This window comes from Peromyscus californicus, unplaced genomic scaffold (genome assembly GCF_007827085.1).
Source record: "Peromyscus californicus insignis strain IS unplaced genomic scaffold, ASM782708v3 Scaffold_1__1_contigs__length_55948999, whole genome shotgun sequence".
Classification (NCBI taxonomy): Eukaryota; Metazoa; Chordata; class Mammalia; order Rodentia; family Cricetidae; genus Peromyscus; species Peromyscus californicus.
The window spans coordinates 6,913,851-6,985,038 of record NW_026294492.1 but is presented as its reverse complement, the minus strand read 5'-3'; the positions used below and the strand labels follow the sequence as shown (position 1 = coordinate 6,985,038).

General features: G+C 49.4%; 1 protein-coding gene and 1 non-coding gene across 2 annotated transcripts; both read left to right on the top strand.

Moving 5' to 3' along the window:
* The first annotated feature begins 61,548 nt into the window (after positions 1–61,548).
* Odc1 (ornithine decarboxylase 1) lies at positions 61,549–68,661 on the top strand. Its single transcript, XM_052745836.1, is given in 15 exon segments — positions 61,549–61,664; positions 63,978–64,076; positions 64,169–64,285; positions 64,538–64,684; positions 64,686–64,712; positions 64,863–64,994; positions 64,996–65,036; positions 65,221–65,355; positions 65,473–65,554; positions 65,729–65,812; positions 66,466–66,628; positions 66,711–66,823; positions 66,907–67,121; positions 67,791–67,863; positions 67,865–68,661. Coding segments are annotated over 13 exon segments (1,389 nt in total). The 5' UTR covers positions 61,549–61,664; positions 63,978–64,076; positions 64,169–64,183; the 3' UTR covers positions 67,940–68,661.
* On the top strand, positions 62,876–63,009 carry LOC128116140 (small nucleolar RNA SNORA42/SNORA80 family). Its single transcript, XR_008220396.1, has one exon. It is a non-coding gene; the product is annotated as a small nucleolar RNA SNORA42/SNORA80 family (small nucleolar RNA).
* Positions 68,662–71,188: the final 2,527 nt, after the last annotated feature.

Sequence of the window (71,188 nt, the reverse complement as noted above, 5' to 3'; positions counted from 1 at the left end):
GAAAGAGTTTAGAGGCAGAGACAACAAACTGAGCCCGATATATTTCACATAATAGAATCTGAAATAACAAAATTTAAAACTGTTATGTAAAAAGACAGGACACAAACTCTAAAGTGTATTCAGGTAACAGAAAATTATGAAAAGCTGATTAAAAAAAACAATAAAATATAGCTGTTTTTGTTTTGTTTGGACATGATCTCCCTGTGAGTCCAGGTTACCCTCAAACTCAAGACCTTCCTCAGCCTCCTGAGTTCTGGGATCACAGATGTGTACCATCACACCCAGCTGAGCTTAGCACCTGCACATTATTTGGTGGTGGTACACACCTTTAATCCCAGCACTCAGGAGACAGAAACAGGTGGGTCTCCATGAGTTCAAAGCTAGACTGATCTACAGAGCAAGTTCCAGGACAACCAGAGCTACACAGAGAAACCCTGTCTCAAAAAAAACAAATAAATAAATAAAATAATAACTGAGCATTGAGTCTAATACATGGGTTTAACAACTGATTAGATACAAACAAAGAGAGAATCAGTGAACTGGAAGACAGGCCAGAAGAAATTATTCAAACAACAGAGTAGGGAGTCCAAAAGATGACACTCATAAGAAAGTAGTAGATCAGAGAGAAGAAGAGAGGATGAAAAGTCTAAGCACACCTAACTGACACTCTGGAAAAAGAAGCAAGAGGAAAGAGAGCAGCTGTGCTGTGGAAAAGATAATGTGTGTGTGAGAGTTTTTCAGAATAGATGGAAGACGCTGCTGTCAATTTAAGAAACCTAGTAAATGCCACAGACTAGAAATAAAATAAAATAATAATGAAAGTCTTGCTGAGTCTTCATCACAAACAGGAACGTCCAATGGTGTGTCCAGGCAACTGATATAACTTGACCAGCCTCGGGATGTGTGCTGCTGTTGAGGAAGAGCCAAGCAAGCAAGAGTGTGTACAACAGGCAGCTCTGGTCTGGCCAAGTCACTGAATGAAGAAGGTCAGAATGACGTGGGAGGCACCCCCTGCACTTTGAACCTTCACTTTGTTATTTATAGCACTGAAGGAACGGAGGAAATGATGGCCACTCCATTCCCACCCCTGGATGGTTTTATTTCTAATAACTGCAGCAGAAATCCATTGTTTCCCCCCCACCCACTACATTATCCTAGTCCATCTGGAAACATGGTCTCCATGACCACCTTTGAATTTGATGGGAAAACATCAATTTCCCATCTTTGGAACTCTTGAGAAATTTTCACAGCGTTGTAAATTGTTGACATGTCAAAGCTTATGTTTGGTATAGTCCCACATTTCACTGAAGATGGAAGAACCAAGGCCAGAGAAGATGGGGCACGCAAATGGTGTCTGCAGACAGTCCAGGCCTAATGAGGGGGTCTCCTGGCTCTAAGTGGGGTCTCCGCCCAACACCCAGCTGCTCACTTGCTGGAGATGGAGGGAGCAGCTTCTTTCGCTCTCAAGGGGAAGACATCCCAACAACTGTTGTTACCATGGACCAAGTTATGTAAAACACAAAGAGTTCCTGGAGCGTCCCAAAGGTGACATAGAAATAGAGATAGAGACACCCCAACAGATCAAAACAGCCCCAGTTACATAACCGCGACATCACGCGGTGAATCATCGCGGTGTGATGGGGAAATCAGATTGGTCACTAGGAAAAGTAAAAGGCTCGCTCTGGTGAGTCACGGGGCCCACCCTCCGGTGGAGCCTCGCAAGGGCAGACACCTGCCGGTTGATTCAGAGTCTGCCCTTTGTCTTCCTGTCTTCCACATCGATGTTTCGATGTTTCACAATTGGAGCTTCACAAGGGATGTAAATTTCCAAAGAGGGCTGGGCCCAATCGAAGCCCCACACTCGGTCTCTGGGTTTTTCTGGAAGGTGGGCTCTTTCTTCGTCGGCTCCTAGGAATTACCAGGGCTACAGCAGCCACTGCGAACAGGGCCTCCTGCCTTTCCGAAGACACCTGGGCTCTACAGGATTGTTATCCTGACGGGTCTTTATGACAACTCCATGCAATAAGGGTCATTCCCTTGATGGAGAATGGAAGCCGCACAGGTTCCGCTGTTGAGCAGAGTCTCACAGTCAGGAGGGGAATGATGGCGGCAGGATCCCCCAGACAAAGCCCCTTGAGGACTCACTCTCTCCCTAGCTGGCTAGAGGCCTCCTTTCAAACTTCTAGCTGCCTTTGTGCATAGCTGTGGTTGTCCCAGAGAAGACCAAGGCCATGGAGAAGGGTGTGCTGGAGGCCACCCTCATGGCTTAGATGCCATCGAAGTGGTGGTGTCCTATCACAGTGGGTCTGGAAGATGAGACAGGACCGACAAGCATTGTTTTGGGGGGAGAGCCTGGCCCCTTTAAAGGTTTAGTAGCGAGCAAAGCCTGAATCTACCTGCTACTCTTCTTTGGAATAACTTTCTGAGACCCTATGGACGGTTCTGGAAGTGCAGTTTTGTGCTCAATGCCATTGTAGAAGCACTTCGGGGAGATCTCCCACAATCCTCTTCTCCAGCCTGTGGTGTATGGTGGAAACTCGCCTGATGTTTTTGAGATGCTTGTTCGCCTGGTGGCCTAGAGGGTGGCTTTGTTCACAGAGATGTATTCCTGCTGCGACTCACTACCCCAACCACAGCTCTTTTTAGGATTCAAATATTCAGGTTTGTCCGCCGAACATGCTTATGTCCAATTGCCCGTGAGCCTTGGAGACTCGGGTCCTTTGTGCCCAATTGTGGGCTCTACCGATATCTCCTTCCTTCCTAGCTTCACAGTGACTTTGAAGACTGTTGCCCAGTGTGGACCGGACAAGGCTGTTGCTGGCAGCTCAGGCCATCACCTTCAGGCCTCACCTTGGCTCTTCAGGGTACAGGAAAGAGTAGGGGCCTCTGTTGCTACATGACTGAACATGCGCTGTTCAATAGCCAAGCAAGGGGCCTTACACCCTACATAATCCGTGCACTGCTGTGTGGTCACGTAATTTGTGCTCATTGTGCTCACGCAATCTATGCGCATGCGTGGCATAGCTATGTAAGTTCATATGCGCATGTGCGGGGGAATCCATAAAAAGCGCGTCAGACTCCTCCCCCCTTCTTCTATCCCCTTCTCCTTCTTCCTCTCTCTCCACACATGTTTCTCAAACAGGCCTGATCACATCCTTTCCTGTCCCTCTCTTCTCCTAATAAACTCTCAAAGTGGGTTTTGTTATACCTCGTGGCTCTTCTCTCATGGTAAACAGCGCCACTTAATGAGTGACATTGCTGGGCTGGAGAGATGGCTCAGAGGTTAAGAACACCGACTGCTCTTCCAGAGGTCCTGAGTTCAACTTCCAGCGACCACGTGGTGGCTCATGACCATCTGTAATGAGATCTGGCACCCTCTTCTGTGTACATAATAAAATCTAAAAAAAAAAAAAAGAGTGACATTGCACTGCGTCATAAAACTGACAGCCTCTACCTGCATTCACTCAGCACCTTTACGCTGTCCCTCATCCTTCCGCTGTGCGGGAGACCAAGGACACCTGCTACAAGTCACTGGACCCTTCCGGGTCTCAGACGCTCACATCCCCGGCAGGTGCCAGGTCGGCAGGGGATCTAGACTGAGCCCCGAGGAGAGGGAGTTCAACGGCAGCCACTTCAGGCCAAGTCCCCTGGAACGAGGGTTGCAGGTGGTTGTGAGTCACCGCGTGGGTGCTGGGAACCGAACCCTCTGCAAGAGCAGTCAGGGTTCTTAACAGCTGAGCCATCTCTCCGATCCCCACCGCACACTTCCAGATGGTCAAGTTCAGATATGTGCCGGAAGGAGCTGGAGGGGAGGTTAGGTTAACCTGGGAGAGGCTCATGACTTAGGCTGGAGAACCAAGGAGGCATCTGGAATGTTCTGTGTCTCATCCGTGAGCGCGTTTTTATGAACACTCACTGAGCTATCCGTTTCTGGCATGTGCTCCTCGATGGCCTGATGACAAAGATTCTTCACTGGGCCAAACCTTAGCCAAAGTCTGAGCTTTCTGCTAGGCCCACCTACATGCTTCCTCATTCAATCCAATATTAGTAAAGAGCTCTGATTAGTTGCTGGGACAACGCTCCCTATCCTTGACCTCCGAGCACACTTGATGGGACCTTGATGGGGTGCTCATTCTTCACCTACATCCCCAGGGCATGTCTGGTCACCTGTGATGAGAATCTGGTTACTTGGTTTAATCAGGATCTCTCTCTGGCTGACTCACATCCAGGTCTGTGGCTGTATATTCCCAAGTGCCTCAGCCCCAGCGGACCCTCTGCGGTGACTCCTGTGCCCACAGAACAGAACAGTGTTTTAACAAGTATCACTGAACAGCCTACTGATTCCTTTAATGCCTATCATCAATATACTGTTAGGGCAGAGTCTGGCTGTGTAGCCCAGACTGCCTTTGAACTTGAAATCCTCCTGCCTCAGGGTCCCTGATGCTGAAGTTAGAGGCATGCACCATCACACCAGGTCTACGACATTTGTTTTAAAAATGTTTTTCTAAAGAGTCAAGGCCTCTCTCTTCTGAGGTCCCGCCCACTATGAATTTACCAGCTGTCCCCATCGCTACCGGTGACGCAGTAATTTTGCAGTGCAGGAGATATTTTTGGGGACAGCCTTGGTCAAAGACATGGATGTCTGGTCTGTTACTCTTCCGCCACCAAGGCTAAGGAGGCCAGCGGAGGGGCTGCTACCAGGAATACAGGGGATGATGGCTTCACTTTTCCTGTTGGAGATGCATCCTGTTGGAAACTTGGCTGTTACAGCCCCTCAACCAAAGCAAACAAACAAATAAGTCTTACCCCACCTGCATCCTGTGCCACACACACACACACACACACACACACACACACACACACACACGCACACACGCACACACGCACACACATGCATACACACATACACACACCATGCATACACACACACACACACAACTGTTTTTCTAATTAACTGTACTACAGTTTTTTCATTGCTGTGATAGAATACCTGAGATAATTAATTTATAAAAAAGAAAAAGGTTTTTGTGGCCTTCAATCATTAGGCCCCACTGCTAGTATTCTGACCCGCCCCTTGGGGACTCACCCAGCGTCCTGATGTCATCTTTCATAAAGTCCCCTAAGAAAAATTTCCTCCCCCTTCGCTCTCTCTCCCACCTCTGCCAGAGGTAGTGGGCATCTCTCTCTCTCTCTCTCTCTCTCTCTCTCTCTCTCTCTCTCTTAAAGGGAACATAGGATGGCATCAGGAGGCTGGGTGGATCCCCAAGGGGCGGATCAAAATATTCACACCCCCTCTTAAAGTTTTCATTGTCTCCTAATCGCATGGAACTGAGGACTAAGTCTGTATGTGACCTGCAGGCCACTAGGGACACTTCAGACCCAAACTGTGTCCATAGTCAGGAATGACAGGTCAGGTCAGGCCAGGTGGTGGTGGTGCACGCCTTTAATTGCAGCGCTTGGGAGGCAGAGACAGGCGGATCTCTTGAATTTGAGGCCAGCCTGGTCTATAGAGTGAGTTCCAGGACAGCGAGGGCTACACAGAGAAACCCTGTCTCAAAAAAATTAAAAATAAAATAAAATAAAAAAGAATGACAGGTCTACTCCTTAATATGCAGAAAGTATAGAAGAGAAAGAGAGAAAGGATATCATTTTTGACTCCATTACCCAAATAAAACAGAGGTTTTCATGTTGACATATTTTCTTTTTTTTTTTTTTTTTTTCGAGACAGGGTTTCTCTGTGTAGCTTTGCGCCTTTCCTGGGACTCACTTGGTAGTCCAGGCTGGCCTCGAACTCACAGAGATCCGCCTGGCTCTGCCTCCCGAGTGCTGGGATTAAAGGCGTGCGCCACCACCGCCCGGCGACATATTTTCTTTTTAAAAATAATACATATATTTAGCCAGGTTGTGGCACACACCTTTAATTCCAGCACGTAGGAGGCAGAGGCAGATGGCGATCGAGGCCAGCCTGGTCTACAAAGACAGTTCCAGGATAGCCAGGACTATTACACAGAGAAGCCCTGTCTCAAAAAACCAATACGTGCTCTTAACCCAGCCCCTTCTCTCCTCTTTCTTTTAAAAAAAAAAAGGATTATATTAAATTTATTTATTGTCTCTATGTGTGCACACACGCATGCCACACACACTTGCCACGGTGGATCAGTGGAGGTCAGAGGACAACTTACAGGAGTCAGTTCTCTCCCTCCACCACGTGGGTCCCGTGGATCAAACTCATGTCGTCAGGCTTGGTGGCCGATGCCTTTCCCTGGGGCTGAGCCACCTCTAGCCCAACTTTTTCTCCTTCTAAGTTGATTATCTCAGATATTTGTTATAGTGCTAAGCAGCTGACTAACACACAGCACGCTTTAGTAGCTTGCTCTCTGTCATCGTGGAAGACCACCCCAGGGCTGGTTCAAACGTTTCTGTTTATCCATTTGTCGCCTGACAACCATTTGAATTTTGCTCTGTTCTGGAGCTGTTACAAACCATTGGAAAATTTGTGTACAGGCTGGGCAGTGGTACACAACTTGAATCCCAGCACTTAGGGGAGGCAGAGGCAGGCAGATCTCTCAGTTCGAGGCCAGCCTGGTCTACAGAGCGAGTTCCAGGACAGCCAGGGCTATACAGAGAAACCCTGTCTCGAAAAAAAAAAAAAAAAAAGGAAAAGACGTGTCTACAACTTTTTCTGTGGCTGTTGCTTTTTCATTTCTTATGAATTGGTTCCCAGGGGAAGTTTCTAGATGATATAAAACTATGTTTAACTTTTTTTGGCTTTTTGTTTGTTTGTTTTGAAGCAGGGTCTCATGGAGCCTAGGCTGGCTCTTGTATAATATTAGAGGGACCAGCCTTAATATTATACATCCCAGGGGCTCAGGAGAGAGAACTACTAACAGCGAGGACTTTTTTCAGGAAATAGAATCTCAGCACACCGAGCTCTGCAGTCCACTTGCTTTAATTTCTCTGGGATAACATCCCATTTACACAGCTTCAGTTCTGTTCTCGTGCCTAGCTCCTTTCTTGCCTAATTTCTCTCTCTGTTTATCTACTGCTCCCTCTAAGTTCTATCTCAATTCTCTTGTATTAATTCTGCCTCATCTAGGTCCTTTTCATCTCATTCTTACCCAGCTAGGACTTCCCCGTCTGACTCTTCCTCATCTTCCATCTCGTCCACACGTACTCTCTGGTCAAAATCCTCCTTATCCCTCTCCGATCTCCGTCTCTCGTTCTCCACATTCCTCCTAAGTCTCCCAGGAATCCAGTTATAAACCCAAGCAATAGCAAGCCCCTGGTCCAGCAAGGTCACCAGGCTTGAATTCTACAGGGTCATAAAGGCAGGTAAGAATTTTCCTCAGGCAGTGACCACCAGGCTTTCTTTTACAATCCAAAATGGGAGTGGTAAAAGAGGAGGTCAACTGAGTGCTAATGACTGCTTAGTATATCAAAAAAGGGGATCTAGCCAAGTGGTGGTGGCGCAAGCCTTTAATCCCAGCACTTGGGAGACAGAGCTAGGTGGATCTTTGTGAGTTCAAGGCCAGCCTGGTCTACAGAGAGAGATCCAGGGAAGGTACAAAGCTACACAGAGAAACCCTGTCTCGAAAAAAACCAAAAAAAGAAAAAAGAAAAAAAAGTGGGGGGGGGGATCTATGTGCTCAGTCTACATTCCTAGAAGTGGTTAGGTAAGAAGTTAGGGGTCTATTAGTAAGATTGTTTAAGAAAGGAGGGTCTTACCCTAAATTGTACAAGAAATAAAGCTATCCTCCTGACCTAGGAGACAGGTGTTTTTTCGTATGGCCTTGGATGCTTGATAGGCATTTTAGATAAATACACTGTTAGGAGTTCTTGGAAGCACACAAGAAAATCATTTTAGGAACCAGATAATATAAATACAAAAGCTAAAATATCACCAAGACTCCTTAAGCCATGGCTTGACCTTTGGAGAAGTCCTCAATTTTTCCAAGTAATAGCTTTTGTGATAGTAGCTGAATTCCATTATGTTTTCCTGTAGCTTGCGGCATCTGGCCTCAAATGCACTATGGAGCTGAGCATGACCTGGAACTCTTGGCCCTCCTGCTGAGATTTTGTGTGTGTGTGTGTGTGTGTGTGTGTGTGTGTGTGTGTGTGTGTGTGTGTGTGTCTTAACTGCGCTGCGTATTTTTATTTTTATTTTATGTGCATTGGTGTTTTGCCTGCATGTATGTCTGGGTGAGGGTGTCAGATCTTGGAGTTACAAAAAGTGAGCTGCCATGTAGGTACTGGGAATTGAATCCAGATTCTCTGGAAGAGCAGTCAGTGCTCCTAACCACTGAGCCATCTTTCCAGCCCCCTGTGCTGCTTAGTTTTAACTGCTTGACACAGCCTAGGAAGAGACCCTTGAGGAGGATTTCAAGATAGCCTGTGGGCATGCATGTGTGTGTGGGAGGGGGTGTCTTGATTGTTAATTGATGTAGGGAAATCCAGCCAGTTGTGAACATCTCTACTCTCTGGATAACAGGGTCCTGAACTGTATAAAAAGAGAAGGCTAGAACTCGAGGATCTGTGTCAGTTCTCGCTCGACTCACTGAGGATCTCATTCTTTGAGTTCCTGCCTTGATTTCCCTGCAATAACATGCCCTAGCCCAGACTTCCTCCCTGTCTTCTTCCCTGTCAGGGTATCTTTCACAGTGACAAGAACATCAGGGCACACCACCACCACATTTAGCTTTTAAATAAGCTGACAAGCTATTTGTTGCAAGGTGGCCCCTCCATTTTACCTCTCTGTACCAACATGGGTACAGAGGCATGGGAAGATGGGACACTTTGAATGTCCATCCTAAAGACGGTGACCTTATACCCTGTCATAAAGGCAGGTTAAGGAGTTAAATGCATGATGAATTTACCTCATCAAAGTTTTACATCGCGTAGCAGGCTTCGGAACAACAGCCCAAAGATCTCAAGAAAACTGTCCGTCTTCACTCTTGGACTGATGAGGAGTGGGGAGCTCGACAGAGATAGGACCTAAGGTTACAAGGGAATCCTTCAATGCTGGTGATTAGCTTGGCTTCTTCTGGGCTGCTCTCTTGCTTGTCCTGTTCCTGCCTCCTGGATTTTAGGGCGGGTCCCCTTGCAGAGTTGAAGATCTTAACACCTACCATGGACAGTGTAGGTAGGAGAATGTCTCCAGAAAGAGATACAGAAAGGCAGGGGAAGGTAAGGGCCACGTTTCTGGGTTTATGGCCGGTTTATGTGGAGAATGGCTTTTATGACTCTTCTTTGGAGAAAAGGATTCTAGTTTCTTTTGTTGTTGTACTTTTGTTTGTTTTTTGAGACAGAGCTTCTCTGTGTAGCCTTGGCTGTCTTGAATCTCTCTCTGTAGACCAGGCTGGCCTCAAACTCACAGAGATCTGCCTGCTTCTGCCTCCCGAGTGCTGGGATAAAAGGCGAGCACCACCACACCCAACAAGACCTTGACTCTTGAGCCAGGATCTCATACAAATCAGACTGCCCTCAGACTCTCTCTAGAGCAGAAGATGACATTGAACTTCCCATCCTCCAGTGCCCATCTCCTGAGTGCTGGGTGTGTAGCCATGTGCCACCGTACCTGGTGCGGTTCTTGGGCTCGAACCCAGGGCTTTGAACATGATAATGCAAGTACTCTACCAACTAAGCCACGGTTCAGTGACTGCTTCTGAAGCCTTCTGCTGTCCTTTAATGGAAAGGACTCTGCATACCAAAGCACCACACTTAAGGGTTAAGTTTTCCGAGCTCCAGCAGACATTTTAGATTTGCAGATCTTGGAAATCACTGTCATCTTTGCCAGTGTGGAGTGTCACCTCAGCGTGGGTTTCATTTGCATTTCTCCCGTGACTGATGGTGTTGAACATCTATTATGCATGTGAAGGCACTTGTCTGTGAATTTATGTTCAAATATTTTGCCTACTTTAAGAGTCTCACTGACTCTTCTACTGACTGAGCTAGCAGGGTTAGTCTGTGTCTTTTGCTTGTCTGCCCTACGCTGTTGAATTGTAAAGTTCTTAATCTATTTCGAGTGGATTTGTTGATATTTTCCACTAATCTGTGTTTTGTCTAGTCTCCTTTCTGATTGTGTCTCGAAGCACAAAAGGGTTTTATTATGATGAAGTTGAATTTCCCTGGCTTTTGTTTGTCTGTTTTGTATCTAAAGATGTTGTTGCTGCTTGTTTTGTTTGGTGTTGTGTTCTTTTGAGACAGGATCTTACTAGGTAACCCTGCCTGGCCTGGAACCTCTGTGTAGGCCAGGCTAGCCTTGACCTCCTAAATTCAATCCGCAGGAGAGAAGTGACTCTGGGGAATTGTCCTCTGCCCTCCACATGGGTGCTTTAGTGTGTATGTGCACACACACGCTAATAAAATAATAATAAATAAAAGGGGAAAGATGAAACCAGAAAGCATGAGTGGACCCTGAATTTTTTTCTTCTTTTCTAAAAACTGGTTTAGTTGTAGAAATTTTGCATTTCCACATACACTTGTAAATTAGCTTGCCAATTTCTACAAAAGAAAGGAAGGAAGGGAAGGAGGGAGGGAGGGAGGAAGGAAGGAAGGAAGGAAGGAAGGAAGGAAGGAAGGAAGGAAGGAAGCCTACAAGGACACTGGTAAGGACTGAGTCCACTGTGAGGTCCACTCTACGGGGAACTGTTCATAACAGTACTGACTGTCACTCCATGAGCTCTGAATGTCCCCAATTTGTTTCATCCCTAGCTTCTCTCAAGAATGGTTTGTAGTTCTAAGTGTGTGTGTTTGTACCTCTTCGGTTAAATTGATTCCTGACTACACTAACTGTTGGCGTAAGTAAAATTGTCTTCTTTTTTCATAGTTATCTTACTTAGTGATTAAAATATATATATATATATATATATATATATATATATATATATATATATATATATATATATACTGACTTAATACCCTGTGACCCTGCTAAGCTTGTTTATTACTTTCAGTAGTTCAAACACTCTGTGTGTGTGTGTGTGTGTGTGTGTGTGTGTGTGTGTGTTCCTTAGGTCTTTTTACATATGAGATCATATTGTCTCTAATAAAGGCATTTTGCTTCTGTCTTACAGTCTGGGCCTTGCATTTCTTTTTCTGGTCTGATTGCGTGGGCAAAACCCTCCATGACGATGCTGTGTGGAGGTCTGGGGCCATGTCACCCTGAACGAGCGTAAACTGGCGTGATCTGGAGAGCTAAGCAGAGCCAGGCCCAGTTAACACTCAGAAGGGAGACGCTGAATGAAAAGGCTGGATGGATTTTCCTTGTGAAAAAACTACAGTAACTGTAGGTGTTCAGTAAACACGTTTAGGTTAAAGGGGTTTCTTTCTATTACTAATCTTTGGAGAATTTTACCAAGAATGTCTATTAGACTCTATCAAATGTATTTTATGTATTTTTGTTTCTACTGAGATGACTGTGTGGTGGGTTTTGTCCCTTTTTCCTATTGACATGTATTAATTAACTGATTTCCTTGCATTCCTAGGATAAATCTGAGTCATTCATAGTCTATAACTTTCTCATGGTGTTGCGTTCAGTTGGGTGCCTTTTTTTTTTTTTTTTTTTTTTTTTTTGAGACAAGGTTTCTCTGTGGAGCCCTGGCTGTCCTGGAACTTGCTCTGTAGACCAGGCTGTCCTCAAACTCAGAGAGATCTGTCTGCCTCTGCCTTCTAAGTACCCGGATTAAAGGTATGAGCCACCACTGCCTGGCTTTTTTTAATTTTTTTTTAAATAGAGTCTTATTCCCCCTGGCTTGCTCAGCCTGCTTTCTTATAGAACCCAGGACCACCAGCCCCGGGATGGCACCACCCATCATAGGCTGGGCCCTCCCCTGTCAATCACTCATTAAGTAAATGCTTTACAACCAGATCTTCTGGAGGCCTTTTCTCCAAAAGTTTCCCTCTTTCAGATGGCTTTTGTGTCAAGTTAACATAAAACTACTTGGCACAGAGGCCATCCTGGGCTATATGATGCCCTGTACAAACAAACACGCAAACAAAAATATATAGGCCCAGGCTGCTGTGTGAGCTGAGCCATGGGTTATAGGACAAGTTAGAAGTCATGTTCTTCCCTGATAGCCCCAACCAATGGGACAGGGGCTCCCAGCTCCCAGGACAGCTGAAGGCACAGGGCTTCCAGAGAAGCACTCCCTAAGAGCAATATCCTCCCCCTTCCACATCAATGTGGACCCAACACAGAACCCCCATAAGCTAGAAAGGAAGCTGGATGGCCAGGCAAGGCTCTGACCATCTCTGTCTACATTCAAGATTTACGCTGACCATGTGTGAAGTCGCGAGACTATAAGAACCATAACAGCCTAAGGCCCAAAATGTCCATTCTGCAGAGACATAAACTGAGGCACAGAGTCCTAAGCAGATCAGGTGAGTGGCTCTGGGACTCAACTCCCAGGCCAGGGAATGGTGTCTCTCTGGCACTGCCACGTGAGGACAGGGAATCATGACTTCACGCTGGTTCTCAGTCTCCTCTGTTTTTTCTTAGACTTCTTAGAGAATGTCCCATGTCCTTGGTGAAGCCCTGGGTAAGAAGCTGTGAAAGGACCTTTGACAGCCTCTCAGACCCTCAGCTCAGTCAAGACCGTCTATATAGGGACTACATATTCTCACCCCCAGCACCTGCCAGAGGATTCACAGCAGAGCTCAGGTGGGGTTTCCATCTCCTTTCTGCAAACAGAGCTGAGGCTGCAATCTCCCCCAGAGACCTGTCTGTGTGTGACGGTCCACACTTTTCCCCATGCTTCTCAGTCTCCTTTGCATTTCTGAGCCGTGGTAATTCTGTGAGGGGGACATTGGGCCCCCCTATGGGAGCATTTGGGCTCACCTCACTGTAAAGATGAGGCAGAATTGAAGCCTAGCTCCTTCCACAGGACCTCCTCCTCTACTTTGCAGGGCACCTGTCCCAACCCTTGGGGCAGGGAGGGGAAGGGCAGCGTGTAAAAAGAGGGTCAGAGTGATGTAGAACCCAGAGCATCAAGAGTCTTCCATTTCGCCGGGCGGTGGTAGCACACGCCTTTATTATTATTTTTTTATTAATTTATTTAACTTTATTTAATGTGCATTGGTGTGAAGATGTCAGATTCCAGGGAACTGGAGTTACAGATAGTTATGAGCTGCCATGTGGGTGCTGGGAATTGAACCTGGGTCCTCTGGAAGAGCAGCCAGTGCTGTTAACCGCTGAGCCATCTCTCCAGCCCCAATGCACGCTTTTAATCCCAGCACTTGGGAGGCAGAGGCAGGCGGATCTCTGTGAGTTCGAGGCCAGCCTGGTCTACAGAGCGAGTTCCAGGACAGGCACCAAAACTACACAGAGAAACCCTGTCTTGAAAAACAAAACAAAACAGAAAAAAGTCTTCCATTTCACATGCAGAGAAACCCGAGCCCAGAGCACAGCCACACATGGACACTCAAGCAGCCTGCCAGCCTCAGAGTTTCGTCTAAAGAGTGGCTGCTCCCCACAGCACCACCATGGTCTGCCTGCTGTCTGGCTGTCCACTTATCCATCTGTCCATCCGTGACTCGGAGCCAGGCCTCTGACTGAAGTAGCTGAGGAGAAAGGAGACAGAGGCCCCTACCCAGTCCCCGCACAAAATACTGTCACTTGGGGTTCTCAGCCTTTTCAAATCCCAAAATATCGCCTTATAATTGCTTCATTTTCTGCCTTCGTTCATTTTATTCAGACCAGCCTGGGGCTCTGCAGCCTGGCATATTAGGGAACTGCTTACTTTTTAATAATAATACTTAATGTTTATATAGCGCGTTTCATGTTCAAAGTACTTTGACAGTGTTCGCTAATTAATTGGAATGCTGACTGCTGCCCTGGGCAGGTTTGACCACGTTCTCAGGCTCCTCATTGTAAGAGGTGGAACTCTTCCTGCTGTCTGCCCCCTCACTCCCTCTCTGGACCCTCATTTTCATCCATAGCCTAGACTCTGGGCCCTCAGACTCTCAGCTCATCCCTGGGTGATGGATGCATGGCCAGAACTAGGGGCACTGGAAGCTAGGGAAGACCTACTGCCACCCTGGGAGCCCTTGGAGCAGGGTGCTTCTGATGTCTGGGTATAGAGGAGCAGGGGCCGATGGGAGTACAGAGAGGTTCGTGCTCACTGACCTTGTGGAGCAGGGCTGTGGAGAACAGGGCCTCTGAGGGATGAGGAGGACCCGTGGGGACAAGAAGGACATCCTAAGAAGGAGGCCAGTTGAGCACAGTGGAGGTTCAAGGATAGGAAGTCAGTGTGGGGGTGTCCAGGGTCCAGAGTAGGGCAGTGGGCTCTTGGAGCACCCTGCGTGGCTGAGATCATTCCACAGGGAGCATGGGTTTGAATCTAGGACAACATGAAGTAGAGAGGCCTGAACGAGGGTAGAGGAAAAACAAGCCAAATCCAAGGCAGATGGGCAAGGTGATAAGATAGGCAACCAGTCTAGTAGGAAGCATGGGGGTGGCCATGGAGCAGCCTGGGTGTCCCAGCATGGTAGTGAATGAAGGTCCTTTAGGTTACCTGGAAGGGTGGCCCTGGAAGACTCCTTCCTGGTTAGAGACAAGTGAGATGAGAGGTGACCTGAATTATGATACAAGGACCTTTAGGCTTAGAGATCAGGTGAGGTTTGGAGAGAAGATCTGGAAAGAGCCGGACTTGGGGTCACCGGAATTCAACGATGCCTGAGGTCTAGGAGTATCTTCTCTCTCTCTCTCTCTCTCTCTCTCTCTCTCTCTCTCTCTCTCTCTCTCTCTCTCTCTCTCTCCTTCCCCCTATCAATTTTTTAAAAAGATTTACTTTATTTTTATTCACATATAATCTCTGTGCTCTGCGTCTATGCACACATGTGCGTAGGTACCCAGGGAGACCAGAAGAGGGCATCAGATCCCCTGGAACTGCAGTTTCAGGTGACTGTGAGCTCCCATGTGGGTGCTAGGAACCCAACTCAGCTCCTCTGCAAGAGCAGCCATCTCTCCAGGCCTCTCCATCAACTTTCAAGAGGGTAAGTTTGGGTCAGGGATTGGCACAAGCAGCTGAGTGAGATGAGTGTAAGATTGAGGCAAGGTGGCTGGGCAATGGTGGCACCTGCCTTTAATTCCAGCACTTGGGAGGCAGAGGCAGGTGGATCTGTTCAAGGCCAGCCTGGTCTACAGAGCAGACAGCCAGGACTACACTGTGTACATAAAATTAAGGCAAGGTCACCACAAAGTCATCTGGTCAGAGCAGAGCTTCTGAAGCAGGAGGGAATTCCACAAAAGAATTGAATGAAAAAGTTGGGCAATGAAGCTTGTCCAGAGGTCAATGGCTCTGAAGAGCCAGGACAGGAACAAGGCTGTCTGAGGTTGTTGGCGGCGGGGGTGGGGGTGAGGTAGGGGGTGGGGGGGTGTTGGATGGCTTTAATGAGGATCCACTGGCATAAACGATACAGATGTGCAAGGACTGATGCGGGGCAACATCTGGGAAGAAAAGAAGCTGCCTGCTGATGTCCATGGCACAGGAAAAGCCCTTTGTGTGACAGCAGGACCCAGCATCCAGCAGAGGAGACTCTGCCCTGGCCTAGGACACTGCATAGTTGGGAGCAGCAAGGCTTATCAAAGTTCAGAGGCAGGTTTGGGGTCTTAGAGGCCAGCTGTGCTGGTGGAAGGCCCCAAGGTTTGTCCCAAAGATCCCAGGAGGGTCCTGGTGGTCCAGCTGTGGCTACCCATCCTCTAGGCACCCATCCTCTGGTAACTTCCTGCCAGGCCAGGGCTCAGCTGCTCGGCTGAGGAAGTGGCTTCCGGGGGGGGGCCTTCCACCCCAGCCATCCTTCGAATGGGGCAGAGAGCAGAGCCGCTGCCTGCCTGGTTCCTCACCCCCAGTTCATCCCCTGGCTTATTTTCATGCAGTGAGAGCCAGAAGAACCCACAGGCCTGAAGGGATCCGTGGGATGCAGAGCCCTACTTCTCTACCTGCTGCACAGACCCAGCCTGGAGCCTCTTGTCCCAGAAGGACAGAAGGATGGTGGAGATGTGTGCAGGAGGTGAGAGGACCCAACTCCACACTGCCCTGAGCACCTTCTGCATGAGGGAGTGGGTGAGGTGGGGTCTCCTCTGCCGTGGGTCCATCAGCAACAGAGTGGAACAGGCATGGGATGTGACAAGAGCAGGATCCCAGGAAGGGATGAAGGCAGGGCAGGTGCCACGCCCATCTGCGATTGTCACAGACACAACAACAATACAGCCAGGCAAGAAGGAGGTGGATCGGCAAGGCAGGGCTGAGCTGGGGCCATGCCAGGTATGTGGGGACTCTGGACGTTGCTGCCCTGAAGGGAGGGAAGAGACGTTCGGGTCTGGAGTCTCCACTCAGGCCTCTGACTAATGGAGTGCTCACCATCCAGGCCTAGCAGCCTCCCAGCTGGTGAGTCCCCAGGGCTGGGAAGGAGAGGAAAGTTAATTGAACATCTAATCGGGAACAGGCCCTGAGCCAGATAGTAATAATTAATTTTTATTGAGCACTGTGCTCGGCCCTCCCCTAAACTGTTCACAGAAATTATCTTGTTTAAGGTTTATCACAGCCCTGGGAGAGCCGTGCCGTGAGCGTTGTCTCCACGTCGCAACAGGGGAAACTGAGGCAGGGCGCAGTTAAATGATGAAGGAGAGGCCTCGGTGTCAGGATTTGCACTTGACAGCCGGCACCCTCTTGCTAGCCCTGAGCTCAGGAGGCTATTGTCCACGTGTGCAGAATGGACACCCAGGAGACGTCTCCAGGGTCCTGCAGTTAGGGAACCGGGGTGCAATGCACCATGCCGATCTGCTCCTTCCCGAACTCCACCTGCGCCGTACACATCAGCCTGGCCAGGAGGAGATCGGGTGGGCAGAAAGCAACTTCTGGCCTCACCTCATACACCTGCCCCCATCAGATGTCATGAGGGTTTCCACACAGGAAACAGGTGACTCTCACAGTGTGAACATCAGAAAGAGATCGCGCCAGCCCCATCTGATGTCAGTCAGTCAGTCGTCAGTCAGTCAGTCTGTCTGTCTGACTGACTGAAGAATCATGAGGCTCAGGTGCTATCACCTCTGCCCGCACGCAGGTGATTCTTTATTTCACCGTTTATCTGTTTGTGCGAGCGTGTGTGCGAGCTTGCATGCTTGAGCGAGTGAGCATGCGTGTGCGTGACTGCCAGTCACCACGCATGGGTGGAGGTCAGAGGTCAGTTTGCAGGACTTCCACCACTCAGGTCCCAGGGATCTAACTCGGGTGGTAGCGCTTAGCAGCAAGCCCCTTTGCCCGCCAAACTCTCTCTCTCCGGCCCAGAAGTGATTCTTACTGTATGGCTGGGGGCCGAAATTGAACATGTATGTAATGGGGATCAGGCCCTGTGCCAAACAATAATTAACTTTCCTTCAGCACTCCCCAGGCTGTTCGCAGGAATTATCCCACTTAAGGTTTACCACAGCCCTGGGAGAGCGGTACCGTGAGTGTTGTCTCCCCAACGCAACTGCTGCTGCGTCCCCCGTTTCTGTCCTTCGGCCCCTGCATGGGTGTCCGACTGCCTGAAGCAACCATGTGGCCAGACTTACTTCTAGCCGGGCCAGGGCCTGCACGTCCCAGAGCTGCATGTAAGTGAACTGGGGGTGACAAGGTGACAAGCTGGGACTGTGAGAATACAAGCTTCCTCAAGCAATCCCCCATCCTCCACTTCCTCCTCCTTGGAAGAGGCAACCCACAGTCTGACCTGAACAGGTAACCAGAGGGGCCTCAACTCCCCCACCCCCAGCCCCACCCCTGACAGGTTGTTTTTTTTTTTTTTCCTGTGTTGCCCTGGCTGTCCTGGAACTCGCCCTGTAGACCAGGCTGGCCTCAGACTTAGAGATCCGCCTGCCTCTGTCTCCCAAGTGGGACTATGTCTCACCTGCTCATCCTTGAAACTCTTAAACCAACCTCCAGCGAGACACACCCCAGCTGCCTCAGGACCCTCGGAGAGACCACCAGCCTTCCTTCAGAGTCCATCGGGGCCTCGGGCAGGACTTCTGTAGGTCAGTCAAAGCAGCGGCCTCCACAGGTCAAGCTGCTTGCCCTTCTCTCCCTTGGCTGTACAGGCTCCGTGTCCGTCCCTGTCCTGTCTATCATGATGGATCAGGTCCTGGGCCCTGTCCACATTTCTCCTGGGCTCTTGGTGTGGCTGCTGCTCCACAGAGTGTCCTTTAGGGGGCGTTAGAGAGACGGCTTAGTAGTTAAGAGAACCCAGAACCCAAGTTGAGTCCCCAACACCTACATAGGGCAGCTCACAACGGCCTTTGACTACAGTTCCAGGGGATCTGATGCTCCCTTCCAGCCTCCTGCCACCTCGTCACCTGATTCACGAGTCAGGCCTGGACACTACTCCCTGGGGAGGGAGAGCCGTTTTATTTGGTGGTGTAACCACTGATGAGTTGCTCAGTGAATAAGCACCGCCATGTTCGTGCAAACAGCCCCTGATTAAACTCAGTGGGTCACACGCATTAAAAACACATGAAGGGAGAAGGGAGGGAGACCTGTTGGGAAGAAGGGTTCAGGAGAAGTGGGAGGGGGGGACAGAGAAGGTGACAGGGGTGAACATGATAAAATACGTTATGACCGTGTACGAAATTGTCAGAGAGTGAATTTTAAAATCCTGACAATTTCGTTTCTACTTGCACGCCGTATACAAGCACATGATTTGTGGCTCTGTTTAAAAATCCAGAATCCACACATGAGAGGAAGAGATGAAGTATTCGTCTCTCAGAGGCTGACTCGATTAGCTTCCTGTGACAATCTCCAGTTCTAGGAAGGGAGGGAGGAAGAGAGAGGAAAGAAGGGAGGGAGGGAGGAGGGGAGGGAGGGAGGGAGGGAGGGAGGGAGGAGGGGAGGGAGGGAGGGAGGGAGGAGGGGAGGGAGGGAGGGAGGGAGGAAGGAAAAAAGGAAGGGAAGGAGGAGGGAGGGAGGAAGGGTGGGAGGAAGGGAGGAAGGATGGGAGGAAGGGAGGAAGGGAGGGAGGGAAGGAGGGAGAGAGGGAGGGAAGGTAAGAGTGAGCTTCATTTCCTTCCCTTTTCTTGGTCACACAGGACCAGCCTTGTTTGGTTTGCATCTCTTTCGCTTTCTACACAGAGCTCTGTCCTGTCCTGTCTGTCCACCTGATTCACAGTCAAGGCAAGACTGTGCTGCACTTGGTGGTGGACAGGAGGAGGGCCAGGCTGCCCCGCTGCCTCCTCCCGCAGAAAGCTGTGGGCAGGAGGAGTGACTCTGCCACCCGCCTGCCCAACGCTGGGCAGCCCTGTTACATCACAGCCCACACACCCTCTGCCTGTCACCGCCCAAACAACGCCCCTGGCCCCAGTCAGTGCCGCTGTGATGCACGGTGAGGGTGTGACTCTAACTCCATGTGGCTGCTTCCAAACAGCTGGCGGGCCCTGTCTTGCCTTCGTACCTCTGGCTCCTGTTCCTTCCAATGTCATCACCAGACTGGCGCAGGCAGCCGCACTGGCTCCGAAGAACAGCAGCTCCTAGCGCTTGGCCCACAGCTCCGGGGCCCCATGCTTCCCTCACAGTTCAGCTCGGCTGGCCAGCTGCCAGGGGACTTGAGGATCTGCTTCAGATTATCATGCTGAAATGATGCCCAGGGTCTGTGCAGGGGTGGGTGCTAATCTGAGAATCAGATGGCTTTGCCACTGAGTCCCGGAGACTTGGGGCACGTTCCCTAGGGTCTTTAGCATCCGTGAAACCAGGATAATAAGTGCATGTAGCCGGGCGGTGGTGGCGCACGCCTTTAATCCCAGCACTCGGGAGGTAGAGCCAGGCGGATCTCTGTGAGTTCGAGGCCAGCCTGGACTACCAAGTGAGTTCCAGGAAAGGCGCAAAGCTACACAGAGAAACCCTGTCTCGAAAAACCAAAAAAAAAAAAAAAAAAAAAAAAAAAATAAGGGCATGTAAAATGAGGTCATGTGTGTGAGGTTCTCAGCACCATGTGCTTGGTGGAAAATGACTTTATAAGAATGACTGCTCTTTACTAGTGGTCGCAAAGCCGAGTGCGGGTGTCCTGTGCAGATGTTCTGTTGTTTGGTTGGTTGGTTTTTTTTTTTTTAATGGGCTCAGCATGTAGCCCAGGCTATCCTTGGCTTGAGTTCTTCCTATCTCAACCTCCTGAGTACTAGGACTACAAACGTGAACCATCACACCTGGCTGCAAATGTTTCACTCAATGGGACACATAGCAAGGAGGAGACAACATCATCTCACATCATCTTGGTTCTGTAAGAAGCATGAAGTTGGGTACAATAAAGGCTGGCTACTCCTGGTTCAGAAAGCCTGTCTTTTAGCTGGAGAGGAGAATGGAGAGGCGGAAGGTAGGCAGACGCTGCACCGTGGGCTGGAGTCGGGGCATGGTGATGAGGAGAGAGGCTGTACAGACCGGACCGTATTAGGACCGCAATGGGGAGGTGGCCCTAGACCTTCCCTTGCCTCCTGGCTTCCTGAATGGTTTGCAGGAACTGAAGGGAGAAGAAAGACGCTCCGCACCTGGGTGTGTGCCCAAGATGAAGAACAGCATTGTCCATGCGAAGACTTACACGCTGGATGTTCCGCACAGCTTCATCTGTAATAGGTCCCCACTAGAAATAACCCAGGTGTCCATCAGCAGATGAATGAATGAATACATTGTAGCAAAGCTCTCTAAAAGGATGGTATTTAGTAAGTAAAGATGGAAGGAAGAAATAGGAGTTGGGAAGACAGGAAGAAAGAGAAGGTGGCGGAAAAAACGGAAAGAAAATGAGCCGCGAGTCTACCCCACAGCACGGAGGAGTCTCAGAACCATCTCTCGGAGGGCAGGAAGCCTTGTTGTAGAATAAGCTGTTGCAAGATTGCACTTCTACAAAGTTCTTAAAACACAAAGCTAACCTGAGGCAAGGGAAAGCAGGCAGTGGTTATCTGGGGCCCAGGACGGCTGGAGGCGGGGTAAGACAAAAGAAAAATTAAAGAGGCTGCTAAGAAGTGGGACTTATCAGTGTCTTCCGTAGGTGGTGGCTTCAGGGCACGCAGATCTGGGAAGCACAGGTGTGCAGGTGTGAGGAACGCGCAGGGTGCTGCCTGCACTGTGAGCCCCAGACTCCTCTGCTCCGTTCACTGAGGTGGGACCGTTCTCCCTGCCTCTACAGGAGGGTCTGCACCTACTGGGCTGCCTGGGACATCTCAGAAAGCAGTCTTCCCAATTCCTTTCTCTGCAGATTCAGCTCTGTGTTCCAAAGTCCGGGATCACTCAGATTCTTCATTATTTATCACTGACTGAGAGTGTGAGGTCCATGTCTCCAGATCTTAGCATGCCAGCCAGCAGTGAAAGTTCTTATCAGTCATGACAAGACCAATGCCCATACTGTTCCCCCCACCCCAGGGCCCCCAGATCCTAACGGGATGACACAATTGTGTTTCATTTTCAGTGGCTTTCAAGTGTCATCTGAGGGAAAGTCTGAATCCCCTCTGCTCCCTACAGCCACATCCAAGTCAGGTCACCAAGGCTCTGACATGTAGCCAGAGATGAGAGGAAGAAGGGAGTGGGCAGGGAGACTATCCTACACACCACACACATACACACACACACACACACACACACACACACACGCACGCATGCACGCACGCACACACACACACACACACACACACACACATACACACACACACACACACACACACACGGTAAGACTGACCCTAGGGCATACCTGGGTGCAAGGGGGTGGGGCTACACCTTGCTCTGTGCTTAGAAGGAAATGGGAGTAGGGGGCCTGCAAGAAGCCAAGGCTATGTGTCTTTTTTACTGTCCAGCATGCAGTGGGCACTGGGGACTCTTGCTAAATAGTGGTGGCTGGCGAGACGCATATGGGATCAAAGTGGGTACCAGTGTCACTGATCCTGGGTGCGGTCCCTTTTTGCCCCTCCCCCACCCTTCCCCCCACTCACTGCCTATCCTCCAGCCTATCTGAAATCTCCATGACCCTGTTGTGTCCCCAGCTACCACGTACAACCCTGGTGGGTGTGACCCCAAGCTGACTGGTCCTTGTCCAGGACCTCTTCCCCTTGGAACTGCTGTTCCATTTAGGGGCTAAGTTGGACCCATCTGGACCTAGCCCTGACCCACCCACCCCACAAAGAGGCTTCAGAGTTCATTTTTGTGACCTGACATTTGGGGGCAGAGTTTACTCAGTGGGTTTCTATCCAGCGGCTGGACTACAGCAGGTCCTGACCATCTGCCACCAGCCCATCCTTCTCAGAGGTACCGACCAGTATGTCCTGTCCAGAGACGAGCCACCCGGGTTCTGATGTCAGCCAGACCATCCCTAAGTTGGTGTATTTGAACAAGACATCTAACCTTCGAAAGCCTCAGCTTCCCCCTCAGTGAAATGGTCACAGCACATTAGGCTCCTGCTGAGTTTGGACTCCGTTCTTGGGAGCGATTGCACATCATCTGTAGAGAAACCAGGGCTTTAGTACACAGTCCATGAAGTTGTCTGAGATCCACCTCCTCCCTGCAGGGAAATCGTGTGTGCCAAAGGTCAACCTCCATGACTCCGACGATGATAACAGCCCCGGAATTTGTGAACCTTGGAATGATCTTTGTTGGGTCACAGCTTGCTTCCACCTCCACGGCCTCACCTTGTACGGGCTGAGTGCCAGCGACTGCCAGGGCTCACACTCCGCAAAAGTAAACATGGCTCAGCCCGCCTGGCTCCCGGGACAGTTTCTGGTGAATCAATGGGACAGTTTATAAATCCTCTTAAGTAATCAGCGACTGCCTTGGGGTTTTCCCCTCTTTCCAGGATGTGACATGAAAGCCTGCTGCTTCCGATGAGACCGGTCCCAGCGTCACCCCTCGGTTGCGTCAATCACCAGCCAGTGGAGAGTGAAGGGCTAAAGCTGCTGAGGTAGGTGCTTGGGGAGGTGACGCAGGCAGATTAGATGCTCCCGAAAGTGTGGCTGGGGATTTCCACCCAGGGCCAATTCTTGTTCTTCTGTTGTTACTTGAGTATGGCATTGTCATCGAGGACAGATGTTCCATGACCCACAGTCATTTCCTGGGATGAGAATGCCTGCTTCCTGTGGCTAAAGGACTCACTCAGCACACAGAAGACAACCCAAGCCTCAGGGCCCGGGGGGTAATGTTTCATCTCCCAGATCAGTGAGCACTTGACCGAGCCCCTGCCTGCTTACTGTGCACCCGGAGAGGGTCTCTGTTCTAGTCCCAGGATGGTAGCTCAGGTCAGGGATGGGAACCGGCATCTGAGGCAGCTCTGCCCTGTCTCAGGGCTCCTGGGTAGAGGCTCAGCCCTGCTTTATGATGCAGTTCAGTGACCTGGAATCCATCCTGTGAAGTAAACAGCAAAGTTTGGGAAGAAGCTCACTTCAGGACAGTTCTAAGGGAGATCCGCCAGATGGTCATGGCGCACCCCTTTAATCCCAGCACTCGGGAAGCAGAGGCAGGTGGATCTCTGTGAGTTCGAGGCCAGCCTGGGCTACAGAGTGAGTTCCAGGACAGGCTCCAAAGCTACACAGAGAAACCCTGTCTCAAAAAAAATAATTTGGGTTCATGTACTATGTGACCTTCTGTGTCTAGCCTTGGCCGCTGTCATATTTGCAAGGCACATCCATGTTGTAGCAAGTATCAGTACTCTATTCCTTTGTACTGACAGACAGGAGTCTGCTGTCAGGATATCCACAATGTTTGAACTCACTCATCAGGTGACGGACACTGGATGGCTTCCACCTTTTGTGTGTTAGGAATCATGCTGCTGTGGATGTTTGTGGAGGTTTTTGTGTATGCAAAAACACAGGCTGTCCATTCATTCGGTAATACCTAAGAATGGAATTGCTTGGGTCAGACAATGAGTATTTTTCAAGCTTTCTAATTTTTCGGTTTTTTGTTTATTTTTAAAATTATTTTTGAAATTTTTATTTGTTTATTTTTATGTTATGGGTATTTTGCCTGCATGTATGTCTGTCTGTGCACCACAGGCATACCTGGTGCCCATGGAGGCCAGAAGTGAGTGCCACATCCTCTGGAAATGGAGTCAGAGACTATTGTGTGCTCCCTTGTAGGAATTGAACCCAGGTCCTCTGGAAGAGCAGTAGGTGTTCTTAACCACTGAACCATCTCTCCAACCCCACCTTCCTGTCTTAAATTGCTTCTGTTGGTTTTTTTTTTTTTTTTTTTTTGTCACAGTGAAGAGAAAAGTAATAGTGACTTGAGTCTAGAACCAAACATTAAACTTCTTTATTTTGATTATTTCTTTAATTTTATTTATGGTTGTTTTTTTGTTTTGTTTTGTTTTTTGTTTTTTTTTGGTGCTGGCCACTGAGATAAGAACGCTTCACAGTATGAGCCTAACCCAGCAGGCTTCTAATTCTGAAGGTGCTATAGGAGGAGGTGGCTTCCCAGGTAGCAGAGATGAAACCACTCAGAGAGCCCTGTGGTAAGAAAGACCCTGAGCCCAAATGAATGCGGACCTATCTGGAGTGTCAGCTACGGGTCCTCTAGTTCTGCAGCCCTTCACACTGGGGTGTCTTGTTGAGGCATTGAGAAAAATTGCTGGTGGTGTACACCTTTAATCCAGTGCTTGGGAGACAGAGGCAGGCAGATCTCTGAGTTCAAGGCTGGCCTGATCTACAGAGCAAGTAACAGGACAGCCAAGGCTACACAGAGAAACCCTGTCTCACAAAGAAAGAAAAGGAAGGAAGGAAGGAAGGAAGGAAGGAAGGAAGGAAGGAAGGAAGGAAGGAAGGAAGGAAGGGAAAGAAAGAAGGAAGGGAAAGAAAGAAAGAAAGAAAAGGAAGAAAGAAAGAAAAGAAAGAAAGGGGTTGGGGATTTAGCTCAGAGGTAGAGCGCTTGCCTAGCAAGCGCAAGGCCCTGGGTTCGGTCCTCAGCTCCAGAAAGAAAGAAAAGAGAAAAGAAAAGAGAAGAAAAAAGAAGAGAAAAGAAAGGAAGCAAGGAAGGAGAAGAAAATGCTAGGCTCCTGAGCTGAACCCTACGGACAGCCAGAGGACAGCCAGATGAACAGACTCTGGACTTGTTGCTGAGATAGCAGCTTCATTGCATTCTCTGGAAAGTGGGGGAGAAGTCCCTGAGATGTTCTGTGTTCCATGCCAAGGCTGCAGATGTAGCTAAGGGGGGGGGGGACGGACACAATGGGACGACACGACACACACTCCCGGAGGGACCTGCGCCCTGCATGCTCCTTGCCTGATGGCCAACCAGACTCCCTGAGGAGCAAGGGTCCCTGAAGTGAGGCCAAACCCGGATGCCAGGGGGTGGGGCAGGGTTGGCAACTGAAGTAAGGCTCCCTGAGGAGCAGAGGGGTGATGACATTGGCTCTCTGAACAGGGGTTAAAGGGAGTCAGAGACTGAGGGACCACGGAACAGAGGGACCTTCTGGGGCAGGTCTAGGTTTTGTGGGAGTGTCTCCATTGCATCATCATCCCCACCCCAACCCCAGCCCCCACTCCCCACCCCCCAGCCCCCACTCTCCACCCCCCACCCCGTGACCTTGCAAAGTCCCCGCCTCTTGGTGCCCCCTGTGGAGTAGAGCTCTAGGCTGAGTGGCACACTGCTTCAACTCTGCACCGGATATGACAAGCCTGAGTTCAGGGACTGCCCGAGGCTCCTCTTTGCCTCCTGAGAGAAGGAGCCTGGGCCTTTCTCCAAGCTCGGGACTCATTTAGCTCTCTTGAGTCATGAGCCTACCAGTGAGTGAGGGAGCGAGCGAGCAGGAGAGGCTTCAGAGCCGGGTATGGGGCGAAGAGGAGTGATGTAACAGCCCCTGAGTTGGCCTTGAAAGTGAGTTGCAACTAACTCGGTAATTGCTCCTTGACCTGCTCAAGCGGATAACAATTGTTCTGCACTCGGGTCGCTCCGGGGACTGCCAAGGCTCCGAGAGGTAGAAATCCCTCCGGTGGGCTGCATGGAGTGGTTCCTCCTGTAGCCTTATGTTCGCGGACGTCCAGCTACAGAGCCAGGCGTGTGAAGAGACCCGGTGGGACTCTCTCCGTTTAGAGAGGGGAGCTTAAGGACTGGGGAAGCCCAGCCTTGGCCAAGGCCAGACATCAGGAAAGGAATAAAGGGGTTGAGGGATTTGGCTCAGTGGTAGAGCGCTTGCCTAGCAAGCGCAAGGCCCTGGGTTCGGTCCTCAGCTCTGGAAAAAAAAAAAAAAAAAAAAAAAAAAAAAGAATAAAGACAGCCGCCACTTCATAGACTTTACCTCCAATGGCTAAGATACCAAGACCCTCTGGTTGGGGGGCACTGCCTTGATTTGGAGGAGCAGCCATAATTCCCCGTGCACACTGGAATGGTAGTGAGGCCTGGTCCCTGTGTGTGCAAGGTCTTTGAGACAAGCCTTGCTGAGCTTCCGCAGGCCAGGAAGTGAAACCCCAAGTGCTGTCTACTTCCAGAAAGAGACATAAGACTGTTAGCTTTTAATATATATTTGAAAATATATACACATATACATACACACACACACACACACACACATATATATATAAATTTTTTAATTGGGGTTGTCTTACTATGTAGCCTAAGCTGTCCTATAACTCAGGGTGTGTATATGTATATACACATACACATGCGCACACACACACACACACACACACACACACACACATACTGGTTATTTTAACTGAGGTCATCTTACTGTGTAGCCCAAGCTGTCCTGGAACTCAGGATGTAGCCCAGGCTGGCCTCAAACTCACAGAGATCCACCTACCTCTGCCTCCTAAGTGAAGGGATTAAAGTCAGGCGCCATCACGCCCAGTCACCTTTGGCATTTTAAAGTGTAAATGTGGCTTTCTTCCTGATGGTAGTAACACAAGTTTGTTGCAGAAATTCTAAAAAACAACAAAGCACAGAAATGCTGAGAAATAATTTTTAAAAATAAACACCTATTATGATGGTTACTATCGACTGTCCACTTAACAGAATCTAGAATGACCTAGTTAATAAAGGTCTGGGCATGTCTGTAAAGGAGTGCCTAGATTAAGTCCATAGAGTTGGGAAGACCCCACTCTGAACATGGGCCATACCATGCCGTGGCTCGGGTCTCTCTCTGTTTCCTGACTGAGACTGCAATGTGACCAGCCCCCTCAGGCTCCATCACTTCCTCGACATGATGGACCGTATTCCCTGGAACTGTGAACCAACACAGACAGGTCCTTTGTCCCTTCGGGCACTTCTTGACAGGTGTCCCTCACAGCAGCAAGAAGTAACTAACATACACATGTCTTGGTTACCTCTGTGAGTCTCCTTTTTAAAATTGTATGGGTGTATATTCTTTATTTGTTTATTTTTGTTTTTTTTTTTTTTGAGACAGGGTTTCTCTGTGTAGTTTTGGTGACTATCCTGGAACTCACTCTGTAGACCAAACTCAGAGATCCACCTGCCTCTGCCTCCTGAGTGCTGGAATTAAAGGTGTGTGCTACCACTGCCTGGCTAAAAAAAAATTTTTAGCTAAAATATTATTTTATGCTAGAGGAATGACTCCAGAGTTAAGATCAGTTGGTGCTTGCTGCTCTTCCAGAGGACCACAATTCCATTCCCAGCACCCAAGTCAGTTGGCTCGAAATCACCTGTAATTCTGGGTCCAGGGAATCTGATGCCTTCTTCTGGCCTCTTGTGAGTACCTGCACAGACATAAATACACATAAATACAACAAAATAAATCTTGAAGAAAAATGAACTGTTTTGTGTGTGTGTGTGTGTGTGTGTGTGTGTGTGTGTGTGTGTGTGTGTCTTTAAGAGCTCTTAGCCACTGAGCCATTCTCAAGCCTCATCTACTTTTTAAAAAGATTTATTTTATCTGAAGCTTTTAAAATTGGTAAACATCATGGCTTGTCCCTTTGGAAAAAAACTACTAACCCCAAAATTCGTTACTAGCAAATTTTGTTAGTAAAAATATTACTGTAAACAAAATTAATAAAGCAAAAGAAGAGTGGGTCTGGCATGTGCCTGGCCCAGAGTCAGGAGAGCCAGGTGGGAGGATTGGCCACCTTGGTCATCATGACGCAGCAGGCAGCCTTTTCCGGTAATGGCTAGCAAGCGGGGACCAGGAGATGTGCGCATACCAGCTTACCCTTAATGAGAAGCTGTGCCACGTGCAGAATTACCCTATTTCCACCTCATCACTGATAAGGTGCTAATAAAATCTCTCCACGTCCTCTATGAAAATTCTCCAAAGCATGTATGTAGAACTGTATTTAGATGAAGATCTATGCCTCTGCCCATGCCCTAGGCCTTGGCACAGCACTCCCCAAACTTTGACCATAGACTGAGTGATAGGGGCACTGAGAGAATCTTTTTGTTCGGATGTGTCGTCTTTGGCCCCAGTTCCTGACTCAGAATTCCTGAGACATTTGTAATTTCCTGGAAGACAGGGTTGTCTGACACAGAGGTCTCCATTCCCTGGGACTCTCTGGATGGCAGGAGCATCTTCCAATTCTGCTCATGTGACTTGTGGTGGAGTGGGGCTGCTCAAGCAAAACCGTGCCATGATTAAAAGGTTAGCCTTTCAGCCCCATCCTCCGTTCCTTGGTGGGGAGGGGCTGGAGATGGAGGTGAAATCTATCATGATGTCTAGGATCGACATACATATCTACACCACGAAGCCAGGGTAAGAACGTCTGCTTCTGAGATCTGGAATCTGAACTCACAGGGATGGCTAGCTGCAGGGCAGAGCTCCCAGAGAGTGCATGGAAACCCCACACCTTCCTAAGAGCCTCGCCCTCAGCATCCTTCCCACTGGCCGTGTGCCCCTATCCTCTGCAATGTCTTAAGTCAGCCATTATCTTTCCCTGAGCTCTGTGAGCTGTCCTCTCGGGTCAGTCCAACTTGAGGGGGGCTCAGGACCTCCTGTACAGAGCTGTTCAGTCCTAAGCACCAGACATAGCCCAGGTTTGGCTGCTGGTGTATGGTGTGGTAAGAGGGACTGAGCCCCTCTCTGTTCCTGGGAAGAGTGTGTCAGACACCAGCTGTGGCATCAGGGGCAGGGGCAGCCGCACCAGGAGGTGTCCGAATCCCACATGGAGTGTGAGAAGAGGGAGGACATTTGGGGTTCTCTTGTCTTCACAGTTTTTCTTATATGAGTTGATCTCATTTATGGCCTGTTTCAACACAAGCACCTGCTTGGAGACAGTCCTGCCCCCATCCCCTCGCCTCTACCCCCACCCTCACCCCCCACGTCCACGCTCCCCCACAGAACCCACAGGATTGCGTCTTTGACAGCTAAGAGTCAGGGGAGTGAGGGGCTTGTCTTCACTTATTGGGTTGGGAAAGAGCCCACACACACACCCCTCCCACCCTACCTTTCCCACCACACACACACACACACACACACACACACACACACACACACACACCACACACACACACACCACACACACACACACACACACACACACACACACACACACACACACACACACACTCCCTGCCTCATGGAAGGAGCGCACACCTGTAGTAGTTAAGTAACTCCCTCTGTTGTTTTGGTGAATAGATTTCAGGCTCTTCAGGCCTGAGTGGTTTGACTAAAGTGTATTAAGAACACTCGATGGGCAGCAAGTCCTTCCCCTTTCTCCGTGCAGTTGGCACTAAACCATACAGTGCTGGTCTCTGTCCTCGGCTGCATCGAGTAGCCGAAGGAAATCAGAAGCTCCCGGGTCCTGGCTCTCAGCTGGGATCTGGAGACAAAGCTGAAGCCCCTGAGAAAGAACAGATGAAGTCCTTGTTCCCTCAAACTACCAGGCTAGCAGGGGAGGTAGAGGCCACACAGTCAGCTGGGGGGTGGGAGGGAGCAGGCATTTGGAGCAACTGTGCACAGGAGCACCGCAATGCCTGGGCAGAATCCGGGAGAAAGGCAGAATGGCACTTACCATCCCCAGTGAGGACCCAGAGCCAGTGTGCGAGAAGAGAATGATATGTGAGGGACCAGCCAGGGGGCCAGTGAAGGGGGTGGCACCTCCCTCGCTGTGACTGAGGAAAACTGAGTGAGAGGCTGTGTGTCCTAGAACCCCTGGCCTGTACCTGTCAGAGCTGATGATTGACAACTTGACTCAAGAGCTTGAGGTGGATGGAGGAAGTTAAGACGCCATCTTGGAAGACAAGAATACACACTGGGGTCAGGTCCTTCCTCAACTTAAAGACTATCCCATACAGGGACCGATTTCTTTCTGTGCCCTAAAATAGCAATACTAAAATAAACGCCTCTCCAGAGGCTGCTGTGTGCGGGCCAGGGCCCGTGTTAGTCAGCTCTCTGTCACTATAATGAAACACCGGAGGTAATCACCTTATAAAGAAAAAAGGTGCATTTTGACTCATAGTTTGGCAAGTTTCACTTTGTAATTGGCATAGATGAGCCTGTGCCAAGGAAGCCCATCATGGAGGGAGTGCATGGTTCATCTCACTTCAAGACCAGGAAACAAAAGGAAGGGAAGGGGAGCCCGGGATCCCACAATACCTTTCAACGGTGTTCTGTGTGGTCTCGAGAATGATAGCTGTACTTTTGGTTTCAAATGAGCGAATCTAGAAACCAGCAAAAGTAAGAAAAGAGATAGCAAGTAGCAGACAGAGTGGGGACAGCGGATAGACGGCACGACATCGTCAGCCAGCCAGATATCCCTGGAGTGGCCTTTTAGAGAGGGCACGTGGGGACAACATTATCAAATGCATTGGGGGCTTGTGGACATCTAGCAGAAACCACTGGGCAGCAGCACTCACGATGGGGTGTCACATGAAGAGTCTCCCCACCAGCGTGCTTCTGGTTTTTTGTTCCCACCACAGTACTTTATACCACGGGATAAACACTGGTAACCCCTGTTGGGAATGCTTTGCCTTCTAGCTGTCCTCAGGGGCACTGTGTTTTCACTCAGGGAGGACACTTGACACGTGAGTGAGTGAAGGCCAGGGTGTGTCTTGCTCTTAGTCTGTTTTCAACAAGAAGCTTGAACAGTGTGTGGCAATTTACCAGAACAACATACGGGACAAAGAACATACCCCAGGGACCTAAAGTGCCCACCTCTCAGGAATTTCACACACACACACCCATAGCACCACCATATGGCCTGGATTTGAACACTTTGACCTTTAGGGGACATTTAAGACACAGAGTACAGCAGCAAGATAAGGACGTAGGCTGCTGGGTCCTGTCCCGGACTGGCAACTTACAAGCTCTGTCAGGACAGCTGGTGGTGATGAACACGTACCCTGTTCTGCACTCAGTGAAGTGTCCCCAGAGTCCAATGGCACTGTGTCCAGTCAATTCCAGCACGGCTGTCCCGAGTTTATGTTCGTCTCGTTCTCTCTGTTCCCCAGTCACCTGCACAGATGTCGGCGAGACCTTACGTCACTTTATATCACTAAACGGAATGGTGGAGATGTGTGTCACTTAGCAAACTTAGAAAGAGATGATCGGTGTTTTCAGATGGGATTATTTCTCGAGGCTAGACCAAGTGGGCCCAAACTACTAGATGGTGTATTTTGTTTTCTCGAGACAGTTTCCCTGCGTAGCCCTGGAACTCGCTCTGTGCTCTGTAGACCAGGCTGGCCTTGAACTCACAGAGATCTGCCTGCCTCTGCCTCCTGGGCTCTGGGATTAAAGGCGTGTGCCACCAACGCCTGTCGAATTTTTTTAATCTGTTGTGGGGTGTGTTTGCATATGTATTTGTGTGTGCACATGCCTATACGCACATGTGTGCTTCTGCATGTAGAGTTCAGAGGCCAATGTCATGGGTCTTCCTCAATTACTCTCCACCTTATATTTTGAGACAGGTTCTCCTGCCGGAGCTCACCAGTTTGGCTGGACTGGCTGGCCGTGAGCTCTAGAGATCTGCCTGTCTGGGGTAGCAGGTTCACACTGCCATGCTCACCTTTACCTGGGTACAGGGACGTGAAATGAAATCCTGAGCCCTTACCGTAAGCACCATGCAGACCTGTGCCATCCCATCAGCCCCTAGATCATAACCATTCTTATTCCAAAATTCGAATATCGACTTCAACCAAGAGGAGGCTGAAATTTGCAGAAAGAGGTAATCCCAGCACTCGGGAGGGAGAGCCAGGCAGATCTCTGTGAGTTCAAGGACAGCCTGGGTCTACAGAGCAAGATCCAGGACAGGCACCAAAAAACTACACAGAGAAACTGTCTCAAAAAAATAAAAAAATAATAAAAATAAAAATTAATATTAAAAAAATTTTACAAAATAAAACACAACAACAAAGAAGTAATAGATATAGTTGTTCACAGGAGAGATGAGGGAGATGGATTTAGAGACCCTCCAGCAAGGGATAGACGAGGCACACAGGATTTGGCCCATTACCCACCACTGGCCAAGCTATACGAAGACTGATTGATGAGCTGTACACCCTCTCACTTTGGCCAAAGTGGTTTCTCCTTTAATCCACTCAGAGAATGGTGAAGACGGAAGCCATGGCCACCACACAGCTGAGCTCACTACGGCCATCACTTTGTCTTGAATGCAAAGGACCTCGACGTTCTTTCTTCTTCTGTGGAGCCTGGGATTTGGAACTCAGTCTTGAAGTGTCTTCAAGGTTCCAGGTGTGATGCTCTCTGGAATTCCTGGTCCCCCTTCTTAAATATTTTATTTATATGTGTGCATGCGTGTGTGTGTGTGTGTGTGTGTGTGTGTGTGTGTGTGTGTGTGTGTGTATGGTGAGTCTATGCAGAGGTGCCCGCAGCGACCCATGGGTGTGTCAAAGTACCCTGGAGCTAGAGTTACAGGTGATTGTAAACTGCCCAGCGTGGGTACTGGGAACCAAGCTTAGGTGCTCTTGAAGGACAGCAAGTGCTCCTAACTGCCACACCTCATCTCCGTTCCTCTCAGGCCCTTCTTATGTCTCTACCAAGTCATGGAAACTGTGGCCGAGGGCAACCATTCTGACAATATTGGGAATGCAGTCACTAAAGTCAATGCCAAGGCCATCTCCCAAACAGGATGTGTGGCCTCTTCCTGGTCCGTAAATGAATGTCAAAGCTAGACACACACTAGAACATCACACCCTTTGAAAAAAAAAAAAATTCTTTGATCAAAGAAGAATGTTTGGTAAACTTGCCCAGAGTTAAACTAATTGGTTTGGGAGCAGATACAATCTCCCCAAGGTGTTCTGCTACTAAATTAGCACTGGTCAAGGTGTTTGAAGTTCAGAGGAGAGCGGATTCTCAGAGAAGCCCATTTGAATAATTGGCATCTCGTGCTGTTCCCAGCACTGGCTCCCGACATCCAACCCGCCTGAGGAGATGAAAGAAGTCCTTTGACTGGTCTGGCTGCACGGTCGATGGAGGACTTCTGGAAATCTTCAGGTGACTATGGCCCTCTCTCTCAGAGAGGAGGCATGCTGGGGAAACTATTCCGGGTAGCACCCAGGCAAAGGAGAAGCAGGTTTGGGGAGAGCAGCTTCCTGTGGGGCCCAGGTAGCAGGCAGCAGATTTCTCAGCCCCAGCACTGTGTAGATGTTGGGCCTCGTCATTCTTTGTGGTAGCGCTGTCCTGTCATTGACTCGTGTGACACTGGCCTTTAGTGTGATCCTTGGCCTCCACTCGCTGATGTCTGGGCCACCTGGCCAACGTGTTGACAGCCGAAAATATCTGCAAATGTTGCTCACTATCCCCTGGGAACTTAAAAATCCCTGATGAGGAACCACTGGACTCTGCAGCATCTCTTTGGCTCTGAGCACATTTTGTTATCTATAACTTCCATTTAGTGGTGGCCTTTGTCAAAGAAAGAGCTCTTCTAGCTACTTACTCCCCCTCCCCCCCGAGACAGGGTTTCTCTGTGTAGCTCTGGCTGTCCTAGAACACACTTTGTAGACCAGGCTGGCCTTGAACTCACAGAGATCGGCCTGCTTCCTGAGTGCTGGGATTGCTACTTATCTTTTTATTGGAGATTTAACTTGCAGTCCTTAGGGACTGACCTGCAGTGTTAAGCTGGGTTGCCTGGACTTTGAATCTGTTATGTCACTCTTGAGACCCCAATGGAGGCTTGCCGTGACTTGGAGCCTCAAGGTCGCCACCAGGCAATGTGAATAACACCTATTCTAGTCTTAATGTGCAGTGGCACTGAGCCCCACATGGTGGCTACTGGTGTGTCTGCACCTCTCTCTTTAGTGTGTGCCCCTGAGCCATCCCCAGGGCCCAGGCACCCACCTGCTACGACATCTTTTTGCTATCATGGAACTCATCTAAGCCTTAGAAGGAGCTAGAAGGATGTTCCCTCTGTGATATGTGGCAGGGTTCGGGGGATGCTGTGGTTCTTGGAGGCAGTCAGGCCGGAACTGTCCTTAGCTCCACCGTTGTCCAGGACCAGAACCATCAATCGGTGTCCTTCTCCCCCAAGTCTTTACCTCTCAAGGAAGGTTCACAATGTGGTCAAATCCCAGAAGGTGGGTGGGGTCAGCAAAGACAATGTCCCTCCCACAGAGCAGCCTGTGGTCAGCACCAGAACACTCTTCTGCCCTCCCTGGGGTTCTCACCAGGTGTGACAGCAGACAAAACTGGGGGAGCTGGGCTCACAGAGCACCCGTCTGTGTGTGCTCCCACACACCCATTCCAGAATGGTGATACGCACACTGCAGGGATAGATACCAACCCCTGTCGTTGGAAGTTTTCCTGTGTCCCGCCCAGTCCTGCAGCCACTCAGACCCAAGTAAACACACAGAGGCTTATATCAATTACAAATTGCATGGCCATGGCCTCTGGCTCAATTTTCTTTCTAGCTAGCTCTTATAACCAAACTCAGCCCATTTCTATTAATCTATATGTTGCCACATGTTCCATGGCTTTACCTATGTGCCATTACATGCTGCCGCCTGGGTGGTGGGATGGCATCTCCCCACCACCACCACCACCTCTGCCTTTCTTCTTCCTGTCCCTCTCCTGGATTTTCCACCTGCCTCTAAGCTGCCTTGCCATAGGCCAAACAGCTTTATTTATTAACCAATCAGAGCAACACATATTCACAGCATATAGAAAGACATCCCACAGCAGAGCCCCTGTAGTGTGCTCTGCACAATAATCCGTTTCACGGAAGGTTGTGTTCTTCCAAGCCAGATTACAAATAGCCCCGAGACTATGAACTGGAACCTCTGGAGGAGGTTGGAGGTTTTTCAGCTTGGGGTCTCTCCTTAAGGATCCTGAACGACTCAGTGGTTCCAGGGGACCCTGATACCATTGCACAGGTCCTCTGGAACTGGAGTTGTATATGGTTGTCAGCTGCCATGTGGGTGCTGGGAATTGAACCCAGATCCTCTGAAGAGTAGCCAGTGCTCTTCACCAGCTGAGATGTCTCTCCAGACTTTTTATTCTTTTCTTAAAAGTATGTAAAAAGACACATGAATGGTTTCAAAAATCACCACAGTAAAGGTAAGCATGTTCAGAGAGGTCTGCAACCCTCCTCCCCCCACCCTGCTTGTGTGCCCTTCCCGCCTACTGTCAACAGCCCAACTAACACTGATGTTTGCTTTTCCCTCCCACAGTTTCCTCGTGAAAGATGGGGGAATATATCTGGGGTTGGTTTTTTATATATATTTATTGTGTGCATGCCATGGTATTCATGCAGGGGTCAGAGGACAGCTTTTGGGAATCACTTCTCTCCCTCCACCATGCAGCTCTCAAGGATCAAACTCAGGCCATCAGGCTTGGCGCAGCAAGGGCCTTTACTCACGGAGCCATCTTATCATCCCCCACGTTTGTATTCTTAATGTGTATGTGTGCGAATGTACATATTACATGCGTATCTTAAAAATAGACAACTTTAGGGCTGGAGAGATGGCTTAGAGGTTAAGAGCACTGACTGCTCTTCCAGAGGTCCTGAGTTCAATTCCCAGCACCCACATGGTGGCTCACAACCATCTGTAATGAGATCTGGCACCCCATTCTGAATGCACAATAAATAAATAAATCTTTTAAAATAGACAACTTTAGCCAGGCGGTGGTGGCGCACACCTTTAATCCCAACACTCGAGAGGCAGAGGCAGGTGGATCTCTGTGAGTTCGAGGCCAGCCTGGGCTGCAGAGTGAGTTCCAGGAAAGGCGCAAAGCTACACAGAGAAACCCTGTCTCGAAAAAACCAAAAAAAAAAAAATTAGACAACTTTGGGGCTGGGGATTTAGCTCAGTGGTAGAATGCTTGCTCAGCAAGCACAAGGCCCTGGGTTCGAGCCTCAGCTCCAAAAAAAACCAAAAATAGAAAACTTTATTCCTTACTTTCCCTGTTGCGTTGACCAAGTACCTGAGAAGTAGCAACTGAAGTGGGGGAGGGTTTCTTCTGGCTTGTGGGTCAGTGGGGTACAGTCCATTGTGCAGGGAAAGCGTAGCAAGCCCGGGTGCGAGCCCCCTGGTGTCTTACTCGGAGCAGAGAGCGAGCAGGGGCGGGGCCGGACTATAAACGCTCAGGGCCCACTCCTAGTGACCCACTTCCTTCAGGGAGACTCCACCTCCACAAGGTTCTAGAACCTTCCAAAACAGCTCAAACAGTCTTGAGACCACGTATTCAGATAGACAACCCTGCCAGGGACTTTACACATTCAAGCCGCCACCGTGTTCATAGGCAACTTTGGTTTCTTTCTCTTCCTGCAGGGAGCTAGCTCTCCTCCAGAGCAGAATCTAGAACTTTCCTTGATTCCGACATCAGGGGCTGCATTCCCCTTTTACTGTGAGAAGTGAAAAAAAAAAAAAAAAAAGCCTTGAGACTCAGATAGTCAAGTGGGGTTAAACCGTCCCTCCAGGTCACCTGCCACTACATACTGAGAAACTTGTGCCTGCGGGCTCTCTGAGGCAGTGACATTTCCATGGCTGCCCTGGAGGGATGTTTCTGCAACCTTCTCCCTTATCCAGACTCCAAGGGTCCTGAAAAAGAGACTAGAAATGATGGTTCTATTCCCAAGTCCAACAGCGTCCGCCTCAGACAAGCAGCTTGAGGGAAACAAAACAACATGATTGGCCCTTTCTCAGCCCCAAGACATTGAGCCGCCACGCCTCGGAGCGCCGTCCTTTGGGATGTAGAAGCAGGACTCTTCCCAGAGGGTCTGGGGAGGCTAGGGTAGAGATCAGGAAGAGGAGAGAGAAGGAACCGATACCAGGTAGCCTTAGGCTGGCCATCTGGTCACCCTGAACCTCTGGGTCTTTCCCTAAGAATCAGAGAACTTGTTCTGCAGAACTCTTTTTTGTTTGGTTTGGTTTTTCAAGACAGGGTTTCTCTGTATAGCTTTATGCCTGTCCTGGAACTCACTCTGTAGCCCAGGCGGGCCTCGAACTCACAGAGATTCATCTGCCTTTACCTCCCGAGTGCTGGGATTAAAGGTGTGCGCCACCACCGCCCGGCAGAACTCTTACACAGAGATCCTTTGCGACCTGAACAGGAGTATTTCCTGGCATACAGTGGTGCTCTATAAATGCCAACCTTTATCCCCTAACGGGACACATTTAGAGCATACCAGCATAAGACTGAACCCCCAAGCTGGGCAGTGGTGGCGCACGCCTTTAATCCCAACACTAGGAGGCAGAGCCAGGCGGATCTCTGTGAGTTCGAGGCCAGCCTGGGCTACAGAGTGAGTTCCAGGAAAGACACCAAAACTACACAGAGAAACCCTGTCTCGAAAAACCAAAAACAACCAAACCAAAAAAAGACTGAACCCCAATCAAAGGCTAGGGTGATACCCACCATGCCCACCAGAGGTAAGGCTGCCATCCCAACAGGTCCCCTCTCTGCTCAGGTGGACCGGAGTCTGTCCAAGGAAGGTGCTGAGCTCCTGCAGCACAGGAGATGAGAGATGACCCAGCAGCTGTTGAAACAGTTATTCTTGAAGAGTAACTAAGCTCACGCCTCTCAATAGTAGACTGGCATTTGATAGAGGGATGTGGAGAAGAATGGGATGCTGAGATGAAGCCATATATACACAGCCAAGAAGAATGGACAGCTGAATTATAAAACCATCATGTGATATTTTATTTGTATTAAAATGTTATTTGTATGTTAATAAATAAAGTTCCCTGGGGGTCAGAGCTATTAGCAAGCCATAGGAAAGCAGGGCAGTGGTGGCGTACGCTTGTCATTCCAGCACTTGGTAGGCAGAGCTGGGTAAGTCTCTGTGTGTTCAGGGATACAGCCATTATTGGATACACATGCCTTTAATCTTAATACCAATCATGGAAAACCTGGAGGCCTATACAGACAGGCCGTGAGGAGGCGGTCATGTGGTTGGGTTTACAACCAATGAGAAGGCAGGACAGGAACTCTATATAAAGACTTTAACACAGGGGTAGCTCTGGTTCGGAGAGGTAGGACCACCACCGCAGGAGGAAGGGTAAGGTTTTAGCTCTTAGCTCTGACCTCTTGGCTTTCTTCTTTGCATTGGTTCTGTGTTTCTTATTTAATAAGAAGGTTGGTTACATCTACAAGCTGTTCCCGCCACTTCTTCCCTACAGGGGCCCAGAAGTGCGGAGCCTGAGGCCCTGCCCTGCCCTCTGGGGTCCCTTCAGTCTCTTTCTGCTGAGTGGTCACTTCCTGCGTGGTCACATTTCCCAAAGGGCTGCCCAGCCAGAATTCCTTTACCCATGATCCTCCATTCCTCTCCTCAGTCCTAGTTCTATAGATGAGAATTCCAGGCTCAAAATCCAAGTGGAAGAGGCAGGTGAAGGGGAGGTGGAGGCATAGGGAGGTGGTGGGGTGGGGTGGGGGGGAGCACACAGGAAGGAGCCTCATCCTTCTATCCCCAGGAGCCAGTGCATTTCTTCCTTTGTATCATTGTGGTAAAGCTTGTTCTCAGATCTTTCTCTTCCATATAGTCTAGCCATCTCAGGAGCTCCTAATGATACTAAGATTTGGCCACCTTGGAAACCCTTGCCTCCCAAGAAAAGAGCAGCCTGGATTTCTTTCTTCTTGTGCATTGTGTTGACTCCTGTGCCCATGTTGGATGCCCACGTTGGGAGGGGGGGGTGGGGAGTGGGAGGTGGGTATCCTTGCCCCGTAGTCTGTTCCACAGGCAGCTTGTCTCGCAGCTCTCTGTCACCAGCCCAGGAACTCCAGCATCCATGGACGATCACAGAGTAAAAGATTAGACTCATCTTTCTGCCGCAGTCCGGAGCAGAGCACTGCTGGGTAGACCATGAGTACCCCGAGGGCAACCCTGAGAAGGCCTTTTTTCCCTGCGATAGGTTCTCTCTTCCTCCCTTCCCATGAAAGGAGCGATGGGAAGGCACTTTCCGAAAAAGCCAGACACTTCCTGGGGACCGAGGAAATAAATGGAAAAGCCAAGGCTCGGTGCTAGCCAGGGCTGGGAAATGAAAGTCCTCCAAGGGAGGCCTCCACACCCCGGAGCTGGTGATGTCCTGACTCATGGAGTCCTCACGACCCCCAGAGAAGGAAATTCCCAAAGTAATTAGAATCCTGCCCAAATCACAGTGAGCAAGTGACCAAGCGGGGCGCCAGGTGGGATAAAGGCCCCGGGGATGCTAGTAGGCTGTGACTCCATTGTCTGCTTCAGGAGCCGTATGTCTGAGGACCCTACTTTCAGATTTGTGTCTGTGCTCTTAGACCCTCCTATTAGACACACACAGACATAAGTCACACGCATAGGTAGATCATACATATACACAGACACAGAAATATACAGACACACATGCATACACATGGGTATTACACACAGAGATACATAGATCATAGAGCCACAGATCATGCACATACACATACACAGATTATACATATACACAGACACAAAGATACACACACACACACACACACACACACACACACACAGGGGTGGTGGGGCTGGCTCTCTCCTCAGACACAAGGGTCCTGGAGGGAGCAGGACAAACTTATCCTTGTCATTATTGCTGGCCATTCATTTCAGACCATCATTTCCAAGTCTCCGTGTATTTTCCCATTTGTCAGTTACATTGGAAGACTGTATGGCTATTCTGCTCACCCACACTCTCCCATTTCTTTTCATAAAAATGGTCACTGTAAATCACACAGACGCCATCACCAGGATCAGGGTTTTTACATGCACTGATCTAAGACCTTGGAGTCTTTACCCCAAATCCCACAGCCAGAGCCAGGCCTTCCCAGTGGCAAGGCCATGGTCATCTCCCTTGGCATCTCAGTCCTCCATTAGAGAACTATCTTAATGACATGGGTGTGTCCTGCCTGGCACCCCCAAGCCTCCCCAAGCCTGGGACTTAATTAAACCTGCATGTAAGCTTTTAGGCAAGATGAAAGAGACCGGTTACCTCAAACTTTCTATATATAGGCTTCTCATCTCTAAACTTCTATCTATTTATTGTCTATTAATTGCCTTGGAAAGAAGGTAATTTGCTCGACAGGCAGGTGGAGACCATGCTTCCTCTCCTTCTTATGAAGAAAGGAGCCTCGGATGTGGGGTGGGTGGCTTCCTTGGAATGCTGAGTGTTTGGACACAAACTAGACCACAGGGCCAAGCTCATTTCCTCCCTAGACAATACCACCCAGATCTCCACTGCAGGTAAGTCTCAAATCCGCTTCATGACGTCCTGCCCTGGGGGATTGCGATGTCCCACAGCACTCCTTAGAATGCAAGGACGCCAGCGTTCTTGGACAGCGTCCTGCTGAAAGTGGGGTGACCATACGTACCCCACAGGTCACTGTGGAGTTCCAACATATAACTCACCCAACATATGGAGACACCTGATGTCATTTGCTGGCTAGTGACTAAAAACTATAATTATCCATATTGCATTGATTATTGGTAGGAAGAAGACATGTTATAATTTTTAAAAATTACATAAATTATCTTCTAGACTTAAAAAAAAACTTTCTATGACTATATCTGCCTTTGTTTCTGCTTGTATAGAAATTAAAATTTTTGCCTTTTCCTGCAAAATTATCTTTTATAGCCGACAGGGAGTATGATAATAATACTTTGTACTTTTGCAGGGCCTTTTATCCGGGAATCTCAAAGCGCTTCATAAACTTTAATTAATTCTTGCAACAAGCCCCGTGAGGTAGGTAAGTCTTATTATCCCCATTTCACAGATAAGGAGAGCTAGACATTGAGAAGTTAAGTAATTTGCCGAAGGCCCCAAAGCAGTTAGAAGCTAAGTCTGAACAAGACTAAGTGCCAGTCTCGGGCCTGGGTTGGCCCACTGGGGCTGCCCCGATGGTCTCCCCAGCCCCAGGCTATGATTGATGGGGAGCTCTCAATCAATGGCAGTGCCCGTACTAAATACATGTTATATTTAGCTCCCAGGCGTTATGGGGAATTACTTAGGGTGACTCATAGGCTTCAGCCCTGGGTACTGGACTGTCTTCAGGTGAGCTGAACAGAGCTTGCAAACCCATTTCCCGGATCCAAACACTCCCGAGGCCCAGCTAGCTGTCTCCTCACAGCAAACTCCCTTCCCCTCACACTTGGACTCGACCTGCTCATAGTCTGGACACTGAGTGTAGCTTTGGGGTTTGTGACTTGTCTTCAAAGTACTTTTTAAAAGATTTTTTAAAAAAAAATACAGGGTCCTCTGGAGCCCAGGCTGGCCTTGAATTCAATATGTAGCCAAGGAAGTTTATGCCATCTTAAAATACTGATCCTTCTGCCTCCACCTACCAAACACTAGGACTGTAGGTCTGTGAATGCTAGGCAAACACTCTACCAACTGAGCTGCGTTCCCAGACCCTCAAAACAAACTTATTCTCATTCTTTCTCCCCACCCTGTGTGTGTGCGTGTGAGTGCGTAAGTGCGTGCGTGCGTGCGTGCGTGTGTGTGTGTGTGTGTGTGTGTGTGTGTGTGTGTGTACATGACTATGAAAGCCAGAGCCCAACCTCAGGTGTCCTTCTTCAGGGCTATCTACCTTGTTTTTGATACCAGGTGTCTTATTGAGACCTGGGGCTTGCAGGTTAACAGATGCTGGCGGACCAGGGAGCCCTGGGGTTCCACCCACCCATCTCTGCTTCTCATCCCTAGGACTGAGGGAGCCACCACCACACCCAGCAGCAGGTTTCACATGGTTGCCAGGGGTTGAACGCAGGCTTCACGCCCATGTAACAAACACGTTTACCAACTGAACCATCTCCCCAAGCCCCTCAACATTCTAACAGCAAGTCTCTGAGGGACCATCATCACCACCTCAGGATGAGGGAAACAGAAACTCTGAAAGGGAAGCGGCACTTCCCCGCCAACCTCACATAGCAGACCCCAGATCACTCAAAGGTAACCCCACCAATCTTCCAACCCCATGAGCTGTCTGCCACACAGGATCAGGAGCAGCTCTTACCACCCAATCATCTGACGCTTGGCTCGAAATTGTGTTGCAAGAAGGAGTATGGATCCTGGGTGACATTTCCAAGGACAAGAGAGTACTTTGTCATTGCTGTGGATTGGGCTGAAGTAGACGCGTCTGCTGCTGGTACACAGATTCCAAGTGCCCTTTTCTAGTAGGTCTGGTGACATGTTAAGATGTTCAGTTTTGGCCAGGCAGTGGTGGTACAAGCCTTTATGGTGCACGACTTTAATCCCAGCACTCCGGGAGACAGAGGCAGGTGGATCTCTGTGAGTTGGAGGCCAGCTTGGTCTAAAGAGTGAGTTCCAGGACAGCCAGGGCTACACAGAGAAACGCAGCCTCAAGGGGCGGGGGGAATGTTCAGTTTCAGAAAGGAGCAAGCCCCCCTAAACCCGCTGCAGGGTGCCCAGCAGCTGGCTTTCCCATCGCACCTGCTGCATAACTCTTGGGGTGTGGAGGGCTGGAGACACTGGCCTGGCTTCGGCTGCTTCCTTCGCTTTCCTCCAGCATCAATGTTCGAGCCTAACAAGTCTGGATTTGAATTCGAGCTCTGTTCTCAGATGTGGTTAATCCCGGGCAAGTCATGACCTCTTCCCTGCCTCAGTTTCTTCGGTAGGATGAGATGGGTTAGTGTGCGCGCATGCCCACAGCACAGCCTGGCGCTGCTAGGTAAGGTGCTCCGTGAGGTGCACGTCGGCTGCTCCCTCTCTCTTCCTCAGGCAGCTGCCCACACTCTTCTAACAGACCCTCAAGTTCAGTTCACTGTGGTTTTTGCCAAAATCACCGCCCTGACCTGGCGTGGCTCTACCTCCAGGGCATCGCAACTCAAAAGCTGCCAAGTGGCAGCTGCTCCTGGTCCCACGTGACGACAGCTCACGGGGGCCAGAGTCTGAGTCCGAGCCTGGGCCCTGGTAGCCCTAACAAACGAGGCCCAGCACCGGCCCTCAACGGATCAATTAATGAAGCAAAACACCAATGTCGAGCAGTAAAAAAGAGATATATAGTCAATGTGACCACGTTGGCGAGAGGAACAAAAAAAAGGAGGTCCAGTGACTCCCAAGTTCATTTTGGGGTCTTGACATAAAAGTTAGGTTTAAACAAAGATAAGACGCGTGTGTAAATGAGCTCGTGTCCTGATCAAGGTGCAGTCTACGGCCCCTGGCTCCTCATCCCCCATCGTGTCTCTCCTTAAAGGTCCTCTGACCAGTTGTCAGGACTGTGTGAAATCTGCTTCCTGGAGTCACTGCCCTCTTCTGAGACACCAGCCTTCAGCTTTTTTTTTTTTTTTCTTTTCTTTTCTTTTTGAGGCAGGGTTTCTCTGTGTAGTTTTGGTGCCTGTCCTGGAACTCACTCTGTAGGCCAGGCTGACCTCGAACTCACAGAGATCCGCCTGCCTCTGCCGCCGCCGCCGCCACCCAGCTCAGGCTTCAGTTTTCTTCTCGAGCATGAGACTCCTGGGGAAATTCCAATTCCTCAGCAGTGTTTCAATGGTCTGATAGCCAAGGGGAGAGCTTGAAAGTCCACAGTATCTTCATCCTTGCCTGGATGGTGACAGGAGGCGGGGGAGCAGGTTGTCATGTTGGTCACGTTCAGATCCTGCGGCAGGTCCCCACTTTCTTTAAACTAAAGCAGAGTGGGACTCAACATGCTCCAGGCCTCCAGGCCCACAGGCCCAGAGTTCCCAAAAGTGCAGATCCAACCTGACTGACAGTGCTGGAAATGTCCCCCTGGGCGATGGACAGGCACTTGGAACCAGGTACACAATCAGCTCATTTGGGCCCAGCGAGCCTGGGAAGGGCCAGCAGACTTTTCTACCTCATTCTTTAGTACACACATATACACTCCAACCCCCAAATAGAAATGAATTTTTTAAATAATTGTGTAAGAGAGTGAGGATGGGAGGGTCTGGGGGTGTAACTCAGTTGGTAGAATGCTTGCCTAGCACACACAAGTCAAGTCCCTGAGTTCAATCTCCAGCATTGAATAAACCAGGTTTTGCCTCCCCGGGAAAGGTTATGTTAGACTACAATTCCTGTAACTGGGACAGGCAGCTCTCTGGTCTACCTGTTCTAGCAAGTTCTAGCCAGCCAGAGCCGCATGCACAGTAAGACACTGTTTCAAAAAAGAAAGAAAAGAGAATTTTTTTTTTAATCCAGCATGGAATGTTTCTGACAGGCTCCATAGCCCAGCCACCCCCAGGCCCCATGCCCAGGCTCACCTCTGACCTCTCTGCACTTCCCTGCGCCCTCTTTTCAGCCATTCTGGGATTGCCCTACGTCTGGGTCACTGGTGTTCCAACACATCTCTACCTCCTGGCAGGCCCACAGGCTCCCACTGCCTATGGTCAGGCAGATGTCCCCAGGACATCTGGCAGGAGAGGGATGGACTTCAGCCCCCCTTCCCCCCACACTCCCTTCTAACTAGCCTCAACAGGTGGTTGGCCTAAGATAGTCAGTCACTCTGAGTTCAGTCCCCAACACCACATAAAATTAAGGTGTGGTGTTACCTAAAACCCCAGCCCTCAGAAGATGGGAGGGTGAACTGATATATCTGGGCCTAGTCCTAGATAATTCCGCCCAAGTCTGGCCCCAGGGCCATCTCCCTCTCTTCTCAGAGCTTCCTGCCTTCTAGGCATGCCTCGCCTCCATAAAACAGTAGATTATGTACACAATTGCCTAGATAGCCTAGGGACTACCATTGAGGGCAGGGAATGCTATCAGTGGAGGAAATTAGTGTTTTTTTCTTTTTTTCTTTTTTTTTTTTTTTTTTTGGTTTTTCAAGACAGGGTTTCTCTGTGTAGCTTTGCGCCTTTCCTAGAACTCGCTTTGGAGACCAGGCTGGCCTCGAACTCACAGAGATCCACCTGGCTCTGCCTCCCGAGTGCTGGGATTAAAGGCGTGCGCCACCACCGCCCGGCTTTTTTTCTTTTTTAACCACCCATGTGTCCTTCTAGAAGCTTCAGGCCTGTTAGAGTGTGTTCAGGAATGAAAACTCTGTGTGTGTGTGTGTGTGTGTGTGTGTGTGTGTGTGTGTGTGTGTGCCTGTGGGCTCCAGTGTGAAGCCTGAATTCAGGCAGTCTCATACACAGTGCTCGGTTCTATGATAATGATACTCTCGCCTCCATATCTGGTAATCCTTGTAAGAGGCAGGTCAGCCGAGAAATTCCAACCCCAAACCTCTCTGAAACTCACACTTATTATTTGTGACCAGAACAGTTAAAACCTGCTAAGTACTGGAGCTGGAGCTCAGGAGGTGGGGTGCTTGCCTGGGTCCAATCCCTAGAGTCATATAAACCAGGCATGGGAGCACACACCGGTGACTGGGATTGAAGTTACTTGGGAGGTGAAGGATAAAATGTTGAAGGTCATCCAGGGAGTGTCGGGGAGTGTCCTCTGAAGATCATAAGAGATTCCAGCCTCTGAAGGTGCTGTAAGTTATTTATGACTCCCCTCTGCGGGACTTCTGGGAAAGTCGTGAAAAACAGAGGACTCTATTCCCTGAAAAGCTGCCCCTGGGCTGCCACTCCTCCCAGGAGCCTTTTCAGGATTTCTTGGCTCCATTGGGTAGGACTCTGCTCTGAGGTAGGGACTAGAGAGTTCTCCACCTCTGCCTGCAGCAGCCGGGGTTCTATTTGGAGTCCTCTACTCAGGGAAAGCCAGATTCTTGGCCTCACTGCTGAAAAGAAGGTTAGGATGTTCATATCTTCTGCCATGCAGAGTTAAGGCCAGTCTAGAACTCGTGAGTTCAGGCATGTAGCTTAATAGAGGGGCAAAGGGAAATATTTACCATCATAAAATATGCTGTTTGGGTGGCTTCTGCCTTTCCCCTCTCAAATGGTTGCTTAGGAATTTAAATGAGGTCCTCAGGCGGTTCCTTAGGCATATCTATATCGGATGAGATTACGGCTGATGAACTAAAACCTATGCAGAAAAAGTTAAGATCTTGTTTTTACCAAAAGTGAATTTATAGTCAAAAAAGAAGTAGAAGAAGCCGGGTGTGGTGGCACACGCCTTTAATCCCAGCAGGGGCAGGAGGATCTCTGTGAGTTAGAGGCCAGCCTGGTCTACAGAATGAGTTCTAGGATGGCCAGAGCTAGATAGTGAGGTTTCGAATTAAAAAGTTGATAATTCTGTTTGTGACATTTTCCTGAAAATTATTAAGTTTACATCTGGGAAAGGAATGAGACCACCCATGCTTGACCCTCAAGTATAACTCACTGCTACCTAAACATTCTTTTTGTGGCTTTTTTTTTTTTTGTCAGGGTTTCTCTGTGAAGCTTTGGTGCCTGTCCTGGAACTCACTCTGTAGACCAGGTTGAACTCAATGAGATCCACCTGGCTTTGCTTCCCAAGTGCTGGGATTGAAGATTAAAGACGTGTGCCACCACTGCCCGGCGAGAACTCTTGTCTCTTTGCCTTGGTTTGTTCATTCAGTCTTTGGATATTTACAGTCCAATGGTTCTGTGCCTGCTCTGGGAACCAGGGTTTCAAAGAGACTATCTGTTTGCCATTGTCTAGAGCCAGCAGGGTTGGAGTCACAGCTTGCAGGACACAGGACAGCCCGATCTTCCGTCTCCTTATCTTTGAACTAGGTCTTACTTTACCGGGTCACATCCAGGGAGCAAGAGGTCACCATCAAATCATTCTTTTTTTCCTCCCAAACTGGACAGTGCTAGGTAATGTCAAACCACACGGTAAACACAGAAAGTGTGTCCAAGTGACTTCAGGGCACAGGTTCCTCCAGGGTTTTATGGTTGTTTTCTCTATGGTAAAATGAGTGCCCGGTTGTGCAAATGTTTAAACCCACAGACACCTCAGAAGAGCACCCTGCCCCATCCAAACACAGTGGTGAGTTCGGCAGGAAGAGCTAAGTGATGATAAAATAAGCCAAGCCTCTGCCCTGTCACAGAAGAAAGGCTCTGTCCTGCTCCTGGCTCGTTTCATGACAGTGGCTCAGAAAACTAATGTTCGCAAAGCACCGCTCTCCCCTCAAACCACAGGCTAGACCCCAGGTCTCCCAATTCCCAGCATGCTGTCCTGCAGCCCCCAGAGGCCACACACTCATCACTGCTCTGGCCAGATGCGGTTGTGTTACTCCCTCAGTCTAGGTACACGTGGCAGTGAGGCCTCAAGGCACCTCTAGGTGCAGGGCAGTGGACCACAGGCTGATAAGTGTGAGTTGTCCTCGGTGATGTCACTGGGAGTTGTCCATGGGTGACTTCACAGCGGTGTATCACACTCACCTCCCCTTTGCCTGAGCTCTGTAGCTCAGCATTTTTCCAGGCCCTTCACTCAGGTCAGTGTGTGCTTTAGAAAAAGCTAATGGCAGCCAGGAGTCAATGTGGTATAATGAGGGGTTTGGTTTTATGAGGAAGAATTACCTTTGTCCATGAAAAGGTGGTTTTCAGTTAAAATTATGTCATTGGGTGGCTCTCAGACTGGCTATGAATGATGGCTACAGGGGTGGTTTCTTCCCAAGGAGGCTGGAGGAGAGCTGAGGCTGGAAACAGCTCCCACTTGCTCCCGAAGTGCTGAGCCAACAGACTTCCCAAAGAACATCCAGTCCGAGACCAGAGTCCTGCCCTGAGAACACAGTTCTTGAAGGGCTGAATGGAAAGATCTCACAGCCCCGGTGAGCCTCAGTTGTACTAAAAATGCAAGGCTAGCTGGGTAGGTTGCTCTGTGTGTGGCTGATGGCAGTGTTTGTAGTTTGGCAGGAGATGTAATCTCCAACACAGCACTTAACAGCTGGCCATGGCTACAGATGTTCATTGTTTATTTCTAAATTATTTTCAATTTTCTTTACATTTATTTATTTATTCATTCATTCATTCATTTTGTCAGGGGGGAAGGGTGAGTATACCTTGGTATACCATGGTATGCAGTCACCCTTGCGGAACAAATTGTAGGAGTCAGTTCTCGCCTTTCACATGTTTGTCCTGGGTATTAAACTTAGATGGTCAGGCTGATGTGTCTGCCTGCCTGCATGTACATAGATACAAGCGCATGTACACACAAACACACACTAAAATAAAAAAAAATGCCAGGCATGGTAGTGCACACCTTTAATTCCAGCATTCAGGAGACAGCGGCAGGTAGATCTCTGTAAGTTCCAGATTAGCCTGGACTACAAAGCAAGTTCCAGGACAGCCAGGGCTACATAGAGAAACCCTGTCTCGAAAAACAAAACAACAACAGAAAAGAATAAACAAAAACTGGGCAGTGTAGCCCAGTTGGCAGAGTGCCTGTTTAGCATGCACAAAGCTCTGGGTTCAATCCCTAGCCCCATATAAACTGGGCTTGCCTACAATCCCAGCCCTGGCAGGAGAATTATGAAGCCAGGAGAATTAGGTCATCCTCAGCTAGTTTGAGGCTAGCCTGGGATATAGGAGGTTATATTTTAAAAAGCAAACAGGAAAAAAAAAACCCACCCAATCCTGATGGCCTAAAATGGCTATTATGTTTTCTATGTCTATCTTATGTTTTCTATGTCTATCTTCTAGTAACAATCGGGGCGGCAGCCCACACAGCAATGAAAGCAGCATTTTATTTCAGAGAAGCAGAAAGGGAACTAAGTAACCACTCTAAGTGTGTGTAAACACTTGTCAAAGATAGGAAGAAATCCCTGGCCCATAAGTTTCATTGTAGCAATGAAGTATCCAAATTCACCCCGAGGCCTGGAGGAGGCCCTTCATCTGGTTACTAAAATAAAGATAATGCCTCTCCCAGTACAGGTCTTTTGTGCCAGCACTCAGGTGGGAAGTAGTGGTAGGCGGATCTGTGAGTTTGAGGCCCGCCTGGTCTGCATAGAGTTCTAGGCTATCCAGGGCTACACAGTGAGACCTCGTCTCAAAAATAATAATACAAAAAAATGTTAAAGACTTAATAAAGCAGGGCATGGTGGTATGTGTTTGTAATCCCACATGAGAAGAGGCTGAGACAGGGGGATTGTCACAAGTTCCAAGTCATCCAGGATATATACATTTCTACCTCCCCTCACTAGATACTACCTCTTCCCTTGGCTATAGAATCATTTGCCGGTGTCATCCTTGTTGGCTATTTGGAGTATTCCTAATGTTTGGTTATTATAAATAATATCTTCATATATCACTTTTTTTTTTTTTTTGGTTTTTCGAGACAGGGTTTCTCTGTGTAGCTTTGTGCCTCTCCTGAAACTCACTTGGTAGCCCAGGCTGGCCTCGAACTCACAGAGATCCGCCTGGCTCTGCCTCCCGAGTGCTGGGATTAAAGGCGTGCGCCACCACCGCCCGGCTCATATATCACTTTTAAAAATTATTTTATGTGCACTGGTGTGTCAAATCCCCTGGAACTGGAGTTACAGACTGTTGTGAGCTGCCACATGGGTGCTGGGAATTGAACCCGGGTCCTCTGGAAGAGCAGCCAGTGCTTTTAGCAGCCGAGCCATCTCTCCAGTCCCCAGATACAGCCTTTTTTAATGTATAAAATTCCATATGCCTTTCAGGCCAGGCATGGTAGTGCACACCTGTAATGCTTGCACTTGGGGTGGTAGAGGCAGGAGATAAGAGTTAGTCTGGGCTACATAGTAATACCCTATCTTCAAAACTAAAGATAACAAGAGTTAGAGTCTGGGCTACATGGTAATACCCTATCTCCAAAACTAAAGATGACAAGAGTTAGAGTCTGGGCTACATGGTAATACTCTATCTCCAAAACTAAAGATAACAAGAGTTAGAGTCTGACTACATGGTAATACCCTATCTCCAAAACTAAAGATAACAAGAGTTAGAGTCTGGGCTACTACATAGTAATGCCCTATCTCTAAAACTAAAGGTGACAAACCTAGAGGGTATCCCTTAGGACAGAGTCCTAAAGTGAGCTTGAGCTGGCAAGAGGACTCAGAGTTCAAAAGCGCTTATCCTACAAACAGCATACAAACAGGGCCACCAGATGAAGGACATGCGTCTTTTAGCCCCTTGATACCTGCTGATTGTAGTCACTGAACATTCTCTCCTGGATATACCCGAGAGAGCCGTTGTCACAGCTCAACAACCTGAGCAAATACATTTCTAAAAATTTATTCATTCTTTTTGTTTTCTTTTGATTTTTGAGATAAGAGCTCAGTATGTAGCCCTTATTACATGGATCCTCCTACCTCTGCCTTCTTAGTGCTGGGATTAAAGTCATATGCCATCACACTGGCTTCATTCATTTTTTTTAATGTATCATTGTGTGTCTGTAGGTGGGCGTGTGCATGTGAGTGCAGGTACCCATGGAGGCCAGAAGAGGGTGGTAGATCCACTGGAACTGGAGTTACAGGTGGTAGTAAGCCACCTGATTTGAGTGCTGGGAACCAAACTCGGATCCTTTGCAAGAGCGATACATACTCTTAACTGTGGAACTGACTCTGCAGCTCTAAGCAAATGCGTTTTTTGACATGAACCACCCATGCCTTCTCCCTCCTTTCCTACTGCTCTGTGCCTGGCCAGAAGCACCTCTGAGTATTATTCTTTTGTTGGGACCAAAGCCATGGCTACTGTTACAAAGAACACTGGCAGCTAGTCTCCAAGAACCACAGAGGTTGGTGTGCAGCACAGGCCTGGGTTGAAGCAGATATGTTCTGGAAGGAGATGTGGGAGATGGGGTGCAAACCCAGGAGATGAAAGAGGAGGGTAGCCTGAGACTTGCTAGCCAAGCCAGAATACTGCAAACACCGGATCAGGATCTACACCCCACTTCAATGTCATCTGGGACCTATGTCTACCTTTGGTCATTCTATGTAGAATGGGATGTGAAGGTTGAGGGTTGGCATCTCTGTGTATTTTCCCAAGAGCTTGGTGGGTGGAGGGAAGAGAGAACATTGCCATCCAAGAATAATGCTATCATCTCCCCCCATGGGATAATGATGGCAGCACACCCACCTACATGCCAAGCTCCAGCTTATCAGAGAAGCAGAGACCAGGCAAGATGGGTATGGCCAAGAGCATGCAATCCCAAGGTAGACAGAGACAGAGTTCCCCAAGAACCCTATCCCGGGCTCTGTGCCTTTGAGATGAGGTCTGTGTGGATCCTCAAAGACCTAACAGCAAGGTCTCCCCAGTGAGGGCCATGGCACCCTGTAGATACGGAGGTAGGTACAAGGAAGGGGGGGGTGGACAGACGGGAACTGAGCTGATTCCTGGGCCAATGCCAAGTCCCACCGACAACCCTGCAAGATAATAGTGGGGGTCCCAGACTCAGAGAGGTGCAAAGACTCCCCTAAGCCCCACTGAAAGCCATGCCAAACTCACCTTGGTGCTTCCTGGGCACCAGTGCTGGGCCAGGAGCCGTGGTTCAGGAAGGGCGGGACAGTGGGTACTGGCTGCAATAAGGAAAGGCATTGTCTGTAGATCATAAGCTGGACTCACAGCTGCCCTGCTTGTTATTATCATCACGCCCATCAGCTCTAAACAATGGCACTGATAAAATAGCCCTCCCTGAGATGCTCCTTTGTTCTACACAATGGCTGTGGTTATGAGTTTTAATGGTGTGCATGGAACTTCACATTTGCATGACTTATGCTGTTATAGAGGATTCTGCACCAAAATTAATGTGGACTTCCAGTTCCGCTGCCAGGCCCTGATTCACGGGCTTTGCCCTCTGTGTGTCCGTCTGAGAATGAGTTTCTCATGGGCTCTAGTCTTTGAGCGAGCTGACCACACTCATCCTGGCTCACCCAGGATGACTCTTCTAGATTTAGCACTGAGAGTTTCTAAGTGTCAGCCACTCCACCTTGGAGCCCGGTCCCTGGACAGCCCGTGGCTTCAGAGGTCATGACATTTGAAAAGAATGACGCTATTACAGGCATTATGAATGCAAAGAGTTGGTTTTGCCTGCTACAGGACTTGGCCTATCACAAGCCTCTCAGGCAGGCCCAACCCAGTTGAATAGTGAGGTATGGCCTTGAGAGAGGCAGAGATAAGAGGAGACCTTTGATATCGGGCTGTGTGCCCAGTTTTGAGACATTGCAAATAAGTATGCTGTAGTTGCCTCCTGGACTGTTGGAGAAGTCATCTCTTCAGAGCCTGATCCTGACATGGCAGGCATTCACCGGCCATCCCCCTGAGGAGTTGTAAATAATTTTGCCCATCCCCAGTCAACCTGCCCCTTCCTCCATGGAGGTACCGCCTGTTCACTTCTCACCTGCAGACCCCTGGGTCCCACCAAGAACGGCTATAATGAAGTAGGCCACCTGCTTACAGATGCCTGCCCTCTGTGAAGAGTGGAGGGGTGTGGGAGGGGAGTCCCAGGACAAGTTGGGATAGGACATTGGGTAGGAACAGGGGATCATCACTCTGGAAAGGAGAGAAAGATCTAGGGGAGGAGTGAGCCTGGAGACAGACAGTGAGTCTTTTTTCTTTAAAAAAAAAAAAAAAAGTAACTGTTATTTTCATGTATATGCATGTGTGTATGTGTGCCTACATGAGTTTATGTGTGCTATATATGGAGATGTTCATGGAGGCCAGAGGACATTAGATCCTCTGGAGTGAATGACAGACGGGTGTGAGCCTCTATGTGGGTGCCGGGAACTGAACCTGGGTCCTCTGCAGAAGTAAGAGCTTGTAACCACTGAGCCATCTTTCCAGCCCCTAAGCACTGAGTTTTCAATGGTATAAAAAAGACCCCACCCCCTTTCAGTGTCTGAGAAGGAAACAGGGGACAGCCAGGGTTTGTTTGGATTTTCACCATAGCTAAAGGCAACATGTAAAGTCCCTGGGGGCTCTTTGAAATTCATTAGGAAGTGTTGGGGAAATGGCTAGAAAGATTTGAACATGTCTTTGGGAAAGGGCAGAGCCTGTCAGCTCTCAGGCTCACTTTGAGGGGACAGCCCCATTCTGTTCCTGGATTTTCTCCCACTCTCCTCTAAGTAGTTCAAGCTCCCTCCCAGAAATACTGTCTGTGAGCTCAGTTCCTACTGGTCAGCCCAGGACCTGCAGCCCTGTGGAACCCTCACTCCCTTCCAGCCCAGGGGCTAGCCTCTCTCTACAATTATGAGGGTTTCCTGCTCACCCCTCCATCAAGCGGTCTGCATGGGCCCTGGGTAATCCAGGGCTAAGAGATTTTGTGTCTTCGTTTGGTGGCTCTCTTGCCTTCTACACTCACTAGGCCTGATGGGAACAAGTTGAGGCCATGAAAAGGGAGGCTGGAGTAGAGGCTGCTGCTCACACAGACCACAGCCAACAACCTTCTCCCAAAGGAGACTTGGGTATGGGTTTCTGTGCCCATAAGACTTATTTTTGCCCTGAGCCCTTTCAACTCACCCCAGTTTTGTTTAAACGTCTCTAAGCCCAGCTCATCTTCTCTGTTATTTCTGGTGTTTTGTTTTGTTTTTCTAGACAGGGCTTCTCTGTGTAGCTTTGGAGCCTGTCCTGGAACTTGCTCTGTAGACCAGGCTGGCCTCGAACTCACAGAGATCCACCTGCCTCTGCCTCCCGAGTGCTGGGATTAAAGGCGTGCGCCACCACTGTCGGGCTTCTCTGTTCTTTCTCATGTCTCTGCCTTTGGGTCCCTGTAACCACTGTCCTGGTGACTGGCACACAGAGCAGGAGCCTCAGGCTAGGCCTCCCTTCTGAACATGAATTACTCAAGAATGGGGACTTCAGCCGGGCGGTGGTGGCGCACGCCTTTAATCCCAGCACTCGGGAGGCAGAGACAGGCGGATCTCTGTGAGTTCAGGCCAGCCTGGGCTACAGAGTGAGTTCCAGGAAAGGGGCAAAGCTACACAGAGAAACCCTGTCTCGGAAAAACAAACAAACAAAAAAAAGAATGGGGACTTCCGGAGTTGGTGACATGGCCCAGTGGGGTAGGGCGCCTGCCACCAACACTGACAGCCTGAGTCTGATGCCTGGGACCCACAGGTATGGTAGGAGAGACCCCACTGCTGCGGGTTGTCCTCTGATCGCCTCCCCCCAACGACAACAACAATAATAAATAAAATTACAGTTTTGAAAAATGGATGGACACTCCCTTGGGCTCATCGCTTTTCTTTTTGTTTTAGTGGTGGTGCACACCTTTATTTTTTATTTATTTTATTTTTTTAATTACACTCATGATAATCTTTAATTACACTCATGATGTTAATTACATTTGTGGTGTTCATTGATTACATTTGCAGTGTTCATTAAGTGACTACATTTATGATATTTATTAATTGTAGTAATTGTATTGACTTACTACGTTCATGATATTCTGTCCTGATATTACTGTCCGTTTGTGGAGCTTTTCCATCACACAAAACAGAGATTCTGTACTTAGGAAATCATTGCTCTATATTCCTTTCTTCTCCATCTTGAGATAACGTCTAATCTCTCTGTCTCTATGAAATTGTATATTCTATATATTTCATGTAATACAATTCTATAGTATTTGTCCTTTTTTAATGTAAAAACATTTTATGTACAGCTCCAGGAGAAATAATACACAGATAGCTTGAACATAAAAACAGGTTATAATTCTAAAGTCCAGGGTTATGTGAAACTGGAAAATATTTTCTTTGTAGAAAATAGTAAAAATGATAACATTTTCCAATACTCCTTTTAAGCCAAATAATAGCTGAATTATACATATAAATATTGATTAGATTCTGGGATACAGAAGAAACCTTTCTTCATCTATGAGAGCTATGTTTTACTTAAGTTGTGTGAGATTCCTATTCATCTTCCCCTTCACTGTTTGATTTATGGCAGACATTTATCTATAGGCTCATCCATGATCTAAAAAGATTTTGGGCTCATCTCTTTCTTCTTGGAGCCTGTTAGGTCCTGGCACAGACGTGCAGAGAAATGGAGATAGTATTCAGAGTCTCCTTGTCCGGTCACGCCCCTCCCCTGCTCAGCTCTGCTAGCTCAGGTGTGCTCTTCCTCGAAGCCCCTCAAGGTGTTGTTGGCTGTGACTTGCCAGGAACGCATACTGTCTCCAGGAAGAGCACTAACCTTCCCGAAGCCTCCTTTGTGCAAGAGCCATCCGGGCACTGTTACCTGCCACAGAAGGAAGAGGGAAGCTTGCCAGCTCCGGGCTTCCCAGAGGTGGGGCCCACGAGGGTGTGGCTCCTGCAAAAAATGGAACAGGGGCAAAACCCAGCAGAGAGGTTGTGCCTTATGGGCCCCACCAGGCACTTGGGAGAAAATAAAGAGCAAAGATGCCGTTTTCCTTATTTATCAGAAGCTGGGCCTTCTGTTGGTCCTTGGCAGACCCTCAGGAACCTAGCAATGTGTCCCTCATATACTGGAGGAGCTCAAATGACATACAGAATGAGCGCATCACCCAAAGATGACGACTCAGGTTCTGTGTCCTTAATTCCAGAGAACCCAGTGAATGAGGGAGGAATTCTTAGCAGCCAATGGCTCACACAGAAGCCACAGATGTCTTTTTAAGTAAACTCTAGTTTTGTTGTTTACACTTACTGTGTTTGTGTGTGTGGCTTTTACACATGATTGCCACAGTGCACATGGAGGTTCTCTCCTTCCATCATGTGGGTTCAGGGATTAAACTCATGCTTCGTGACAAGCTCCTGTAGCCACTGGGCCACCATGACAGGCCTGATTTGTTTATTTGTATGTGTGTGTGGGGGTTGTTTGTATTTTTACTGCTTTGTTTTGCTTTTGAGACAAGGTCTCTATGCAGTCAAGGATGACCTTGAATTTATGATTCTCTTGCCCTTACCTCCCAAATGCTGGGATTACAGACACACCACCACGCCTGGTTATATGCAATGCTAGGATTGAATTCAGGGCTTCATGCATGTTAGGTAAGTACCGACCGACTGAGCTACAGCCTCAGACAGCCCCAGTTCCAAGAGACAGTGACTTCTGTGGGTCGGGTTGAGGGTTAGAAACTGGACTTACGGTCAGAAGTAAATTATGGTTCCGATCTGAAAGGGGGAGTGGAGGGGCAGGGACAGGAAGGATGAGGCAGGAAATTGAAGGTACCCATCTCCTGTGACTGCTGGGCTGAAGAAACAAGGTCTTTGGGACAGTGTCTAGGCAATGAGACTAAGAGGATGATGGAGCAGACTCCAAAGAGTGGGTCACAGTGACTCTGTGGACTATAAAGCCACCAGTGACAGGTTTCACATAAACGAGTTACAGCCAGTTCTCAAACCTGCTGTCATGCCACTCCACATGAAAGGTGGCATGTCTTAGTGCCACGTGGCCCATATGTACTGGCATCCAGACTTCAGCTCACTAACTGGCAAGGGTATGGGAAGCAAAGGATTGCCAGGTACCAATATGGCACTAAAAATGGACCTCAGGACAGGGTTTACTTCACTGCCGTGTCCTGTGTAGCTCCTGACCTGCCCCTGAGCTCTCCTGGGCTCTGCAAAGTCCTGTTTCCATTTTTCCATACTAGGTTTGCTGTCTGGTCCCATCCCAGGAAGCTCTACCAGGGCTGGGTGAGGTGGGGCCTTGATGTAACTTCACTCTTTATGATAAATGTACCCTGAGACTTCCACAGACACACAGGATCTGACGCTTAGAAGAGATCCTTTGGAGGAAAGCCATCGTCTCTGATGATGCCACCATTGCTCAGAGCAAGGAGGGACTCCCTGGAAGCTGCCTTCCCTGCCTTGGGCACATCATTTGGATTATCAGCAGAGGCGGCACACTTTCTGCCTGGCAGGGAGGGTTAGCTTTTGAGAGACACTGAACACACAATTCCAGGGCAAGTCGAGCATCGGTGAGTAATAGCAATGCAGTATGTTTGGTCAAATATCCAGATGTCATTTGATCGCCCAGCGAGTGGCTCCCCATTGCCCAGGTATCTTGAATTGTGTGCCTTTAGCCAGACTGGGGCTCGTTTCTTTATGGGGTCAAATACCAAGACCTTCACTCCAGTCTGCTCTTTTTCTAGAAGGCAGAATACGATTATGGATAGATTCTTCTTTTCCTTCTTAGACAGTTTTAGCTTGAAGCCAGGTATGATGGTCTCCACTTCTAATCCCAACAGAGGCATACTGATCTCTGATGTGAGTTCAAGAGACCCCGTAAATGTTCAAGAGACACAGTAAATTCCAGGCCAGCCAGGGCTACACAGTGAGACCTTGTCTAAAAAGGTGAACTAATGAATGAATGAAAGCTGTCTTGACTTTGCCAATACCAAGTACATAGATTCATACAGAGTTGCAGGTAATTCTGTGATGTTATTTAATTCTCTCCCAATAAGGGCTCCTATTTATTTATTTATTTATTTTTGTTTTTTCGAGACAGGGTTTCTCTGTGTAGCTTTGCGCCTTTCCTGGAACTCACTCTGTAATCCAGGCTGGCCTCAAACTCACAGAGATCCACCTGCCTCTGCCTCCCGAGTGCTGGGATTAAAGGTGTGTGCCACCACCACCCGGCAAGGGCTCCTCTTTAAATTGGTGACTGCTATCTATACTTGGGAGGTGGAGGCAGTAGATGTTCAAGGTCAGGCTCTGCTACACAGGGACCTGAGCTTCATGAGATGATGTCTTAAAAAAAAAAAAATCTAGCCTGGCGGCGGTGGTGGCATACACCTTTAATCCCAGCACTCTGGAGGCAGAGGCAGGTGGATCTCTGTGAGTTCGAGGCCAGCCTGGTCTACAGAGTGAGTTCCAGGAAAGGAGCAAAGCTACATAGAGAAACCCTGTCTCGGGGGTGGGGGGGGGTGGGGGGGTGGATCTAGTTAGGCTTCTTAGAACTTGAGTGTGCATGGGCCTGAGTTCTTATTTGGCCCAACCATCCCCACTTACAGACCTGATCTCAAACCCCCAAGGAGGGGAGTGAGATCCAGGTCTTCACCATGGGCAAGTGCTGAGAGTCCCTAAGGAAGTCAGAGACAGCCCTAGAATGCAGGACAGCAACTGAGAAACCATTCACTCATTCTTCGGTGCCTCTGCACCAAACACATCTCCCTCCATGTTGGGGCAACATCAGGGCATCGGTCACTGCCTGGTTTACAAGGTCTCATCACTTTATTTTTGGGGGGAGGGGGCAATGGCAATGGAACTTAGGGCCTCAGATTGCCCCCAGGAGAAAAGGGGCGAGCACTCTCGTGTGGAGTGGTAGCCTAGCCTCTGTTGATTTTCTCTTAAGGAAAATGGGGAAAGGGAAGGGAGGAGCCGGATGGAGACAGGTTGACGAAAGTAATGCCACTCGCTTGACTAAGAACGGGTTTAGTCACCACGGGCCTATCTTCTTGAATGCAGGTTAGTAGCTGAGTCTTATGACTCAAGCACAGCTCCCTTCAGACCGGCTTTGGGGGCCTCTCCTAGCCGGAGCCTGTCCACCAGCAACCAGCAGGGCCAGCACCCCAGGAAGTGGGCCCCTCCTCCCCTACCTCCGGTCCCCACCCTGACAAGTCAGCTGCATCATGAGGAAGGCCTCACCTCCCCAGGGGAAAGCACAGCGTTTGGGCAGGAGTTGGAATGTCTGGGTGGGTTGTGGGTTGTTGCCTACCACAGGTACAGGGAGTTGTGATAGGGGGTTAGTAGCCCAAGTGGGATGGCATGGTTGGTCTCCTGCCTTCTGGATGAAGACCTGCTCTCCCCTCTTCCAGTGAAGTTTTCCAAATCTAAAGCACAGGGAAGATCTCCCATCACAGAGACGAAGATCCCCACCAAGTGCTTCAGGCTGTATGTTGTCTGATGGGTTCCAACAGTTAGTGTCATCCTTGGGGAAGAAAAGAGTGGGTAAGAGGGGGTCCCACACCCTTCTGCTGTTCTTGTATTTGCAGAAGCCACACTTTAGGGACAAGCAGATCATTCTTTTTTTTTTTTTTTTTTTTTTTTGGTTTTTCGAGACAGGGTTTCTCTTTGTAGCTTTGGAGCCTGTCCTGGAACTCACTCTGTAGCCCAGGCTGGCTGCGAACTCACAGCGATCCGCCTGCCTCTGCCTCCCAGTGCTGGGATTAAAGGCGTGCGCCGCCACCGCCTAGCAAGCAGATCATTCTTTTAGTCATTCATGCACTCGTTCAACAGATATTCAGGGACTGTGCCCCAAGTCTGGAAGTGGGCACCAAGAGTTTTCTCCCAGGACTTTGTGGATGTAACAGACCCTTCGGTATACGAGACTAAGAAGGGAGAGGACTTGTACAAAACTGCATAGCAACTTGGGTCAGAGATAGATCATGAATTCCCTTTGCAGAAAAGTGCCAGCAGCTTTTTTTTTTTTTTTTTTTTTTTAAAGACAGGGTTTTACTGTGTAGCTATTGGTTGGTGTGGAACTCTTTGCAGACTAGGCTGGTCTCAAACTTTTATTTATTTATTTGTTTGTTTGTGTTTTTCGAGACAGGGTTTCTCTGTGTAGTTTTGGTGCTTGTCCTGGATCTCGCTCTGTAAACCAGGCTGGGCTGAACTCACAGGGATCGGCCTGCCTCTGCCTCCCAGAGACCTGGGATTAAGGGCGTGAGCCACCACACCCGGCTAAAAAAATGTGTATCCCAGATTGGCCTCGAACTCCAGACCCACCTGCCTCTGCCTCCTTCAGCAAATCCTACTGGCCTTCACCACAAGAACCAGCTCAAACTTTTAGAGATCTAGCCAGGCAGTGGTGGAACCCAGGAGGCAGAGGCATACGGATCTCTGAGTTCAAGGCCAGCTTGGTCTACAGAGTTCCAGGACAGCCAGGGCTACACAGAGAAAACCCCTGTCTCAAAAACAAAAACAAACAAGAAACCTTACAGACATCTGCCTGCCTTTGCCTCCTAAGTGCTAGGATTAAAGGCGTGTGTCACCAGGCCCTCCCTGATCAGGTCCTTGAAAAGCTAAGTCAAGTCAGGCCAGTGGTGGTGCACACCTTTCATCCCAGGATACGTGAGGCAGAGGCAGGCAGATCTCCGTGAGATCGAGGCGAGTCTGGTCTACAGAGCATGTTCCAGGACAGCCAAGGCTACACAGAGAAACCCTGTCTTGAAAAATAAAACAAATAAATAGACAGAGAAAAAAGAAAAGTAAGTCAAGCTATTTATTCATTGCTTTGTTTCTTCAAGTTAGTTGTTGCTGGTGTCTTTTGCTGTATCTGCTCTGGGAGAGGGGTTTTAACCGAGAACAGACAAACCATTAACAGCGTATAATACATAGTAACAATGTGGAGTACTATTTGTCTTTACAATACTGAATATATAAGTAGCCGATCAGTCCACTCGTTCCCTATCAATGTGACTTTGGGTGATACAAACTCATTGTCGAGACTTCCCAAAGCGTGTGAGTTGTAGCTAGCCCGAAAGACTAATTTAACTCCAGCCAACAGAGTAAAAGGGGCAGTGGGTGGCTCGGGACCCCACCACCTCTTCACTCGCTCGCCCCTCACACGCCTCGGGGTAGAGCTGTCGCTTATCAGACAGAAGGCGTGTTTCCGTATGCCACGGGTGCCGACCCTCTCGCTGGAAGATGCCCACTTTCATTGCCGGCGCGCTTGCTAGCATCGCTCAGCGAGCTCCAACGCCTGGGCGTGCGGGGCCGTGCAGCAGGGTCACTCAGCGCCCGCCACGTCGACGGGGGCTGCCTGCAGGTCAACTCACGGCCCGTCCATCCGGCGAGCCCGCTTTGTGTCCCGCTAGGCAAGTCCCACGCGCGGCACTTCACTAGTGTTCCAGACCTGGGTCTCGGCCCATTGGCGGGGGAGCCGGGGGGGGGGGGGGGGGGGGGGGGGGGGGCAGACGCCCAGGCGCGTGTGCGCATGCGCCGGCCGGCCGGCCGGGCCGCTGCCCCAGAGGGCCCTGCGGCGTGCTGGCAGGCCGGCGGGGCTCGCGGCTTGGTGCGCCTGCGCGGGCCTGCCGCAGGGCGGGTCCGGCACGAGGCCGGGCGGGGCGCGCGCGCGCGTGCGCGGGCGGAGGCTCCCCACCCCTCCCATCCCACCCCGGGGGGGGGGGGGGAGGGGGGAACCGCGGGGTGGGCGGGCACGCGCGACGCCCCGCCCCCGCTGACGCGCGCGGCCCCGCGCCTCCGGCTCCCCGCGCCCGGCCCGGGTTGGAGTGGGGGGATGTTTGGGGGGGGGGGGGGGGAGAGGGTTGGCCACCGCGGAGCCCCGGCCCGGCCCCTCCCCTCCCCCCCGGCCGGAACCGATCGCGGCTGGTTTGAGCTGGTGCGTCTCCATGACGACGTGCTCAGCGTATAAGTAGCGGCGCGGCGCGCCGTCGGGCTTTGTCAGTCCCTGCAGCGGCCGCCGCCGTCCGTCCGCCCGCCCTCCAGCCCTCCCTCCCTCCGTCAGCGGCTGCGGCAGCAGCAGCAGCAGCAGCAGCACCTCGGCGCCACCTCGGGCGGGCCGGCGTCTGCCGCGGCGGCGGGCTCGACAAGGCGGCTGACGGGGCGGCGGCGGCGGGCGGCCGGGCACCCTGCTCGGGGTTCGGTGGTGGCGGCGGCGGCGGCGGCGGCGTCTCCCATCTCCATGGGGCTGGCCAGCGGCGTCCGTGCGCTGTGAGGTGAGCCGGGCGCGGGAGGGGATGTGCGGCCACGTGTCGCCGCCGCCAGGCCCCGACTGCGGGCGACCGGCGACCGGCGGCGGCGGCGGCCGGGGACACGTGGCCCGGGGCCGGTGACCTTGCGAGCCGCCCGGAAGGCAGCCAGCCAGCCGGCCGCCCCTGGCTCTTGGGCTGCGAGCCCTCCCTCCCTCGCTCGCGTCGCCCACGGGAGCTCACACCGCGTCTGCCCGACTGGCTCGGCGCTCCTTCCACCATCCGGGCGCGAGGAGGGACGGAGGGCGAGCCAGCCCCGCGGCAGGTGCAGGGGAGCGCGGCCGCCCTGCTGCTGCTGCTGCTGCAGTTCGCCCTGCTTTAGTTTCGCTCCGTGTGCAGAGCGGAGTCGCTGAGCCGATCTCGAAGTTGCTAGACCCTAAATTTAGTCTGGGAGTCACTGCCGAGGAGGAGTACCCACCGGCTGGGACTCGGGAATTAGGACTCCATGAATGACTTAGTGGTTTAGGAGAAGCCTCGACTCCCGGGCTGTCCGGCGTGCACGTTTAGAAGCCCGGCTCAGGATCCTCAATAACTGTTTTTCCTTTATTTAAGAAGAAAAAGAAAAGTGTGGGGAACAGAGCCTGTCAGGGATGTCTGGGGGAGGACAAAGAATGCGGCGGCTTGTTTTATTCCAGTCTCAGATCGAGCAGCATTTGACTGGTGGAATTCTTTTTGTTTTAATTGGCTTGTATCTCTTCTAGCGTTAACCGCTTGTGCTAATTGAGTCAATTACCACTTAGCTACGCCCAGCCAAAAAAGGTGTTCGCAATATTCTTCAGATGTAGACGTATTTTATTATTCAGAGAAAACGTTAAGAGACACAGAAGGGCAAAAGTTAAGTGTTACGATGTAGCTACGCCCGGAAGGAGTTTGGAACATTGTTCAGATTTGATATACTTTATTATTCAGGGAAAACGTTAAGAGATGCAGAAAGGCTAAATAAAGTGGTGTCTCAAAGATTTCCAGGTTCAAGTCTGAAGGTTGCCTGGAAAAAACTTAAGACCTAAAATTAGAGTTATTCCCAGAGCCTAGTCATCAGTTGTAAACGGTATACACATAGGCAGACATGAGTTGGCTGGCGCTGGTCTCCAGTCTTCACTTAGGAGTGGTTTAGGCAACTAATGAAGTTGACAGTGCCAACAAGTCTCATTAAATGGAGGATTAAATCGTTTTACCGTGCATGGATTTGGATTTATGGCAGGCTTGTCACCCTGGGCCTCTCATAGTGTCCCATGCTAGAGCAAACTGGCTCCTAACCATTGCCCGGCCTCCGTGCCTGTAGGCTGCTGGCACTGAAGTGGGTCATACAGTGGGGAAAAGAAAAGAAACCTTTGTCTACCTGGCCACTCGACAGTGTCAGTTTCATAAGACCAAGACAGAAGCTTTTATTCAGTGTGGTGATCTTATTGTTACTCAAAGTTAGCCAAAAATCCTGCCATATGGTTATTATCCATAACTAAGCCGAAGGCATTTGAGGACAGTTGGATTCCCAGAAGTGTTCATTTGGTAGGCAATACAGGCTCTAGGATACCGATTTCTGATAACAGTAACTTTAACAGGATACTATGTTTAGGTTTTTGTTGTTTGTTTTTGTCCCCCCCCCCTTCAGGGTTTCTCTGTATAGCTTTGGGCCTGTCCTGGAACTCACTTGGTAGCCCAGGCTGGCCTTCAACTCACGAGTGCTGGGATCAAAGGCGTGCGCCACCACCGCCCAGCAGGATACCGATTTCTGATAAGATAACAGTAACTTTAACTGGATATTAGGTTGATTAGAAGTTTTTTTTTTTTTAATGCCACTATGACATGAAAGTTTCCTTATGGAAATTGTTGATGGATTATTCACTAAAAATCATTAAGCATAACGTAGCCCAGTGGGTAAAGAAAAAAAGATGTTTTACAGGGCTGTGTGTGGTTACTGTACTGCCATTTGAAGTGTCTGGAGAGCTGGAACGGCTCGGAAATAAAGCAGATAGGAACATGTAATACTAATAATGCCAGCCATGGGATTGTGTGCAGATAAACTTCTGAAACCCACATGCTGTTTTCGGAGGGATGGGGGTTGAGATGTTTCTCATGGGTGGAATCTGGTCTATTTGAGTACTGCAGAGGTTTGGGGATTGTGGGGCTCACCTAGGCACTGCGATTCCTGCCCACCCCACTGATCTTCCTGTCCTGGGCACTTTATTCCGCCTGCTAACTCTGGTATGCTGTTGGAGTGTCTAACCGTTAATGGTAAGATTCCAAGGGAAATAGCAACATGGTGTGTTTTCTATCCATCAGAACGCTTCCACCGCTCCAAGGAGACAGCGCCCAGAGTTCCTGGATAGTTTGCCTTGTGAGGAGCTGGCGATAGTTTAATTCCACCTCTAGGTTTTTTGTGTAAGTATTCAGTTGATACTTGTGTGATTTGGGGAGAGTCACTGCTAAGGCTTTGAGTGGGTTCACCCTCATAGCTTATTATTCTATTTCAGGGCACATCGAGAATCATGAACAACTTTAATAAGGAAGAGTTTGAGTGCCATATCCTCGATGAAGGCTTTACTGCCAAGGACATCCTGGACCAAAAAATTAATGAAGTTTATTCCTCAGTGAGTATGGGAAGCCCATGTCCACAGCTAGGCTGAGAGTTGCTAGCACCGTGGGAGTGAGCATGTCTTCATGTCTTGCCAGAGAATCTAGAATTTTGTTGGCTGTGGATTGTCCAGTGGTGATGGTCATTGCTGTGTGGTAGTGACTGCTAACAGGAATAGGATTTGATGAAGCGGGGAAAGGAAAGGGATTTTCAGTGTGGCACACTGCAGCACTGTTAATGAGGTCCCCTGCACCTCCTCTCATTCCAGGACGATAAGGATGCTTTTTATGTCGCTGACCTTGGAGACATTCTGAAGAAACACCTGAGATGGCGAAAAGCCCTTCCCCGTGTCACTCCCTTTTATGCTGTCAAAAGTAACGACAGCAGAGCCATAGTGAACACCCTAGCCGCCATTGGGGACGGGTTTTGACTGTGCAAGCAAGGTAAGCCTGCTCTAACCCAGGACAGCACCAGCTGTGTGTCTTGGGCAGCAAGTGTTAATGGGCTGGGGTGCACATGGCATTTTCATGTGCTTTTGTTTGAGACTCATTCAGTCTGTCGATAATCCAACACCTACCTTCTCTCTCTTTCAGACTGAAATACAGTTGGTGCAGGGACTTGGGGTGCCTCCCGAGAGGATTATCTATGCAAATCCTTGTAAACAAGTGTCTCAAATCAAGTATGCTGCCAGTAATGGAGTCCAGATGATGACTTTTGACAGTGAGGGTTGAGTTGATGAAAGTCGCCAGAGCACATCCAAAGGCAAAGTGAGTCAGTCCTCTCATGGAGAGCAGACTGGGCTTCGTTAACTATCCCCATTCCTGCACATAGTAGAACTAGGCTATCCCCTGGGTTAGACTCAAACCCACAGAGCAGCAGCACCCACACTTAGGATAGGACTCTTTAGTGTGGATGGAATAATATTTACTTGATGTTCTTCTGTCCATCTAGGTTGGTTTTGCGGATTGCCACTGATGATTCCAAAGCAGTTTGTCGCCTCAGTGTAAAGTTCGGTGCCACACTCAAAACCAGCAGGCTTCTCTTGGAACGGGCAAAAGAGCTAAATATTGATGTCGTTGGTGTCAGGTGAGACCTCAGTGACATGGTCTGTGACAAACTGAGACATTAAACAATGCCAGTTTTATGGGCTTCTCTCATTTTGAGAACTAGTGAAAAACAGCATCCTGTTACTTTTGATTTCAGCTTCCATGTGGGGAGTGGATGTACTGATCCTGAGACCTTCGTACAGGCCCTGTCCGATGCCCGCTGTGTCTTTGACATGGGAGTGAGTACATGTGACTCATTAGTGGAGGGGGCTGTCTGAAATAATACTCCAAGTCTAGAATTAGTCTTTTGTAAGAGCCTTTGCAGTGTAGCAGATTTAAACACATCTGCTGTGTGCATTTTTTATTACTTGTTATGAGTCTGGCAATCTGACTTGTGAATTTTCTTCCTCTAGACAGAAGTTGGTTTCAGCATGTATCTGCTTGATATTGGTGGTGGCTTTCCTGGATCTGAGGATACAAAGCTTAAATTTGAAGAGGTAACTTATTTATTTACAACATTAATTACCTACAGAGGTATAGCAAGTTCCATTTGGGTGGTGTATCAAAATCTAAATATTTTTACTGATAGCAAAAGGGGCCAAACAGACAGACGTGAACGTAAATGACCTGGCATTGTGTTTCCAATGACTTATTTATATTTTTGAGATGGTCTCATTTTGTACTCAGGTTGGCCTGAACTTGGAATCCTCCTGCCTCAGCTATGCCGTCATCCCTGGCTCCCATATACTTTTAATGGTTCAGTCTCTTAGGAAACAAAAGCCGTCTGGTGCTTATGTTGCTGTTTGTACAATTAAGTGAGTTAGGTATAATGGGAGGGATTTTATCTTGTTTGCTAAACAGAATTGCTTTGGCATTGGGCCCCTGTTTTTGTAATAATTGATTTTGTACTATTGTTTAATAATAAAACAATATCCATAGTGTCTTAAAAAGCTAGAGACAGGTCCTGAGAGGAGAGTGGGAAATGAAGTGGTATGTAGAGTGTTTCCATGGAGATAAGATGTTACCCGACGACAGGCCTGCTGATGCCAGCTCCCAGTGCATGTCCTGTCCTTTAACACATAGCAGTGGGATCTCTCTCCTCTGTGTGAACTGAGTAATGATTGGCCGCTCCCTTCTCTCTCTCTCTTAGATCACCAGTGTGATCAACCCGGCTCTGGACAAGTACTTCCCACCAGACTCTGGAGTGAGAGTCATAGCTGAGCCGGGCAGATACTATGTCGCGTCAGCTTTCACACTGGCAGTCAACATCATTGCCAAGAAAGTAGTGTGGAAGGAGCAGACCGGCTCTGACGGTATGTGGTGCCGAGGGTGAGTCATGAAGGGTAACTGAGAATTGACAGAATGGACGGGAATTAAGGTGATCTGTCTTTGTAGATGAGGATGAGTCAAATGAGCAAACCATCATGTACTATGTGAATGACGGAGTCTATGGATCATTCAACTGCATTCTTTACGATCATGCGCATGTCAAGGCCCTGCTGCCGAAGGTAAGTTTTGAGTATGCTCTCCCTGTGACAGTGAGAGTGATGGACATGATGCAGGAATATTAAGGAGCAATGTCTTCATACAGAGACCCAAGCCAGATGAGAAGTATTACTCATCCAGCATCTGGGGACCAACATGTGATGGCCTTGATCGGATCGTCGAGCGCTGTAACCTGCCTGAAATGCATGTGGGTGATTGGATGCTCTTTGAGAACATGGGTGCATACACCGTTGCTGCTGCCTCTACTTTCAATGGGTTCCAGAGGCCTTCCATCTACTACGTCATGTCGAGGTCAATGTGGTGAGTGAGCTTGTGCATCCTTGTATTTCTCCTGAGCATGGATCTCTGGGTTGTTCAGTGGTGGGACATTTACCTACCATGAGCAGGAAGGAGCCATGGATTCCATCCCTGGGTGCATGCTCCACCGTGGGGGAAAACATGCTAGGCTGAGGAAGAGGAATCAGTTGATGATTGGCCTTGACTGTAACAAGGCACCTTGGATTTGATTAAGCCTCGGCTCTTGTCTAATTGATAAGAAATTGTTTTACTTTGAGTTAAATGCAGGCAGACAAATGGAAGGGAATCCTCCAATAATACTGATGATCACATTTTCCCTAGGAAGGTTCTTCCCCCCCACCCCCCAGCTGAGGGACCGAACCCAGGGCCTTGCGCTTGCTAGGCAAGCACTCTACCACTGAGCTAAATCCCCAACCCCCTTTTTTTTTTTTTTTTTCCCAGAGCTGAGGAGCTCGGAAGGTTCTTAGAACTAAAAGCAGTTAAATCCTTTGCAGCTAGAATATTAATGTAACTAGTGTTCAAGTTCGCGTCTGTCACCCATGATTTCCCCATTAATGAAGCGGTGCATTGAATTGCTCCCGCCTTGTGCTGTAGTGACGGGGCATGCTGTCTTGGGAGACTGGCTGCCCATCGGAGGGACTTGGGTTTTGAATGCCACTTGTTTGTTTTCAGGCAACTCATGAAGCAGATCCAGAGCCATGGCTTCCCACCAGAAGTGGAGGAGCAGGATGTGGGCACGCTGCTGCCCCTTGTCATGTGCCCAGGAGAGCGGGATGGACCGGCACCCAGCAGCCTGTGCTTCTGCTAGTATCAATGTGTAGCTCTCAGCTGCAAGTTTAGCTTGAATTAAGGGATTTGGGGGGACCGTTTAACTTAATTACTGCTAGCTTTGAGGTCTTTGTAAGAGTAGGGGTTGCAACAGATGCAGAATGGAAGGCTAGGAGATGGGTCACACTTACCTGTGTTCCTATGGAAACTTTGAATATTTGTTTTATATGGATTTTTATTCATTTTTCAGACATGATACTAACGTGCCCCTCAGCTGCTGAGCAAGCATTTGTAGCTTGTGCATTTGGCAGAATGGGCCAAAAGCTGATGTTGTGACCCATTTTGAAAATAAACGATCTTGAAATAATTGGGCATCAGGGAATGTTTGCAAGTGTCCCTTAAAGAAGGCACACACTTCCTGCACAGGCTGCTGTAGTCACAGCAGAGGACAAGGTGGCTGGGACGAGGCCACGCCCTCTACACAGCATCAGTCTGCTCAGTCAGCCCGGCGGCTGTGCGTGCACTTGGCTGTGATGTTGGTGCCCAGAGCCTGTGGGTGAGGAATGTCATCTGCCCAGAGACCTGATGTCCTGGCCACATCCCAGGGAGGGCATCAGAGGCTCTTTGAACCTTGCCTGCAGAAACCCTGAATGTTCCCCAACCCCTTGACTTCGCCTCAGACAACCTAGTAACGGCTGGAAGTATCGTACAGCACTTGGCAATCAACTTCCTGTAATAAATTCAACAGCAGCAACCACTGTGTTGTAAATCTTTACCTTGACCAGTGACCTTTCATAATCTACTCAGTTTACACACCTACTCCTGAAGAAGTCTTTAACTGTGGAAAACCTGTAGCTCAGGAGAGTCATAGCCTGTAATCCGAGCACTGGAGTTTCTGACCAGTGTGCTAACAGACCCTACCTCAGATAACCAACCAAATAGTTAGGTGTAGCCTGAGTAAAGGCACAGACCTGTGAGCATCTGGAGGGGAGGGCTGCCCCAGGGCAGAAGCCCTCCAGTCTGCTGCGGTGTTGTGCCCGCCATTGGTGTGAGCGGGAAATCCTGGCTCTTGGGATGCCTTCCTCTTCAAGATCACAACTACACATACATGATCTCCTTATTCCCCATGCTCAGGGCTGTGGCTTTATTTGCTAAAATGTGAACTTTCTTGGGAGCTACAAAGATGTGGCTGGAGTTGGGAGGAAAGGAATGCGGTGAAGCCTGGTGGTTAAGGAAGGGTATAGGTTCAGGTGGTATCCATACTTCTAACAGCTGGGCCAATTAGGCTGGCTCATGTGGGGACTTGATTACAAAGGGAGGATGGGCCCCCAGCCCAGGCTTGGGTTAGTGGTAGTTAGGATAACTGGATAACCATCTGGGGAAGTTAAGGTCTCTCCAGCTCCTTTGGCGGGAATACATTTTCGACAGATGAAAGTTCTTGACTATGGGAGTCACTGAAGGCAAGGGACAAGTGGGGAGGGCTCCAGGGCTCATTTTCTTCAGAGGAAACTCCAATCTGTAAAGGTGCAAAGCAGTCTAAAAAGGTGAAAGCCAGTGAGGGGTTCATGGGAGAGTACAACTTGTCTTTGCTTGCTGCCCTCTATCTAAAGTACCACATGGGTGCTTCATGCCTGGGGGAGACCAGAAGAGAGCATCAGATCTAGAAATGGAGTTACAGAACCTGGGTCCTCTGCCAGAGCAGCCAGCACACTTAACCACTGGACCATCCCGCCCGCCCCTAAATACAGTTTTTGACCTTTGGAGAAACATCCTCACCTGTCGGGCTGGCAAAGGCAGTTCCTCAGCCCTGGTGGAGTGGTAGCCTAGCATGCTCAAAAGGCCTTGGGTTCCTTCTTGCCACGGGAGAGGTTGGTAAGCTCTGGAAGACAGGCATGCTCACTCTTGATGGGATGTGAGGCAGCTTTGACCTAGTTTTGGTTTGAGATGGGGTCTCTCTATCTTTGGTGCCTGTCCTGGGACCTTGCTCTGTAGACCAGGGTGGCCTTGAACTCACAGATCCACCTGGCTCTGCCTCCCGAGTGCTGGGATTAAAGGCGTGTGCCACCACTGCCCAGCGACCCTGACCTTGAATTTATCATCCTTCCTGCCTCAGTCTCATGGGGTGAATGCTAAGATTTCACATCCAGCTTTTCTGAATTCTTTTTTGACTTATGTATGTATATACATGTATGCGTGTGTGGGTGTCTAAACACGTGTGTGCACACAGGTGTAGGTTAGAGTTCGACCTCTGGTGTCTTCCTTGACCACTTTATTTTTAGAAGGGTAAAGTATGGTTACACATAACTAAAGTCGATGAAAACAATTTTAAAACAATGCTGTAGCTCTTCGCATATAGTTGTGTGTGTGTGTGTGTGACATGTGTAGTGAGGGGGGTATGCACACCTTGTATACATGCATGCATGCATGCAGCGCCCAGAGGGGGATGTCAGGTGTCCCTGTTACATCGCTGTCCCTCCGTCCCTTGAGAAAGGACTCATTGAACCTGGAGCTGGGCTGTCAGCACATCACCCCCAGTGAGCCCCCTCTGCACCCACTCTCAAACCTTACTGTTCCAGTGTCTCGCCAGACCTGGGTTCACGGGTGACTATACTGGCTGGCCAGCAAGCCCCAGGGATCCTGTCAGCACCTCTCCCACTCCGGGATGACAGGCCCCGGCCACCTGGATTTTTTTGTGAGTGCTAGGATCAAACTCGACCTCATGCTTGCAAGGCAAGTGAGTGTTTTACTCACTGAGCCATCTCCCCAGCCCCTGAAACTTGCTCGGCCTCTGGCTCATTCCCTGCCCCAATGGCAGCAGGCAGGGGCAGCCCAAAGCACCTCTGGCCCTGGAACTCAGCCGAGATTGGCACCTCATTCCTGCCATGGACTGAGTTGAGCGGGGGAGTTGGACAGACGCCAGCTGAGGAGGCCCCATCGTGGCTCCTCTCTAGCTGCCTCATCTGCAGCCCGGGGAGCGAGCCAGCGTGCTCCTAGACTTGCCACGGGCAGGATTGCAGAACCCAGAATTAAGCGACATTTCTCCGTTTCCCTGTGATATCTACTCCAGCTCTTGCCTTGAGGTTCCCGCCTTGAGCTTCTGGCCTGGTTTCCCTCCATGATGGTCTTGCAAACCAAACAAACCCTTCGCCCACCAGTTGCTTTGGGCCAGTGTTTTATCACAGCACCAGAAAAGCTAGTAACTTCGACATCCATAGCCCCACCCCTGAAACACTGGCTGTTAGTGGAGCAGGGTTTTAGCCACATTTGCTGCTTGCTTGAGGGTGGCCAGACTTGTTTACCTG